Source organism: Syzygium oleosum, unplaced genomic scaffold (genome assembly GCF_021117445.2).
Source record: "Syzygium oleosum isolate NSW1041296 unplaced genomic scaffold, Sole_v2.1 Sole_v2.22, whole genome shotgun sequence".
In the NCBI taxonomy this organism is placed as follows: domain Eukaryota; kingdom Viridiplantae; phylum Streptophyta; class Magnoliopsida; order Myrtales; family Myrtaceae; genus Syzygium; species Syzygium oleosum.
This window is the reverse complement of record NW_026607506.1, coordinates 1,125,029-1,196,482: the sequence shown is the minus strand read 5'-3', so window position 1 is coordinate 1,196,482 and position 71,454 is coordinate 1,125,029. Positions and strand designations below refer to the sequence as shown.

The window sequence follows — 71,454 nt, the reverse complement described above, 5'->3', positions numbered from 1 at the left end:
ATAAGGATTATCGAGGTGATATTTTGGGCTAATATAGACCGATCTAAGGATGGTCATGGATCGATTTGTGAATGCCGTATAATTGGATCGCGGGTGATTCCGCCTCGCCAGAATACGAAATTTGCGAACGATCGCGTTCTTTAGAACTAGTGATTGATCCTTGCAATTATATAACAATCGAGGTCGCCATGGCTCAAGTGAATTTAAACGTGGCTTGATTTAGTATCGACCACGGGTCGAATATACGAATTTTCCCGAAAGCCACCCGTTAGTTTGAGATACGCTGAAGTTGCATTATTTGGAGTTAGTCATTAATTAGAGATCGAGTTTGGGTATCGAAAATTTTGAAAGTCATGACAGAGTAATTGGACGACATCGTTATTAACGTGGTCAGCCTCGGATTTGTCCGGATTTGTCAGAAAACTGAAATTTTGACAGGAAGTGAAAAATGACCGTTTTGCCCCTGGGATTTTATGAAGACCAAGTGTAATATGAGAAGGGCATTTTGGTCATTTCATACCAACTTTAGAGATTAAAAAATTTGGACGATTTTTCCCCTGCACTTTTTATGAAATTCCAATTTTGCCCTTGGATATTTTGATGGGAATCGATCTGGGCCGTCGATTTTAAGATAAGAACGAATCGTGGCCGTCGATTAGAAATTAGAGAGAGGGGTAGGATGGTAATTTTTCGGGGGTAGGCTAGACTAGGTTTTTCTTTTCTTTTTCTTTCTTTTCCTCTCTCTCTCTCCCCTCATTTCTCATGCTCAACTCTCCCTCTCTCTCTTCTGGCCGAGAACTCCCTCTCCTCATCTCCCTCACGTGAATTGGCCAATCGGCCATCCAATCTCCGTCCGTTCGTCGCCATTCCGTCGAACCGTCACTCGCCCTTTCGCCGTGTCGCACCACCACCGCCACTGCCACCGCCACCGCCGTATCTCTCCCACGTTTTCCACCGTGAAACACCCTCACCAGCCCCCATCTCAGCCCAGCATAGCCAAGAAAGCCAGCAGCCCATCGCTGCTGTTCGCCAACGCTCGTGGCCACCGGTACCCCTCATCGTGTGACGCCGTCGCCGCTGCTGTTTCTCCTCTGTACAGCCGCCCAGTAGTGCTCAAATCTTGCTTGGAATCACAAGTAAGTGATATCCTGATCCTCGCCTAGCATAACGGATAATTTCGGGTTAGTTCGGGCCCGTTTTAGCGAGTTTTAGGGGTTATTCGTAGAGAAATGGTTGGACTGATTTGGCTGAGTGGTTTGGATGGAATTGTGATAGTTTTTGAGGTGGAATTGAGATTAGAATTGATTGATTAGGTAATCCGAAATGATTACGGATGATTATCGTGATTTATTGCGTGAAAAACGGGCCTAAATGTGCCGTTATAGTGATTTTTATGTGGTGGTTGACTTGCTGTGCATATTGTGGCTGAATTGGTGCATGTTTATGTTCAAAATGTGGCGCGTGCTGGATTGGGGTTGTCGGTAGGAGTACGACGCCCTTGAGTGGTGTAATTTGGCTTAAAATGCAAAAATTCGCGTTAAATTATACACGTGCAAATTAAATTGGTAAAATTGTGGGTTAGCATGGCTTATGGGTAGCCTGTATATGTCGAATGACGTGTGCGAGTTGGTCTTATGAAATTGGCATGTGATTGGGTGCCCGACGTGTTGCACGATCATTAAATACCCTGAGGCATTTTTACGCGGGGTCCAGATAATACATGTAAAATGTGTGCACGTGTGATAACATAATCCCTGATGTATTTTACGCGGGGAGTTGAACCTGTCCTGAGGCGTGTTACGCGGGACGATGCCCGGTTATACTGGAATACTGCCAACCTGATGTGTTTTACGCGGGTTGTGCCGTAAAAAGGAGATGGTGTTGCGCCTGAGGCGTGTTACGCGGGCTAGAGACACTGAGCCTAAGGCATTTTGACGCGGGCTATAGAAGTGTTGTTCAACCTGATGCGTGTTACGGGGGTTGTGTTATAAAAAAAGAGATGGTGTTGTGCCTGAGGCGTGTTCGTTTATGCGGGCTAGAGACACTGAGCCTGAGGCGTTTTGACGCGGGCTTTAGAAGTGTTGTTGGACCTGAGGCATGTTTACGCTGGTCAGAGATCGATGGCGAGTTTTTGGACCTGAGGCGTGTTTACGCGGTTCAGAAATGAATTGGATGCGTGTGCTTGAGTGAAATGAGGATCATATGATGTCGTGTTTGATATGCGAATGCTGGCATGGATATGGATTGATTGGCATTATTAAGTGTGACATGGTGTCGGTTTCTGGTAATAATGCTTGAATTCGCATGTAAGATTTCGTGCGTATCAAGGTGAGACATTTGTGCCTGCTATTGTTCTGGCTTGATAGTTGTGTGATTTGTGTGCTCGAACATGCCCAGAGATACGTGTTAGCCTAGGTGGGATTTAGGGTTTTGCTTATTGAGAAGTCTCTCATGGTCGTTAAACCAAACCATTTCAGACCCCCGACCGGGACAATGAATATCCCTCCTCCACAACGTTTTGGGATCCCGATGCACACGGATCATATAGTTTTGGAGTACCCTATAGATGAGAACTTTACTTGGATTAAGCATACCAGTATAGTTTGGGTAGATGTGGGTGAATAGTTATGGCAACCCCATACCTATGTAGCATGGTGCTTCCGAGACGGGCTAGACGAGTTCGGGCCAGTGCGAAGTTTTGATGTCCCATTCGATGGAGTAGGTGATTGGGACCTGTCGGCTATACCTCCCCCCGATGGCGAGTTGACCAGTACAGGCACCGGTCTTGCGGAGTCTGGGCACTAATTTGCACCCTTGGAGTCAGACCAGATGGAGGTAGCCTTCGAACCAATACCCGAGGAGCCTCATCAAGAGCAAGCACCGATAGAGTCGGACCCGGAGGAAGAGTCCATGGAGCTAGAGTCGGAAGAAGACCCCGAAGAAGACCAGGAGGAAGATCCCGAAGAGATGGAGCTAGAAAAGGAGCCTGAGGAGGAACCCCCCATAGAAATCTCGGCAGAATCAGAGTCTGAGGATGAACCAATTGAGATAGAGACAGATTCTGAGCCATCAGAGGAGTGGGTAGATGCTGAGGAGACGGATCTTGACTCTAAAGGTTCTGACCCTAATTGGACTCCCCCTAGGTCTCGTAGAGGTTAGTTAAAGCGGAGTAGGGGGTTGGACAGTTTTGAGAGGCGCCCCTTTTTAGTGGTAGTATTAGTCTACCCGATGCCGCTAGCCCCTTTTTGATATCAGCGGTTGTTGGTGCAGAGGTTGCTGGCTGTGATGGATTGTAATAGATATTGTATATATCGCGGTGTAATATAGTGCTTGGTGGTTTGGTGATTTGTCTCTCCCTATTACCCCATGATTATATTGTCAGGGTTTATGTTTTCGTTTCCGCCGTGTTTGACTCTGATATGTTGGTTTGGGTCAGCGACGTTTCCTGGGACGTCGCACTAATTCGACCGAGCTTGGGGTGTCATGCGCTCATAGTGGTTCGGGGCGTGACATCCCCGTCCGATTTGGTATCAGAGCAAGGTCTGCTCGATCCAAGTTAGTCGAAGCCTGGAGTGATAAGGAGCGGAGACTCTGGGGCAGTCATCTAGGGAGACCTTAGTAAGTCATAGGTGTGTCTAGTGCTACACGTATCTCCGGATTGTTTTTTATGATTGTTGGGTGAATTGAGTGCTTTAACGGTTGAATTGCTGGTGTGTCTGAACCTGAGGTAAGTGCACGAACCCTGATGATTGTGAGCTTGTGTTGCTTGTGATTGATTGTTTGTTATGTGAATTATCGAGATAATTCACTGCCTAGGACCATAGACTGGTATAGTTGGCCTAGATCTTTAATTCCTTAATGGAATTATAGTAGGTAGGTGAGTAGTGAGAAACCTGTGATGATAAGTTCGAGAGGTAGAGGGACAAGAGGCCAATCAAGTTCGCAAGCCCAACCTGTAGGAGATCCGAGAATGGATGCGGTCATGAGGACCCTAGAAGAGATTGAAAATCTGATGGGACAGCAGGCTCAGGAACGAGCTGCCACTATTGCCCAAGCCGCTGAGGCTGCTGCAGCTGCTATGGTTAATGGTAATAATGAGAATCGGGGTCAAGGGCAAGTGAATGTGAATAGACAGATGTCTCAATTAGTGGAACAGTTTTTGAAATTGAAACCTCCGAAGTTTACTGGGAAAGGTGACCTTGAGACTGCGTCACTTTGGGTGGAGGAACTGGAAAAGGCTTTTGAGGTGCTGGGGTGCACAGATGAAGAAAAAGTAACTTTAGCGGTGTACCAACTGCAAGAGAATGCAAGTGATTGGTGATGTAAAAGAAAGAATAGATTTGGCTATTCTACCTATGTTTGATTTCGACGTGATTGTGTGTATGGATTGGTTGACTAAGCAGAGGGCTGTAATGGATTGTAGTAGCAGGGTGCACCAATTTAATTTAGTTGGACATCCTAGATTCAAATTTGTGGGAAATCGAGGAGGAATCTCGATTCCTTGAATTTCGTCACTGGAAGTGACTAAGTTATTGGATGAAGGGTGTCAAGGATTTCTAGCGGCAGTAGTTGATTCGACAATTGAGGAACCAAAGCTAGAAGATATAGCTGTGGTGTGCAATTCCCCAATGTCTTTCCTCAGGAATTGCCGGGATTGCCACCAGAAAGAGAAGTAGAGTTTGTAATCGAGTTGGCCCCTGGGATAGAGCCAATTTCGAAAGCACCCTATAGGATGTCACTGTCTGAGTTAAAAGAATTGAAAGTTCAGATGCAAGAATTGTTGGACAAATGTTTTATTCATCCAAGTGCGTTCCCATGGGGAGCGCCAGTGTTGTTTGTAAAGAAGAAAGATGGGTCGTTGAGGTTGTGTATCGATTATAGGCAATTGAATCAAGTGACTATTAAGAATAAATATCCCCTGCCAAGGATAGATGATTTGTTTGATCAGTTATAAGGGGTTTTGGTATTTTCTAAGATTGATTTGAAGACGGGATATCATCAGTTGAGGATTAGGAAGGAGGACATACCGAAAACGGCATTCAAGACGAGATATGGGCATTATGAGTTTACAGTAATGCCGTTTGGGTTGACTAATGCCCCTGCTGCTTTTATGGACTTGATGAATCATGTGTTTAACGAATTTTTGGATCAGTTTGTTATAGTTTTTATAGACGATATTGGTGTACTCGAAGAGCCCGGAACAGCATGAGTTCCATCTGAGTAAAGTTTTGCAGACTTTAAGAGAAAACGCACTGTATGTCGAGTTTAGTAAGTGCAAATTCTGGCTCAGTCGAGTGGCATTCCTTGGACATGTGATATCGGGGGACGAAATTTCAGTGGATCCAGCAAAGATTGAAGCGGTGATGAAGTGGCCAAGACCGACGACGGTAATTGAGGTTCAAAGCTTCTTGGGGTTGGTAGGATACTATAGATGTTTTGTGGAAGGATTTTCGGCTATTGCGATGCTGTTGACAAGTTTGTTAAAGAAAGAAACAAAATTTGAGTGGGCTGACAAGTGTGAAAGGAGTTTCTAGGAATTAAAGCATAGGCTAACGACGGCGCCAGTGTTGACTATTTCGTCAGGATTTGGAGGTTTTGAAATCTATAGTGATGCGTCGTTAAAAGGATTAGGATGCGTGCTGATGCAACATGGTCGAGTAGTAGCATACGCATCGAGACAATTGAGGCCGCATGAGTTGAATTACCCGACGCATGATTTGGAATTAGCCGCAATCATTTTCGCCCTTAAAATCTGGAAATATTACCTGTGCGGGGAAAGATTTCAGATTTATACATATCATCAAAGCCTCAAGTATCTGTTTTCTCAAAAGGAGTTAAACATGAGACAGCGTCGTTGGATGGAATTACTAAAAGACTATGATTGTGATATTTTATATCACCCCGGAAAAGCTAACCGGGTAGCGGATGCGTTGAGTTGAAAGTCGAGCATCGCACACATGTTGGTCAAAGAATGGATATTATTGGAAGGAGTAAGAGATTCGGAGTTTAAGTTCGAAATAGGTCAAGTCTCGAATTTGCTCGCCACGTTAAGAATTGAACCGGAAATTCAAACTAAGATCAAGGCCTTACAATCTACGGATCAAGAGATTCAAAAGATTCTATAGATGGACGTTACTAAGAGAAAACCGGACTTCCAAGTATCCGAGGACGGGATCTTGAAGTTTCATGGACGATTGTGCGTGTCTGACGATGCGGAACTTAAAGAAGAAATTTTGTCGGAAGCGCATCGTGGTAATTATAGTATCCATCCGGGGAGTACGAAAATGTATCAGAAGTTGAGACAGTACTATTGGTGGAATGGCATGAAGGTGGACATAGCTAAGCACATAGCTAAGTGTTTGACCTGCCAGCAGGTAAAAGCACAACATTGTAAGCCCGGAGGATTGTTACGACCTTTGAAAATTCCAGAATGGAAATGGGAACATATTACTATGGATTTTGTAATGGGATTACCAAGGAGCCAAAGGGGCCATGATTCCATTTGGGTGATCGTGGATAGATTGACAAAATCAGCGCATTTTTTGGCAGTGCGGAAGGACCTCGCAATGAAAAGACATGCTGAGTTGTATATGCAATAGATAGTTCGTTTGCATGGGGTGCTAGTGACGATTACTTCGGATCGTGATCCCAGGATTACTGCCAACTTTTGGAAAAGTCTGCAGACGGCATTAGGATCAAAGCTGCAGTTTAGTACAGCTTACCATCCACAAACGGATGGCCAGTCTGAGAGGACAATTCATACTCTAGAAGATATGCTTTCGGGCATGTGTATTGGATTTTCAAGGCAAGTGGGAAGAATAATTACCCTTAGTGGAATTCGCATACAATAATAGTTTTCAGCAGAGTATCGGAATGGCGCCATTTGAAGCGCTGTATGGCAAAGCATGTAGGACGCTCGTATATTGGGACGAAGTTAGAGAAAGGAGTATGACTGGGCCAAAATTAGTTCAACAATAAGTTGAGGCAGTTAAGATCATTCGTGAAAGGTTGAAAACAGCGCAAAGCCGTCAAAAGAGTTATGCAGACAGAAAGCGAAGACCTTTAAAATTTCAAGTAGGGGATCACGTATTCCTCAAGGTATCGCCAATGAAAGGATTGTCCCGATTTGGTAAGATATGGAAATTAAGTCCACCGTTTGTGGGACCTTTTGAGGTGTTGGAAAGGATTGGAGATTTAACGTATCGACTCGCCTTACCGCCAAACTTATCTCAGGTGCACAATGTATTCTACTTGTCGATGTTGAGGAAGTATAAACCGGATCCAGCTCATGTACTGAATTATGAGGAGATAGAAGTGGATGACAGAGTGTCGTATGTGGAAAGACCGGTGCGGATCGAGGATAGGAAGGAACAAGTCTTAAGGAGCAAGACAATCCCGCTGGTCAAGGTGATTTAGGAACATCACGGGACTGAATGAACTACTTGAGAAAGCGAGGAGCTAATGAGACGTCATTACCCCCAGTTGTTTGAGTAATTTGGTTTTGATTGTAAATTTCGAGGACGAAATTTTTATAAGAGGGGAAGAGTTGTGACATTCCAAATTTTGACCCACTTGGTATTTATGAAATGCATAATTTCAATAACGCATTTGTAGTAAATCTCGCCCAAACTTGATCACTCTTGGGACACTAACTAGTAGGGAAAGGCTAATTAGGGATCTAGATTCGCGCGACCATAGAACCTGATCATGGACTGACTTTCAACCATAAGGATTGTCGAGGTGATATTTTGGGCTATAGACCGATCTAAGGATGGTTATGGATCGATTTGCGAATGCTGTATAATTGGATCGCGGGTGATTCCGCCTCGCCAGAATACGAAATTTGCGAACGATCTCAAACCTATTCCAAACGATCGCGTTCTTTAGAACTAGTGATTGATCCTCGCAATTATATAACAATTGAGGTTGCCATGGCTCAAGTGAACTTAAACGTGACTTGATTTAGTATCGACCATGGGTCGAATATACGAATTTTCTCGAAAGCCACCCGTTAGTTTGAGATACGCTCAAGTTGCGTTATTTGGAGTTAGTCATTAATTAGATACCGAGTTTTGATATCGAAAATTTTGAAAGTCATGACAGAGTAATTGGATGACGTCGTTATTAACGTGGTCAGCCTCGGATTTGTCCGGATTCGTCAGAAAACTGAAATTTTGACAAGAAGTGGAAAATGACCGTTTTGCTCCTGGGATTTTGTGAAGACCAAGTGTAATATGAGAAGGGCATTTTGATCATTTCATACCAACTTTAGAGATAAAAATTTTTGGACGATTTTGCCCCTGCACTTTTTGTGAAATTCCAATTATGCCCTTGGATATTTTGATGGGAATCGATCTGGGCCGTCGATTTTAAGATAAGATCGAATCGTGGCAGTCGATTAGAAATTAGAGAGAGGGGTAGGATGGTAATTTTCCGGGGTAGGCTAGACTAGGCTTTTCTTTTCTTTTTCTTTCTTTTCCTGTCTCTCTCTCCCCTCATTTCTCACGCTCAACTCTCCCTCGCCCTCTTCTGGCCGAGAACTCCCTCTCCTCCTCTCCCTCACGTGAATTGACCAACCGGCCAGCCAATCGCCGTCCGTTCGTCGCTGTTCCGTTGAACCGTCACTCGCCCTTTCGCCGTGTCGCACCACCACCGCCACCGCCACCGCCACCGCCGTATCTCTCCCACGTTTTCCACCGTGAAACACCCTCACCAGCCCCCATCTCAGCCCAGCACAGCCGAGAAAGCCATCAGCCCATCGCCGCCGTTCGCCGGCACTCGTGGCCGCCGGTACCCCTCATCGTGTGACGCCGCTGCTGCTGCTGTTTCTCCTCTGTACAGCCACCTGGTAGTGCTCAAATCTTGCTTGGAATCATAAGTAAGTGATATCCTGATCCTCGCCTAGCATAACGGATAATTTCGGGTTAGTTCGGGCCCGTTTTAGCGAGTTTTAGGGGTTATTCGTAGAGAAATGGTTGGACTGATTTGGCTGAGTGGTTTGGATGGAATTGTGATAGTTTTTGAGGTGGAATTGAGGTTAGAATTGATTGATTAGGTAATCGGAATGATTACGGATGATTATCGTGATTTATTGCGTGAAAAACGGGCCTAAATGTGCCGTTATAGTGATTTTTATGTGGTGGTTGACTTGCTGTGCATATTGTGGCTAAATTGGTGCATGTTTATGTTCGAAATGTGGCGCGTGCTGGATTGGGGTTGTCGGTAGGAGTACGACGCCCTTGAGTGGTGTAATTTGGCTTAAAATGCAAAAATTCGAGTTAATTTGTGCACGTGCAAATTGAATTGGTAAAATTGTGGGTTAGCATGGCTTATGGGTAGCCTGTATATGTCGAATGACGTGTGCGAGTTGGTCGTATGAAATTGGCATGTGATTGGGTGCCCGACGTGTTGCACGATCATTAAATACCCTGAGGTGTTTTTACACGGGGTTCAGATAATAAATGGAAAATGTGTGCACGTGTGATAACATAATCCCTAATGCATTTTACGCGGGGAATTGAACCCGTCCTGAGGCGTGTTACGCGGGACGATGCCCAGTTATACTGGAAGACCGCCAACCTGATGCGTTTTACGCGGGTTGTGCCGTAAAAAGGAGATGGTGTTGCGCATGAGGCGTGTTACGCGGGCTAGAGACACTGAGCCTGAGGCATTTTGACGCGGGCTATAGAAGTGTTGTTCAACTTGATACGTGTTACGCGGGTTGTGTTATAAAAAGGGAGATGGTGTTGCGCCTGAGGCGTGTTTACGCGGATCAGAGATCGATGGCTAGTTTTTGGACCTGAGGCGTATTTACGTAGGTCAGAAATGAATTGGATGCGTATTCTTGAGTGAAATGAGGATCGTATGATGTCGTGTTTGATATGCGAATGCTGCCATGGATATGGTTTGATTGGCATTATTGAGTGCGACATGGTGTCGGTTTCTGGTAATAATGCTTGAATTCGCATGTAAGATTTCGTGCGTATCAAGGTGAGACATTTGTGCCTGCTATTGTTCTGGCTTGATAGTTGTGTGATTTGTGTCCTCGAACATGCCCAGAGATACGTGTTAGCCTAGATGGGGTTTATGGTTTCGCTTATTGAGAAGTCTCTCATGGTTGTTAAACCAAACCATTTCAGACCCCCGGTCGGGACAATGAATAACCCTCCTCCACAACGTTTTGGGATCCCGATGCACACGGATCATACAATTTTGGAGTACCGTATATATGAAAACCTTACTTGGATTAAGCATATCAGTATAGTTTGGGAAGATGTGGGTGAACAGTTGTGGCAACCCCATACCTATGTAGCATGGTGCTTCCGAGACGGGCTAGACAAGTTCGGGCCAGTGCGAGGTTTCGATGTCCCATTCGATGGAGTAGGTGATTGGGACCCGTCGGCTATACCTCCCCCCGAAGGCGAGTTGACCAATACAGGCACCGATCTTGCGGAGTCTAGGCACCAATTTGCACCCTTGGAGTCAGACCAGACGGAGGTAGCCTTCGAACCAATACCCGAGGAGCCTCATCAAGAGCAAGCACCGATAGAGTCGGACCCGGAAGAAGAGTCCATGGAGCTGGAGTTGGAAGAAGACCCCGAAGAAGACCCGGAGGAAGATCCCGAAGAGATGGAGCCAGAAGAGGAGCCCGAGGAGGAACCCCCGATAGAAATCTCGGCAGAATCAGAGTTTGAGGATGAACCGATTGAGATAGAGACAGATTCTGAGCCATCAGAGGAGTGGGCAGATACTGAGGAGACGGATCTTGACTCTAAAGGTTCTGACCCTAGTTGGACTCCCCTTAGGTCTTGTAGGGGTTAGTTAAAGCGGAGTAGGGGGTTGGACAGTTTTGAGAGGCGCCCCTTTTTGGTGGTAGTATTAGTCTACCCGATGCCTCTAGTCCCTTTTTGATATCAGCGGTTGTTGGTGCAGAGGTTGCTGGTTGTGATGGATTGTAATGGATATTGTATATATCGCGGTGTAATATAGTGCTTGGTGGTTTGGTGATTTGTCTCTCCCTATTACCCCATGATTATATTGTCAGGGTTTATGTTTTCGTTTCCGCCGTGTTTGACTCTGATATGTTGGTTTGAGTCGGCGACGTTTCCTGGGACGTCGCACTAATTTGACCGAGCTTGGGGTGTCGCATGCTCATCGGGGTTCGGGGCGTGACACAGAGAGGTCAAAGGCCATGACCTCGCGGCCTCTGGCAAAGGCGAGGCTCGACCTCGCCAATGACCAGCGAGGTCTGGCCTCTGGCTGATCGCTGGACCGGTGACCGGCTGGAGGAAGGAGGGTGGGTGAGGATTAAAAAAAAGAAAAAAAGAAAAGAAAAGAATTAAAAAAAGTAAAAATTTAATAAAATATTATTAAAAGTTGTCCACGTCAGCGTCAGTGACTTGCCGCCGGCCAGTCAGCTTCCACATCAGCGCCGACGATCGACCGGCTTCCACATCATCAAAATCTGGCCAAAATTAGCCGGAAGGGCTCAATTAGCATAAAGACAAAGGGTTTATGACTTAAGTGGCACCAAAAAAGGTTTAGGACTCAATCGGCACAAATTCAAAAGATTTAGGATTTTTTTGACACTTTTCCCCCTAGTTGGGACTTCTTCTTCTTTTTTATTGTGATATCTTCGTTTCTGTAAATTCAATTTTAAATGGACTCCACATGAAACTCACATTATCCGACGGTTCACGGAAGTTGGTGGGGGGTATATCGAGAGCATGCAAAGTAATCTTCCTTAAGACCAACATGTATGTGGAGAGAGAGAGTTTTGTGGGTCGTTGTAGCTCAAATTCTCACTTGAAGGAAAATAAAAGGACAATATGTTTCTAATCCACCAACATATCTTCAATGTATTTAAGTGAAAAATGGAGGTTTGTCTCGCTTTTTATTTTTCTATATCTACCCTTTCATTAGCTAGCAGCCTTAAAAGGAAAACAATTCTTTTTGTTCTCCATTTTAATTAATTTTCTCGTAAAAATATATCTTAATAAGGCCAAATTTCATTTACAGAATCCACATGGCGCGTGTTGGTTTTAATATAAATAAGTCCAAGGTGCTACTTGTTTCATTTTTGTATGTTCCATTTAACACTTACGAACTTATTTTTTCTAGGGTAAATGACACAAATGATTCCCGAACTTTGACCTAATGTGTAATGTGATCTCTAAACTTTAAATTTGTTCAATAGGGTCTCTGAATTTTAGTCTAATGTGCAATGTCGTCTTTGAACTTTTAAATTGTTCAACGTGGTCCTTGAATGTTTGGTTCAGTTCATGGACTAAATTGAAGATATACCAAAAATCTAGGGACTACATTGAACAGATTAAAAATACATAGACCATATTACACATTAGATTAAAGTTCAGAGACCACATTGAATAAATTTAAAGTTCATGGACCATATCACACATTGAGTCAAAATTCATGGATCATTTGTGTCATTATTCCTTTTTTCAAATTTCAAAGAAAAAAGACAAAGCGGGTAAAACTAAGGAAAAAACTACCCAATTTCCATTAAGAGAATGCACTCAGATAAACTTACCCAACCGTTTTTATAGTACAATAATCAACCACATTCTTTCTTTCTCGAAGATTCACTTATACAGTAGCATTTGCATAGCGACAAACAAAGAAAATAATGTCGAATTTTTTTATAATTGCCCCGTGCAAATGGATTCATGCAATCTCTTGTCAGCTCATAATGTTGCCCGATGGATAAAAATTCAATTGCGCATCGCGACCAAGGAAAAGCAGTATTAATTAAGTTAAACTACAGCTTCGGTAAATAAAAATTTTGGAAACGTCGTACACCTTCGTACCACATATTTATCGGAATTGTATTTACACTTTTTAATTCTCATTTCTCGGTTAGATGAACGGAAAGGAAACCCCCCCGCTTCAATGGAACGCCGCACCCGTCTCTTCGCTCTCGGCCATGGCTGAGCTCATGTACTCCTTCACCTCCTTCGCAATCACGTCCCTCATGGCGTCCCAGAACTGGCCCTCCGGCAACGGCAGCCCCTCCCTCCTCCGCCCCTCCTCCTCCGCCGCCGCGGCCGCCGCGTCCCCGGCTCCCCCCGGCGGCCCCAGGGTCAACGCCGTCAAAGGGTCCTCGTCGTCGCCGTTGCCCGCGCAGCACCAGCCGGCGGGGCCGGAGCTGCCGCCGCCAGCGCCGCCGCCGCCGCCCGAGTGGCGCTCCGGCTGCCGTTCCCGGAGCCGCCGCTTGAGGGTGGAGTTCCAGTGGTTCTTGACCGCGTTGTCGGTCCTCCCGGGGAGCATGCGGGCGATGGTGGCCCATCGGTTCCCGTAGCGGGCGTGGGCGGCGAGGATGGCCTCGTCCTCGGCGGGGGAGAAGGGCCGGTGCTCGACGGCGGGGCTGAGCTGGTTGCACCAGCGGAGGCGGCAGGACTTGCCGGAGCGGCCCTGGATGTGGCGGCTGATGAGGGACCAGTTCCGGGGGCCGTACCGGCCCACGAGGCGGGTCAGGACCTGGTCCTCCTCGGCGCTCCACGGGCCCTTGATCCGGTCCGGCCTGGCGGCGGCGGCGGCGTTGTTGGACAGGGAAGAGTCCGAGTCGGAGGAGGAGCAGGTGGAGGACGACCCCGCATTGAAACCTTCCATTCGTGCACCCAAGAGGAGGAGGAAGAAGAAGAAGAAGAAGAAGAAGAAGAAGAAGAGTGTTGGGCGGTGTGTTCTTCGCAAGTTGGAGCGGCGAGATGGTGCTTATATGTACACACACAGGCACCGCAGGGCTAGAGAGAGAGAGAGAGAGAGAGAGAGAGAGGGAGGTTCATGAACTTGGAACATGTAAAGGAGAGGTTTTTATAACTGGAAGAGAGAGAGAGAGAGAGAGGTTACTTCCAGGAAAGTGGCTTTTTGCAGAGTTCGGTAGGGTTATCGGGTTAAGGGGGGGAAGATGATGAGATGGATGGATGGATGGGGGACTTCAAATTACAATTAATGTTAAACCAGATTGCAATGTCGTTTTAGGATTCTGGTTTCCAATCTGCGGAGACCGAGCAATGATATCGGTCCTACTTCGAATTTGGAACGAAAGGACGAGGTGATATTTTGCTGGGTTTTTGGGACATGAACTTCGTTACGGATCGCGTTATGCAAAGGAATATGACAAAATCTCAGCACGAACTTTAAAAATTGTCTATTGCAATGTTTAGGGTAGGAGTTACGATACAATGTATGTGACGTGGCGTTTATATGCTGACAGTTACGTGCCTCGCAAAGCCATAGAGTTCCCTAGCTAAGTGAGGAAAAAAAAAACTGGGGGCAAAATCCACACCACCACATTTGCCCACCAAAAGGTCCCTCGTTTCCAATCGAGCCACGGTTCTAATTAGCCAGTCCTAAGGAAAACCCCCGGATTTTGGAAGATTTACTAGAACCGTCCGACAAGACAAGCATAGGGGGTACTTTTGTAATCATCGTAAGCAACGGATCTCCGTCCGTCGAGACCACCTCAATCTTGTCGCGACTGCAATACAAAATTTAAAACGACGACTCCCCTCGTGGCTATGCGGTGCTAAGAAAATGGACCGTCTCCACAAGGTACACAATAATTTCCGTAGGGGGGGGGGACGGACTTACATGTTGTTCCGATTAAAGCAAAAAATATCCGTCTCGAGAGAGAGAGAGAGAGAGAGAGAGAGAGCGGTGGGTGGGGGGGTCCAATGCAATGAAATCATTCTCGTACCGGGCACGGTACAGCAGCACCAACGTTGGTCGCTGGAGCGTTTAAAACATGACAGGGGAGGCGAGCGAGCGAGGGAGGGGCGGCGGCCGCAGCAGCTGTTCAGCACAGGCGGAAAACGTTCTCCTCTTCCGCCTCTTGGGCAACGGCGGTGGGAGGAGGAGGGGGGGACCGGGGGTGGGGCCCCCGGGGGACTTCTGCCTCGTTTTGAATTCTCCACCCCGCTTTCCCTTTCCTAGCCCTCGTTTTTGCACCCGGTCGCACAGCTGGCTGGGGAAGTCCAAATCCGTTTGATCTCTTTTCTAAGCGCTCGCTCTGAACCAGAATCAACGGCCACCAATCGGACTGCGGAAGGGGAAGAGAGAGAGAGAGAGAGAGAGACGCCCTCTAAATTATAGTAATAAAATCTGAGCTTTGGAGATGACTTCGGCGGCTTCCCACGTAGGTTGGGCCCCACACACCAGCCTGGAGGAATCTCACGTGCCTCGATGCCAGATTTCAGTTTTTTCCCAACATTACCAACACACACACACACACACACACGAAGAAAAAAAAAATCGATTCCTTTTGTGGTTAAAAAAATTACAATGTAAAGGTATACTTGATTATTTTTTAATTACCGGAGGTTTCTATGCATCTTCTTCCACTGATTAGGTGTCTAGAGGAATTCTTACCATTAATCGCCTTCTCTCGTAATTCCTGATAAAATATACTCGATCATCATACCGTACACGCTTTAAAGACTTTGGAAATATAACGGATATATGTTTAATATAGCATTTTGCGTGGACAAATAAGCGCGAAAGAGATAACACTAGTTCTGATATCATGTTAGAAAGTCCAATCCAAAAGCTTGAGCTGTTAGATGGAGAGAGACCAAGTGAATATAAAGAGCATTTAGAACAACGCGGGATAATACCTCAACGATTATTTTGTCTTACTACTTTTCATTCTCTTCATTTTGACATTTCAGATTTGTATGTCCATCGATGTTATGTGAGACCAAAATCATCAAGATGTTGTTTCTTATCGAAAATCACAAACAAGTATTTCTCTCTTCCGATGCGATCACACAAGCACGTGGCGAATCAAAACTAGACTTTGAGCAAGGATAAACATGAAAATAGATCTATAATCGTGTTTTGGCAAGAGATAACAAAGCTCGCTTATCCCCGTATCCTTTTTTTTAATTTGTTCAATGTCGTGCATGTATTTCTCTTTACCGATGCGATCCCTAAATTACACGTTTTTTGTTCTATTCAAATCGATCCTTCCGTGAACATAAAATGAAAATGCCGACGTGGACAGCCTCATAAGCGCCATGTCGGTCAAGATCGGATAAATTGTACGAATTGGGTTACACATCAAATCTCGAGAGATAGAGAAAAGTAGGGGATTATCCACACCTAGCCAATCAAAGTCCTTGATCAAACAAAAATCCAGCTATCGTCATTATCATCATCATCTATCAAACCATGGAAATAGAGAGTAATTACACACCAAAGAATCCCAACTAGAAAAGCCAAGTCGCTCCTCCCTCTCCCGCTCCCCTCCGCCCAATCTTGAACAGGGGAAGGACGGTCATGATGACATCTCAGCCGGCCACGTGGCCACCATTTAATGTGCTTTGGCGTTTTGCGATGGACTCGTGATCGTGAAGTTAAAGCCCTTTGAGCTGCACGAGCGGTTGGGTAGTTGACGCCCTCCAGCTGTCACTTTTTTTGCGCCCCGCACCAAATCCGACGCCACCGACTAACGTTGGTTCATTGGATTTATGTTACCATGATTTAATACTAATCATGCACGGCCTAACGACATTATTGTCAGTTCATTGGATAGCAGCCCCGGAAATCTTTGCGTGGATAACGATATCCCGAAATTGCAATTAAGACCCTCTTTAAGGCTCAATGAACGCGCTTTAGAAATTTGGAATCTTATAAACGAAAAATCTGCTTTATTCTTTTAAAAGGGACTGTCTGTTAGTATTCAGAAATTTCGAATCCACGAAGTGACGAGTGGAGAGCATATCCGAGCCAAACTCGTCTTACCATGCTAATAATGTCATCCTTGATTTCCCAGTAAACGTATACTATAGGCTCTAGATGCTAGGCAGTTTCACGTGTGGTTTAGTCGATAGGCACCTTTGGCCCTTTGACTTTTGACTTTTGACTTTTGATTGGAACCAGGGAGGCGGACGGAGACAATCCGTCTGCATGAGCCGTTCGGTTCAGTTGGGGCCCGGCACTGTCCCCTGTCAACCCACTTGCCGGTCGGACCGGGCCCCACGGGACGTACGGCCACCCCCCAAAACCGCGTGAGCCGTTGTCCTTTGTGCGTGCGCAGTGGTCAACAATTGGTTATGGGGGTTGTTGGGTCCTCTTGTTGTCTTGTGGCCAGTCTTCCGCACCACGGCCCCCCCTCTCCTTTGTTCTCTTTCTTATAAACCCCTGAACGATACAAAATTTGGGGGGAAAAAAAGTCATACCTATGTGGTTAAACCGTTTCGAACACGTCGGCCGGAACGAGCATCGACTAATTTCGGGTCGGGGCGACCTGAAGATTGAGAGGCGCGAATGGGATGGCTCGAGGATGAGGCTAAGGTACTCATGATATGTTGTGCTTCGAGCTAATTAACTGTTAAATTCGGTTAAAAGAATGTATCGTCGAATCTCATCCTCTTTAGTTACGTGTATTAGCGGTTGCCATTAGGTTAGCTTCTAACCATTGATGGCTAACCCGATGGTGTTTCGTTCGATCTAAGCCGTAGATAAGCACAAAACACTTTCAAGAATTTTTGGTTTTTCAAATAATAAATCTTGGGCATTCTTACGAGGGTTTATTCCTTACAAGCATCCCAAATTGGAGTACGAGCACTAGCACTTCGAATCTTCTTCTTGTGGGTTCTTTTTCTTGCTGGACCATGCAACAAAATTGTGATACCTTCGATCGTAGAGATCGACAAGACGGAGCCCGAGTTCAAGCTCGTCAACATATTTAATTGGACTCACTTTTACTCAAAAGCTTAAATCTATAAGTTATGGTAATGCATTTTAATAATCTTCCCTTCACGTATGAATTCAGTGTTAGGTCCACTCCTCCATAATTCAAATATCCTTCTATATTAACATGTCTCAACTAGAATCTCCACTTTATTGCAAATGCTTCTCCAAACCAAGCCATGAAGGATGCTATCGGAACTGCGTTGCTACACTATACTGCCCACCTTCACTCATGTTTCTTTTGCTAGACAGAACCACAAAGGCTGCACAGAAATTGCAAATAATTTTCCAAACCAAACCGTGAAGGTTGCCATCGGAACTGCGTTGCTACACTATACCGCCCACCTTTGGAAAAATTACCAAAATAGTCCTAAACCTATTGCAATTGTGTCAATTCAGTCCTAAACCTTTTTGTAATTTGTGCCAATTTAGTTCATTCGCCCAATTTTGGCCGGCTGGCGCTGACATGGATGCCGGCCGGCGTCGGCCCTCCGACTGACGCTAAAGTGGCATTTTTTTAATATATTGTTTTCGGATTTTTTTTAAATTTATTTTCCTTTTCTTTTTCCCCTAGCCGGTTCGGCGACCGGCCAAGGGCCAGGGCTGCGCGACACTTGTCGCCGGCCACTGGTGAGGCTCACCCTTGTCGGCACTGGCGAGGACGAGCCTCGACCTTGCTGTCGCGGGCTAGCAGCGGCTATGGCGAGGTCGTATGGCCTCGCCCAGATCTGTGGCAAGGCCGAGCGGCCTCGCCATGGCTGACCTCACCCACGACGGCGAGGTCGAGCAACGGCCATGGCAAGGCCGCTTGGCCTCCCCTAGGTTTGGGGGACGCTGAGCGGTCTCGCCATGGCTACTCGACCTCGCCATCGCCACAGATCTGGGCGACGGTGAGGCGAGCAGCGGCCATGGCGAGGTCGCTCGGCCTCCCCCAGATCTGGGCGAGGTCAAGCGGCCTCGCCATGGCTACTCGACCTCGCCGTTGCCACAGATCTGGGTGGCGGTGAGGCAAGCAGTGGCCATGGCGAGGCCGCTTAGCCGACCTCACCCTCGCCAGGCGAGGGCGGGCCTCACTAGTGGTTGGTGACTAGTGTTGCCAGCCCTAGCCCCTGGCTAGTCGCCGGATCGGCCAGGGGAAGAAGAAAAGGAAAAAAAATAAAAAAATTCGAAAAAAATATATTAAAAAAATACCATGTCAGCATTGGCCGGCCAAAATTGGCCGGATGGACTGAATTGGCACAAATACAAAAATATTTAGGAATGAATTGACAAAAAAAAGTTTATAATTGAATTGGTATAATTACAATAGGTTTATGACTGTTTTGGTAATTTTCCTCCCACCTTCACTCAGGTTTCTTCTGCTATAGACCGAACCATGAAGGTTTACGCATTTTACCAAGGCTTATGACACTTCGCTGTAAATTGGAGCAAAACTTTGTGAAGATCCCAAACGTTGTGAAATTTTTAATATTTAAGTTTTCAAATATCTTACAACGTTTTATAAGAGTCACAACATCAACTCTCAAGACATTGTAAAATGTCATAAACATCTAACCTTTGTTATCTTTTGTGATGTTCTACATGCACCTAAGATAAATTTTTAAGTCAATTATCTTGTGTTCTCTTCACCAGGCACAAGAAATACTTTTGATGTTTTCATTTAAATTGTTTAAAAGCACTTATACTGTGCTTCATTTGAAATTTTAGTAATTTTTTTAGTGCTGTTCCGATAGTTTGCTAAAACAAATTCTTTGCTAATGTAATATGTCCAAGATAGTTTAAAGTTATCGACATGTGTTGACTTCAAAATTCTTTAACTGTCAAGTGTCAACTAGAGCAAGTTAATGAAGAATCTAGAATGATTAGTTCTTTCACCTACATTTGTTCTGGTTACTTGCCCGCGGGCTTTCTTTATCTCGTTTCATTCTTTATTTTGTTTGAACAATGTCACGTTCCATGTCCAAAAAAGTCTGTCGTGCTCGATCATTCCGTGTTTGTTGTCGCTATAGAAACTTTTTTTTTAACATAATGAGAAAGGCGGGAGTGGACGACCGGCGTTGGCGACCTTCTCTAGGCGTCTAGAGTTTCGTATCCGTAATCGAAACGTCTGGTTTGATTTATAGCTACCGTTCATTTTGAGTGAACCCAACACTGTAGCACCGCCGACGCAAGCCGTAATCACGATCATAGAACGATTAGTCTGAACAATAATAACTCTTACAGGAAATTGATTAGGAAGTTACTAAATCCCAGGCTATCGACGACTCAAACCGATGGTCGCGAAGAAATATGGGCTAGGCGTGCTGCATGATCGAGCATGACCTAGAATTTAGGCCCAAACTCATAATGCATGGCATTTGCGTGGAGGGAGTGGCTTTTTTACTCATTGTGGTCGGCAAAGAACCTTACGCTATTGCCTAACTAGACACTTGGAAAAATGGAATACTGTGAGGATTAGGTGTATAATACCGGTTCGATTGTTCACCCCACAAGATGCAAGCAATTCCACATCTGATCCACTTACTCGGACTCCGGCTCGTGTTCTACCTGGTCTGTGACATCAGTAGCATATTTCATGAGCTTGGAGTTTACCTACCTAATAAGGGCTCTCTCGTCATGAAAGACACCCATGTCGATGCACGCTAAGTCCAAATGATCCGCGGATATACTCTCACAGCCAATGAGTTGCATGCGGTCAAATAGATTATGCATCTAGATCAATGTATGCGATGGACCCTTTCAGATTTGGATCCTAACTTGTTTACATGGACAACAATTTTTTGGATGCTTCTCTCCCCCATCAAAGATGAAAATCAGTTCCCTCTATATAATAGATATTACATGCTGTAATGTCATCCCCAAAAGCATCCTTTTTTCTTTTGTTTCTTTTACTTTACCCTTTGTTGGATAATTCAAGTTTGATGAACCTTAAAGTTATCTACAAGAGTAATATTATATCAATAAAACATCGTATTACGTGATACGATTGGTAAAATCATAAGTTAATAATTGCTATGATTTTATTAAATGAGTACCATTATGTACCACAAATATAATTTTACATTATATTATTTACAATATTACATTGTTGTGCGTACTACAAAATCGACATAAATGAATGTTATGTATCAGAATTCCATCTAAGATATTGTATAATATATAAATTAAATTAGCACAACTAAGCATTTCGCCTAGCTAGTCGGTGAAAGATAACTTATTTGTAATAGTGGAATTATATTGTAAATAAATACTTGATATTGTAACCAATATATGATCACTATACAATATGAACTCTACTATAACATAACTAGTTATGTTTTATATAATTATACAATAGTCACGGCATAATGAGTAACATAGTTACTAAATAGTTAATATATCAGAGAGCAAGAACGTTTTTAACATTATATCTCCATCGGTTTGCTATTGTAGTGATGAACCAAACAGAGACTAGTAGCAATCCCATCACGTAAAACAGACAATGCAACATCGGCTTCAAATCTTGTTTCGTCAGAGGCGAAATTGCCATTTCGTGGCCATCTTAGAGACAACGTGGTAACATTAAACTGTTTAGCCCAAGACATTGAGCTGGGCCTGGTGTCCGGACCTCTCCTGGAGCAATATACAAGGCTAAATCACTTGCCCTCGTGCATTCTCTAAGTTGTATAAGGAGATAATTATACAAATGGTTCATGAACTTTGATATAATATGTAATGTCGTTCTTGAAATTTTGTTCAATTTGGTCCTAAATTTTTGGTTTATGTTCAATTTAGTAATATTTATATATAGTTTAGGGACTAAATTGAATAAATTAAAAGTTTAAGGACCACATTACACATTTGCCGAAAGTTCAAGGATCATGTGTGTTATTTTTCCTTGTATCTGGATTGAAAGTCGTCACAACTCATCCAAAATTCCTTCTTTCAAGTGAATAACCCGTACGTTACAAGATTGTTCAACCCAAGAAAAAGGAAGAAGAAGAAGAAGAAGATGAGAGCGATGAGTCATCAGCTAGTATGTTACAAGAGTAACAAGTATTGTCCACGCACGATATTACTGGCCTAGCGAACCCTGACTAAGAAAATACTGAGCTCCGGCCCTTGTGCCCCGTCCGGGTTGATCATGTACAAGGCCTCCGAGTCCTTCGACCCGACCACCCTCTCGAACCTCGCCCGCAGGTATGTCAGCTCTCCCTCCAGCCCCTCCTTCTCGCACGGCGGCGACGGGAGCACGCCAGCGCCCATTGACACCCCTCTCAGTAGCTGCATCACGTGCACATCGTCGTCGCTCATCTGCTTCCTCCGGATGGAGTAGCCCGTCTTCCTCCCGTTGCAGTACACGGCCCACACGAACTCCTCCATCACCTTCTTCTTATGCGTCCTCGTCTCGCTCTCCAGCGCGATCCTCACGATCTCGCTCGCCATCTCCTTGTGGAAGGCGCTGGTCAGCATGGGAAGCTCCAAGACAAAGATGGGCATGCAGTGAGGGTCCTCCTGGATCGCCAGGACTATCCGGCCCTTCCGGTACCCGAAGATTGTCACCGTCGTCGCGCCGTCCTTGAGGAGCGGCTTCCGGGGCCGCCCTAGGAGTGCGACCATCTTGCACCCCGTGGTCAGCATGGGGAGGAGCTTGAAGAGGCGGAAGACGCCGCCGGTCGATGAGGAGGATGATGACTTGGGCCGCTTCTCGCCGGGGCCTGTGCGTGTCGCGTGCCGGAGTAGGGACAGTATGGAGGGGGGGTTGTCCATTTGGAGGTATGGACTAGAGTGAACCGGCGGCATGGTGTCGGAGATCAATTTAATGTGGTATATCGAGGCAACACAGAGTATAAGAATGTGATCTTTGAAGCCGAAGGGTGCGACTGATTGATTATGCAAAGGAGCACAGAAGATAAATATAGAGAAAGGGTAAAAGAAGTTGGGGGAGTCGGCTGGTCATTTGGCTTCGGATTGCCCTTTGGGAATCTTTTTTGTAGTGGGGAAGAGAGAGGACTCGATGCTCAATACTCTTTCAAGTTGGTTGAAAGAGAGAGAGAGAGAGAGAGAGAGAGGAGAGGAAAAACAATGGGGACTCAAAAGCATGATGTGACCAAGTTTAAAGTGATGAAAAGGAAGGAGGAGGGGTTTGTATGTGATAAAGAGATAAGAGGAGGCGGACCACATGTGGGGAAGCTTGATAAAAGAAAAACTCAAAAATCGTACGAATAATGTCAGATATATAAAAATCTATTTACTAAACTGACCTAGGGAAACAATGATTTATTAAAGGATTAAGTGCACCGAAACTTTTAAAAAGTGCAAGTCATAAAATTTATTACGAAAGTGCAATTGAGTCCTAAAATTTTTAACATCGGCAATTAACAGAAGAACTTGATTGGACCAATTTGACAAGTTTTTTTTTTCTTTTTTTTTTCCTTTCCCAGAATTGGTTGGCCGGCGACTAGGCGAGGGTGCGGGGGCCCTTGCCTGGATCTAGGCGAGGGCCTGACGCCCTCGCCAGTGGCCGACAAGGGCGCAGTGGGCCTCGCCTAGACCAGCTTGTGGCCAACGATGGTCCACCGGCGACCTCGCCGGCCAACCAGTTCTGGGAAAAGAAAAAAAAAAGGGAAAAATATTTAAAAAATCTGAAAAAATTATTAAAAAATTATAAATTTTGTCCACATCAACGCTGGCGGTGCCATGTAGGACTGCCGGCGTCCACGTTAGCGATTTTCAGCCTAAATTGGCCGGATGGACTGAATTGGTACCAATATGAAAATGTTTCGGATTAAATTAGTCCAATTGAAAGGTTTAGGACTAAATTGGTATCAATATAATAGGTTTATAACTTTTTTGGTACTTTTCCCCTTTCTGAAAGTTTTAGCGTTCAATTACACTTTCGTGATAAGTTTTATGACTTTTAATATACTTATCTCGTTATTAAATATGACGTGATAGATTTTTATTTCAATGTCAAATATGACCGTCTTAAATTGGGGCCAATAATTTATCGATCTTTTTATATCGAAAATTGCAGGGGACAAAAAAGAAATTGTCAAAAAGAGAAGGTGCAGGTGTGGCGATGTGGCTTCACCATGTGCCTCTCTGATCACTACAATTGGATCATCAACATCATCCTTCTCTGCTTTATGCCTTTTCAGTCTACATCATCCCGAACTCCCCCTAATTATTGAATTCATTGCGGCTTCTCTTTCTTTTTCTCCAGCTGTTTTCTCTTCGCTGTCCTTGCTAAGTTGCCTACTTGTTTGCTGGGTTTGGCCCCTACTTAACTTTGAAAAAGCCTGGTTATCCATGATGCTGATTGTGTGTTATTCAGCTACAAATCATCCTTATTGAGGCACATTTCTTCTTCCTATTGCTGATCTAGTATGATCAGAAGAATAATAGTGATCTATAAGATCCTTATGAATATTTTCTTTCCGAAGTAAATTTTGTGCATTCATTTTTGGTCCCCCAAAGAAATTGTGCATCTTTTGGCATATATGTCCCAGCAAAAAACAGGTACAGTGCCAATAAGAAGGGTCCCCTTTGGTATGACTATGACTAATTTGAAAGAAGCACATTAGTGTCGGCATCATACTTCTGGTCCAGGTGCATTGTCATCCATGAATTCCTGTGATGCAAGAAAGTTTTATTTTTTGATCGGGGTGATGCAAGAAAGTTCATTGTGGGGTTTTGTGGGGTTTTCAATTTGAAAAAAAACCTAAGCCATCTTGAGAAGTTTGAGACTGGAGATGGCATGCAAAGTATGCAACAACTGCAATAATTGTGACAATTATAGACCAACTCACATAACTTAACAAGTTTGTTCCGTGATCGTTGAGCGAAAGTTGTTTTTATTTTAGGGACGCGTACTCTTGTCCGTCTATAGATTTAGACACATCAGAACAATGCAAGGCAAAGATATTAAGAGGGGCCAAAGATTTCATGTGTGTTGCATAAGTTGGACCCTGCATAGATTATTGGAATTCATATTAACAGCTGCTTAAAAGAGAAGCTATGATTTTGATTGAGGGCATAAAAATTCCAATTCAATGACATAAAGCAGTGGCAAAACATGTGTTCGGAAAGTGTATAAACAACTGATTAAGACCAATATGAAATGATGTACTCTAGAGCTTTGAAATAGTTGATTGAGCTGATGATGTGATAAGTTGTACTAGACCTCGCTTTTATTTAGGTTAAAAGTCATCGGACCATGACCCAGACCGATGAGGATGTGCTGATCGCTCATCACTTGTCAAATATGACCTTCTCCTTCTGCAAAAATCCTTATCAATTTGGCTCTGCAATCACTTCAACCTTTAAGCAAGAGTTTAATACAAGCAAAAAAGCAATCTTCGAATGATTCTCCAATCTAAAACGCGTTGTCGTTTGGCCTTCTAGTTATAGTGCCCATGATGGGGTAGTCTAGTCCACATGCAAGCATTTAGAGACACTTTGTTTGCCACACTTACTTGATCATCAGCATGAAATGAAAGCTGGTGATTTCAAGAAAAGCAAGGCCAAACTGAACAAGACGGCATGACCCACAAGCATATGAGTCGGTAATGTTTGTGCCTGTGGGCACCAGCTATTACCTTGACATGATCCGCAGAGTTTCGTTCTTGCAAGTTTAGAATAAAGCAGACATTGACAATTCTTCCAAGCAAGGAAGGGTCAGCATATACAGCCTTTCTTTAGTGATTCAAATGATTTAAACTTAACAAAGGTATAAGAAATCAAGTGTTTTGCTGCAATAAGTGGGGAAGCGTGTGTCTATATGTATGTTTATTCTGTTTTATTTCACATTATCTTGTATATGGGGCATGGCTAGCCTTTGAATAATATTCTCGCCATAATATAGCTTTCAGAAAATTATAGGGGGAGCGAAAAACCATGAATCACGTGTCTCTTTTTCGCAACATAATGCTAGTGGAGCCTGCCATGATGCGTGCTACTAAAGTCGTAGCCAGACGATGTAAGTATTTTGGAGAACTAGGATGAGTGGCGTTGTCTCTTGGCATTGTGGCAAGATGAGACATATCAAACGAGATTGCTTGACGTTGAGAAATGAAAAAAGGGTAAGAGGATTAGAGTTGAATCTACAAATAATATTTCAGTTGTAGCTATTAGTAATTGGATAGTGTTCATTATGTCTTGTTTGCCATCGATGATTTGTCATTAGACAAATGGTTATTAAGTACGAATTGTTCTTTACATGCTACACCAAATGAGAATTATTTTATTACTTATAAATGCAATGCAGTAAGGGCACAATCTTGAGTGCAATGTTGTTAGTATTAGCTATGTCAGAATAAAAATGCATGACGGTATCGAGAGAACATAACTAGTGTGATGCACAATATTCCAGAGTTAAAGAAGAACCAAATTTCCTTGACTGCCCTTGATTTAGCTAGGTGTCTATTACTTCATAAGGTAGAGCTTTAAGGTTATTTGAGGCGTCCTAATGATAAACAAAGGAATAAGCATAGTGACTTATATGAGTTCTAAGGGCATACGATGACATAATTCGCCGTTGACATGTCGGATACATTTGGTTGAGATTTGAATTGTGGCATATGCATTTGGGCACCTATGAGAGAAGCTTGAAGGTTCTGAGTGAGAGGAAACTATTGTGCGGTCACGTGGTTGGGGAACTAAATGTATGCAGGTGTTATTCACAAGGGCAAACAGTGAAAAAGTGCAGTCCAATACGACTGTTAGAGAAACCACAGAGATTACAAAGTTGATCTACTTGAATGATCGCAGACTATCATGATTTCAGTTAAGGGTAAAAAAAAGTCATAAACTTATTGTATAAATGCTAATTCAATCATAAACCTTTCAAATTAACCAATTTAATCCTAAACCTTTTAACGATTTGCCAATGTAGTCTTCACTGCCAAAATTGCTAACATGGACATCGGCTGTCCTACGTGACACAATCAGTGATGACGTGGACAACTTTTACAATCTTTTAAATAATTTTACCGAATATTTTTTCCTTTTTTATTTTCTTTCCTCTTTTTTTTTTTCCTGTAGCCAGTGAGGGCCGGCACGTTGGCCACAGTAGGGGCTCAATGAGGGCTTGTGGCCGCTCTCCTAGATTTGGTGAGGGTCGCGATGCCCTCACCAAATTTGGGCTAAGCGAGATGGCCTCACCCAGATCAAGCGGGGGCCGCGGTGCCCTCGCTTGGGGCTGGCAACCCTCACTTATGGCTGGTGACCTTTGCCGGCTACTGTTGGGGCCACGGACCAGCAGATGGAAATATAAAAAAAAAAAAGAAAAAGGAAAGAAAAGAAATGGGAAAAAAGAGAGAAAGAGAGAAAAAAAATAAATTCAAAAAAATTATTAAAAATTGTCAAAATTATCCACGTTAATATCGGTCGTGTCACGTAAGATGGGCAACGTCCATGTTAACGATTTCTAGTCAAAATTGACCATAATGACTACACTGACAAATCGTCAAAATGTTTAAAACTAAATTGGCCAAATTGAAAGATCTGTGATAGAATTAACATTTGCACAATAGGTTTATGGCTTTTTTGATATTTTTCCCCGAAGCGTGTCAGATTATTATTGTGTTCGATTACTTATTTTCTTAACATATGTCATTCGGCCAAATATGAAAATGTACTACATATTTTTGATGCTGCACTTTTCTTGAGTTTACTTCTGTTTTTAAGGTCTCCAATTATATAAGCACAAAGATTAGGGTTGGACATGATACTAATTTGACTGACCAACAGAGGAAACATTACCAAAAAATATCTAAACATGTTGCATTTGTATTAATTCAATCCTAAACGTTTCAATTTGACCAATTTAGTCCTAAACGTTTTTATGATTTACCAATTTAGTTCCAAACCTTTTAACGATTTGCTAATTTAATCATTCAAGCTAATTTTGGTAGAAAAATGTTAACGTGACGGTCTAGTCAGCGTCAACCGTCCTACGTAATACGGTCGGCGCTGACGTCGATAATTTTTGCAATTTTTTTCTTTTTTTCGTCTTCTTTTTATTTTTCTCCTTTTTCGCTCCACAGGCCATCGCTAGGCCTCGGGTGACGGTTGCCCTCGCCAGCCTTGAGTGTGGGTTGTCCTCACTCAATCCAATGAAGGCGAAGCCTCACCAGTTGAGGGCGGCTGTTGCCCGAGGCCGGTGAGGACGTCGAGGCCCTCGCCGATGGCTAGTGGAGGGAAAAAGGAAAAAAATAAAAAAGAAGAAAAAATTCAAATAGAATTTTGAAAAAAATGGCCCACGTCAACATCGGCCGTATCACGTAGTATGGCCTACGCTGAATAGATTGCCATGTCAATGATTTTTTACCCTAATTAGCTGGAATGACAAAATTGGCAAATCGTAAAAAGATTTAGGATTAAATTGGTATAGTTGAAAGGTTTAGGACAAAATCTGCAAATTTTCAAAATGTTTAGGACTAAATTGGCACAATTGATAGGTCTAGAACGAAATCGGCAAATCGTCAAGAGTTTTAAAACTAAATTGATCAAATTGGAAGGTTTAAGACTGAATTAGCACAAATGGAATAGGCTAAGGACTTTTTTGGTAATTTCCCGACCAATAGGCCATATCTTTATATGTTCTAGATTCAATCATTAACTTAGGTTTGAGTCTTTCATTAACAACGTTGGACAAAGTTTGTCCAACTTTCGTTGATTGGAACGCATGTTTTTCTCATCATGCAAAACCAAACAAAAAGGAGGTAGAAAGACATAATATGATGTTGGGACAGTAATCTAAAAGGGTTTCCCGATGGGATACATCTGATCGTTAATTCATGCTCTTGAAAAGCATAAGTTTTCTTTACGTTGATAATCGAAAAACAAGAAGAGATCGAGAATGGCCTAAGGCCCCATTTGGTTCAGTTTTCGGAAGGGGCTTTCAGCCTCAAAAGCCCCTTCCCAAAATGCTGAACCGTTTGGTTCAACTTTCGGCCTAACATTGACCAAATGCTAGTATTTGGAATGTTGAACCCAATTTTTTTGTCCCCAAACTACCCTCACTTATTTTGGCTTATTCCAGTTTTGCCCTCTTGATACTGTTCATCTTCTTTGTGAGGTGGCTAGCGAGGGAGGCCAGTGAGGGCGGTCGACACCAGATCGGGCCGGCGAGGTCGCACGACCCAGGCGATAGCCGCTTGAGGTCGCGCGACCGCTCATGCGCCGCCGGCCTGGGTCGCGCGAGGTCATCTGTTGCCTGGGTCGCTTGGCCTCGGGCGACGACCGCCGGCGGCAGATCTAGCTCGCCGGGGGTCGCCCGACCTCGGGCGACGGCCGACGGCGCCAGATCTAGCTCGCCGATGGCCGTAGGCCTTCGCTGGCTCCGATGAAGGGTAGGATAGGTTTTTTTTTTGTAATAAAAAAGATAATTCCCAAAGCCCTTTTGCAAAAAAAAATTTACCAAACACTACTTGGGCCAAAATAGCTTTACAAATGATTTTTTACCAAACGCCACTTACATTCCCCCAAGGGACTTTAACCTAAAGGTATTTGCATCTCAAATAGCATTTTGAAATTTGAACCAAACGGGCCCTAAGTGTACGTGAGCTTATCGGTGGAAGCCTGCCGAAGCAACGTAGAAAAGACCAATCTTTAGGAACCACAGAAGTCATCCATGCGTGATGTGCTGGATGTGGGGCTTGATTCACATCAACCATAGCATGCACCAGTCATGCCATCTTAAGGGTTTGCCCGGTGTGATTATTAAAGCGGAGAAGAGAGAAAGATATGACTGGGGTTATTGGCCAAAACCTACACAAGTATAGGTCTTCCATTATTGAAATTGGTGTGGTATGGTCTCGCTGTCTCCTCCCCGTGTGGGTCTCCTCCCAGATTTTTTCTATCAGGAAATGCATTGTGAGGTGGGGCGATCCCTTCGCCCTTAGGGCCAAAGTACCAAGACACAAGCATGACATGTTGCATTGTTCCTTGTACCAGAAGTTGCCCTCGGATTATCTTTGAATAGGAAAAGCAGCAATTAGGTGCAGCAGCTGTTCCTTTAAGGTTGTGTTTCTTGTTTGAACAGGGACGTGTGTCTGCTTTGGAGATGGTGTCTGATTACAAGTGATATGGCCAATGTTGTCTGCGGACAATTTCCAGTGGGGTCGTAAGCATGCATGTCCACTGCCTAATAATGCTTTTAGAATTGTCGATGAAAATCTCACGTTCTCCAAACTGGTTTTTCAAGAAAGTCTCCTTCCTTTCTTAATTTGCATTCTAATGTTGAACCTGATAGGAAGAGATCATCCCATGTTCATTGAAAGTCCGCAGGGACGGATCCAGAGTTCGTTTTTTCGAGGGCCGACACGCTACTAATTCGAGATGATGGAAATTACTGAGTATCGCAAATATGAAAAATAAGTCCAAAAGGTTCAATTATCAGTGTCGCATATAAGTCTGAAAAGTTAGTAAATCTAATGACCCGCGGGAGTTGGGTTGTTTATTTACTTTGTGCATGTATGTCAATCAACTCACTAAGCTGATAAAATAAATTTCTATGTTGACTTCACATATCTAACACTGATCAACAAATTTGATTATGAAGTTCAATATTTTCGGGGGTCAACAACGTTCAAATGATATTACATTAGTTGGATAATCAGAGCTAGAATTAGGCATACAGAGCTAGGGCCAGTCCTAAGTTTCGAACAGAGTCAGGTCACTCATAATTTGGAAGCCAGGCCAGGCTGAATCTAATTGCATCATTAGCTGTATATTTTCACCAGGAGTTATTTGGGATCCGACCTGTTCATGGTCGATTGACAATTTCTCATGATACATTAACATAGGTTCATCTTAATGGCTTGGTGTGCGTTTGTTTTAAGAAAAATTTTATGTTAAAAGAAATGGTATTTTACCTGAAATTTATTTTCAAGGAAAGTGATTGATTTTCCCTTATTTGGTTGTGAGCATGAAAATGAGAGGAAGTAGTTTTCCGCTATTTTGATTTTACTTCCGCAAATAGAATGGATTATGTAATGGTATTAAACTATATCAAGGAGATTATAGATTATAAAATGAAATATGAAGCTATGAATTTATAAGCCAATGAGTTATGGGTCAACTAGGATATATTAACTACTCCATGCCATATCAATATCCAATGTGAAACTTTTCTAACACAACTCACACGTGTATATGTCCAAGTCATTACGCACCCGCGACTATGCACAACAATCATCATCAACTACTGACTTGGAATTGCATCACCCATTCTCTTCTCGCCATACTTGTGTCACTAGACCAACTATCCATGGTTTCTTCTCGCCATACCAACCATGATGGCAATTTTGACCCGATAAAAGGGTCAAACATGGGATTTCTTTCTTAAGATATTTGCCAAGGGAGATCGCCAGGAGAGCACCCAAATCTAAACCTGTTAACATATTCAATTGAACCTACTTTTAGTCAAAAACTAAAGCCAATGAGTTATGGGCTAACTAGAATATATTAACTACTCTATATCATATCAATTATCCAATGCAAGACTTTTCTAACACAACTCATACATGTATCTTAACGGTCACTATAGCCATTTGTGAGTTCACTCACTCGGTCTTTGTACCTACAGTCCTCGTTGCTCTATATCCCCGTGTTGCTCTGTCTATATTTTCTATTTGGTTGAGATAGACGGCATGGCTGAGCTCATTGCTAGTGGCGGAGCTTGACACAGCATCGAGCTAAGATCGGTGGGCGACTCCAAGCCATGGATACTGGCGTTGAGCTAACCCCATTCTCTATTCTCGCTGTCGAGCCTAAGCCTTGAGTTTCCACCAGATTTGGCAACCGTGGCTCGTCCATGAACGTTGAGATCTCAGCCTGTGACCATAGACGAGCTGCCGAGAAGGGGCGACGGCTGCAAGTGCAAGAAAAGCAAAAGAGAAAACAGGAGGTCGAAGACAAAGAAGAGGGGATGGCGTGGAAGACGATGGGCAGAGATGGTGGCGGTTGGTTGCGCAGCTTGAGGAGTGACAATGCCCGGTCTTAGGTGCAGCGTCGATGACTTCACCGGCAGTAACGTCTTGTTTGGCTCGAGTCCCGTCCTAATGAATCAGGGTATATAACTCCACATACCATTTTCTTAAAACTGAGCTTATTACCCATGCCGCTGATAGAGGACAAGAAGCCAGATACCAAAAAGTTAAACGTCAAGACACATCATTGTATTGAAGCAATATGAAACCCAGCCTAAAGTCTTAACATGAATATTATATAGGGAAAAGGTCACAAAAAATTCTAAACTATACCCACTGTGATATATTTATTCTAAACTTTTGTTTGTAACATTAAAAATCCTAAACTTTGCCTACAATGACACAATTATCCGAAATTTTTTTCTTTTGACATAAAAAACTTCAAACTTGTGCCTATGTAACACATTTAGCATCTGTAAAGATTCCGTTGGATGTTTTTTCAGCTAAACAATGTCGTTTTTATTTCACTTAAACCACATATAAATGTGTCGCGCATGCACAAGTTTGAGATTTTTAGTGTCATAAAAAAAATAAAAAATAAATAAATGTATCCTTACCAAAAAAAAAATAAATAAATAAATGTATCACAGTGAATATAGTTTAGGGTTTTTGATGGCTTTTATCTTATTATATATTTGATGACAATGTGTGGAGTTGATCCTCTTTGAAATGGCCAAAATGAAAGTTTCATCCCTTTTGCTATACCATCTAGAAATTTAAAATGACATTTGGTGTTTATGCAAGCGAAGGGAGATTTTGAGCACAACATGATCCAATGGGTCAAGTGAGGATAAGGTGTTGAAGATGGAGTTTTTTAAAAATTGAAGAATTAAATATCTTTCAGCTGAACCAAAGGTTAGAAGGATGTTTCCTAATTTAAGTTGCTTTCGGTTAAAGTTTGTTTTCTAATACCATATTTCATAATCTTAATTTCCATAATTTGATATTTCCTAGTTTAAGGTTTCCTAGGTTGATGTTTCCTATTTTAGTGCCAGTCCCTTTATAAATAAGAGGTGCTTTCTCATATGTATAAATGCGTTTCGAGTTTATGTATAAAAAAATTCTCTCAAGTGAGTAATTCTTTTGGTTCTTTATCGAATTCACTTTGGTAGTGAACCTTAAAGACTTCGGTTCTTCATCCAATTCGTTGGCGGTGAACCTTCCAATTCTTTTTTTTTTTTTTTGATAACCCAGGGAACCCCCGCACGGCCGACAGCCGGGGAGTAAACCCTGGGAGCGACACGTGCTAGCCATCACACACGTGCCACCGGTTAAGTCACCCTGCGGCGCCCGGGATTCGAACACTCAACCTTTTGCGAGAGGAAGAGTGCGTGCTCCAGCAGCGCCACCCAGGCGGGTGGTGAACCTTCCAATTCTTTATCCTTGATTGGTGAAGTATTCCTTTATCCTTAGGTGGTGAACACCGCAAACATATCAAACACTTTCAAATTCATTCAGCAACTTCACCCACACTCTGCACACATCACACAATCAAACGGTTTAAGGAATAGCAAGGTTATGACACCAACAATAGTAAAACTCCTAGTCGGAAGTTCAGATTTAAATTCGTACTACATTATTTTTCACCAGCTTTCCAGTATATCTATAGATTGATACCGCATCCTGATGAAGTAACCCGGACGGGTGATATGAAGTCGAGGCTGCGAAGCCAGCGGACTTATTGGGGCCTGCCATTCCCAGTAGCCGTTTCTGTGACGATGAAAGTCAATTCGATCCATGCTAATCGAAAAATAGAAGGTCATGCAAAAACCCATGAAATTTAATGGAACCAAAACGTGCAGAATGGCATTGGAATGCGACAATCGAATAGATTTTAAGAATGAGGGGCATTTCGACCATCATATTCAACCCTAATGGGTGATTGACGCAATTGCATTATGAAGCCGATTCCCATACTTGCAATCAGGCCAATTATTACAGCAGGATGGACATACAACAATGTGCAGGGACAATCCAAAGTCATACGCGGTGCATCAACGTATGATTAACAATTGCAGACAGTAGAAAGCAAGGTTTCAATCCTCCTGTCCGTTACCGACAGATTATGAACATTGGAAGATCAGATCATTGCCTTCCTGAGACAAGCTCAGTCAAAGTTATCAATTTTGACTGGTGCGATCTCATCGGCAACATCAAAGTGTCCTACCAAACGTGCAAAGAACAGTATTTGTTGTTCCAATGTAAATTTTATACTTTCAGCCTGCAAAACATTGCATGTCAATCTCCTGCATTGCACACACAACAAATGACTTGTTTATGTAAGACTTGAGAAGAACAATACCTTGCGAAAACCATGCTGCTCACCCTCGTATTCCACTAATGCAACAGGCAGACCTTTCTGCTTCAATGCCGCATAAATTTTGCGAGCCTGACCTGGCGGTACGACCTACAAGATGTAGTAGATAATTGCCAAACGGCCAAGCAGCAAAGTTGTCAAAAAGCCAGAGATGTAAAAAGTAAATCTTAAGACCATTGATGACATCTACTTATTAATTGAAAAGAGAGTTGAACTTATCTGATTGAATTCATAAATTAGGAAAAAAAGAAAAAGAGGGCCCTCGTTTTGACACTGGACTTTTTACCCCCTTTTCTTTACTTTTTCTTTAAATTTTGGGGAGTAACAGGAGAGGGGATCATTACAAAGAGCATGACTTGCGTACCTTGTCTTCCAATCCTTGGAATAGAATTATGGGGCAAGAAAATTTCTCAACAAAGTTTATAGGTGATCTCTCGTAGTAATCCTTTTCAGATCCTGTAGAGCAATGAATAGATGATCGCAATAAAGACTAATCTGAGGTGAGACGAAAACACACACGTAAGCTTATCTGAATTACCAACAAGGTTGTCAATGTAATGAGATTCAAATTTGTGCATTTCTGCTCTCAACATGTTCAAATCAGCAATCTGTTTGACAAAATAACAGACAGAAAAAAATTTGTTTTTTAACATTGTCAGAATTCAATGCATAAATAGTAGACAATAAAGGATGAATTTATATGCAACTCTTTAGATGTACCAAATGAAATGGGGAAATTTAAGTATCCAGATTTCAAGTAAATACCACCAATGACCGATGCACAGTAACAAACTGTAACAAAAACACGCCTTCAAGAAACTAATGTCCGTAACAGTTGGTTCTTGCTAGTAGACTTTTCAGTTGATCCATCGGATAGCAAGACACAACGAAGATGCTATATATCATTCACTAGAAACAAGAAAGTCACCAAGAATGATCAATGATTGTGTTGAAGGCAATTAATCCCCAGAAACCAGAGCTCCTTCGGATGTTCGTATGCTTTGTCAGGGTAAGGTAAGAGCGACCTCCCTCTGGTGCCCCCAGAAATATGCCAGCTTCCCAATATTGGTACCGAATGGTAAATTTAACTATTCTGAAACTGACTACAAAGTAAATGAACTCACACCATAGAGGGAGGCTCCAGCTTTGAAAGTTTCTTTAAATGCTAGAGCAGCTAAGGTTGTATACCCACCAGCAGAGCCTCCAGTGATGCATAGACGAGTGCCATCCACCTTTCCACTTTCCACCTGGATGATCAAAGCAACTTCACCATACTGAAATAGTTCTAGTATTCTATTACCCAATGAGCACTAACAGAACAACCGAGTTGAAAGTCACCTACCAAAAATTTAGCACAACTACAACAGTCATCAACATCAACTATACCCCAGCGACCCAATAGCCGCTCTCTGAATTCTCTGCCATAACCTTGAAGAGAAGTTTTGTGACATCTTTCAGTAGGAATGAAGAAGATCAATCAAATGAAGGGCCACATCGAGTAGTTTTTGCAGCCATTTATGTTAATTAAACTCCATGAGGACTTTGTAAGAATAAAGCGTAGGGCTGTCGAAATGGTAATGGTGGTTCATTATAATCAGGTTTTGCAGAAATCAAGAGAAAGATATGAAGCAGAAAGTTCTCATTTAGAGACAAACCAGTGCTTCCACCGTAATTGACATCCACGAAGGCCCATCCTCTGCTAGTCCAGTACTGAATACTCAGGTTTAAAACTCCTCGTGTTTCCCAAGTAGGCCCTCCTGTGCAATTTTAAGCATAATTACATAGACACTCAGGAATAACCAGATCTATATGATTAGGAATTAATGCATGACAATGCTGCTTGCAACAAATAATTGCCACTTAAAAGAAGAGAGAGAGAGAGAGCGCGCGCGTGCGAGAGAGAGAGAGAGAGGCTGTTTTTAAAGTTGTCAAAAGACAATTTTTTTTCCTGAAAATCTTAAGTTTTTCAAAACCATGCCCATAGTTCAATATCGAGATAAGTCTTAGCACTCCCCTAACAATGTATGTTAGACCTTAGATGTGAAAATAACCACATCAAACAGCAACCAGAGGATAAATGGAAGTAAAAAACAGAATGGCAACAAGGGGGAGTGCCAAGATTCGGACTTTTGACTTGAACCTCTGATACCATGATGAATAATCAGTTTCCCCAAAAGCTTAAATTGTCAAGAATCACGCCCTGAATGTATACCATGCATATATGTCAACAAAAGTGTCAAGCAATCATTAAATTCCATTCCACAACATATGACTTAAATGGCAATACAGGTGTTAACAGGGGCAACACTGTGTGCAGTATACCACATCAAAATAATTTCAAAAAAATGCCCCTACATCAGCTCCATCTTCATTCAGCATCAGTTGTATATGTACTGACTTGCTTTGTGCATCTAGAATATCTATAACTGATGCCGGGCACTTATTTAGTCTGAAAATATACCAATGAATCATAGATTTAAATCAAAATAAAGACTTGATTTGACAAGTAAGGTCAGTTAATGATTATTGTGAATAGAAAATACCAGTTCGGTGGAACAAAGTTCCCACGAAAGAATATAAAGTTGGCAAGGTGAATTCAAGTATGACAAGAACTGAGTTGCATTTTTCAAGTACCATGGCTTTCTAACAACAGCGGAGGCTTTTCTTCCTGACTAGCTTGATAAACCTGATTAGATGGAGGGTAGAAGAATGCATAAGCATTTTGACCACGAACTTCACTTGGAAATTCGATCAGCTCTGGCAAGCTGAAATACGACTGGTACTTCAAACTATCCGGTGAAGATGACCATATTATCTGAAAATCAATGCTTTCTGACTTTTCATCGTTCAAAGTCACCTGCAAACAATGATCAGAAGAAAATTATAACAATAATGAGATAATGCTAATTATTACACTGTCCACACTGCATCAAATATGAGGAGATTACTAAGGTAGAGCATTGCAAGCACCTTAGCCACAGATGTTGGAAGTAGTCCCGATGCTCCCTCAACGTAAAGGCAATTATTCCCTGAAGTCTGCACAAGCAGAATGTGCACAATTTACCAAACCATTAGCTTGAAATATAGTTACAGCGACTGATCATGGAGAAGGTATTGAACATACTATATCTTGTATGTCCGTGAATGGAATGTCAAGCAATGATAATGAGCTCCGAAGAACGTCAATAATCGCAAGATAAGACCTTCCACTCTGCCTGCAGGAAGATTTTAAATACATTGACAAGAAAAATCATACAATAATATGCTATTAGATTAATGTTAAAACGGAAAAAAGGCTCACCTGTAGCTGCAAGCAATCAGGGTCTGCTGGTCGTCGCTCTGGATAACTTCATAAGAGTTCAAACCAAAAATCCATGATGGCCTCGCAAACTCAGCATTTAATGGATAAAGAGGCTGGACCTCATTCACCAATTCAATCTGTTCAATCATGAAGCACAGCAAAGACATAAATCAGTTCCTTTCCAACACCATGATCGATGGTGCTATGGCAGCATAAATGGCAGTTTAAAGAGCTCACATATGCAATAAGGGCTCATCACCCGCAGAAAACCTATAACTATAACTAACTCTCCTCATTCATAATTGTCTCAGTGTGACATCCAAAGTCCACACTATTTGACTGATACAGTCTAAATCCTTGTGAAGGGTGATATGGAAATTAAGGAGATCGACCAAATATCCAGGTATGAATCATCATTGGAAAAACCCACTTTGTCTTGGTTATTATAAGACGTGATGGAGTTGTGGAGTTTGATAGAGAAAAATGCTATTAAAGTAGAGAGAAAAGTATTGTTGCTAAGGGTATACACGTAATTTTTACCATAATCTTGTACGCCCTAGATTCCTGCTATATATTAGGACAATCTCTCTTGTAATTGTAACCTGCAACTCGACAATGATACTAATAACGAAAACATTGCCCAGTGCGGCACCGTGGTTCTTCTCTATTCTTATTTTGAAAGGGTTTTCCCCGTGAAATTTCTTGTGTCTTTTTCAATTTTTCTCTTTTACGTTTCGCTCCTAACAATTGGTATTGGAGCTTGGTTAGGCGGTATAGTGGGAATGACGAAGATGGACAACGGGTAGGTGAAGATTGATTGGTTCAACGGTAAAGATTTTGATTTCTAGAAAATAGAGATCGACATTTGTATTATCAAAAAAACCTGCATCAGCCTCTGTCTGGAGAGAATCGGATTCGATCAAGAAAGAAGACTAGATATTGTTAGCCCTTGTGTCATTCATCTCATGTTGGCACGAAACGTTGCCTTCAACATCACCAAGGAGAAGACACTGGTGGAATTGATGAGGGTATTGTCCAACAAGTACAAAAAGCCCTCTGCGTCAAACAAGGTTTATCTAATATTTTGCCTGTTCAATTAGAATATGAACAAAGGTGCTTCCGTGATGGATCACATCAATGGATTCAACATAATCACGACTCAGTTGAGTTTGGTGGAAATCAAATTTGATGATTAGGTAAAAGCTTTGGTTATGTTATCTTGTCTGCCTAAAAGTTGGAGTAAAAATGTGACTGTAGTAAATAGTTTGTCTGGTCAGAAGAAGTTGAAGCTTCAGAAGATATATGATTTGATTCTTAGTGAGGATATTCACAAAAGAGAGTTGGGTGAATCTTCGAGTGCTGCCTTGAGTACTGAAGGCAGAGGGGAGAAGTAATCAATAAGGTTAGATCAGAACAGTAGTAGATCGAAGTCTAGAGGGATAAGAAAATTGAGACCTTGTGGTCAAATAATCTACTGGAATTGCGAAAAGAAGGCCACCTGAAACGAAATTATAGAGCCCTGAGAAGAAAATACAATATCGAAATCAAAAGGAGGAAAAAACTGTCAATGCAACCTTTGAAGAGATACTCATCCATGATGCCTTAATTTTGAGCGTTAAGAGTCCGATTGAGTCATGGATTCTAAACTTAGGTGCGTCGTTTCCCTCTACTTCGTGCAGAGAATTAATGCACAATATTGTTGCTGGGAAGTTTAGAAAGGTAAGGGTGATGTTAATATAAGGACTGCTAATGGGTATTGATGGAAATTGCATGATATTAGATATACTCCTTAGCCTTAAGAGAAATCTGATCTCTATAGTTCAATGAGACAGCACGGGATACAAAAAACTATCTTTTGAGATGGCTCGTGGAAGATTGTTAAAGGTGCTAGGCAGCAAAGTTGGGAACAAATACATGATCGAAATTAGTAGAATTATAGTAGTAGTTGCCGACTTGGAAAGTGATCCTACATTATGGCACTAGAGGCTTGGACACATGAGCAAAAGAGGGATGAAAGTGTTGTCATTGAAGGGAAAACTGTATGATCTTAAGTCCACAGATATTGGTCTATGTGAGGATAGCGTTTTGAGCATGCGAAAACGTGTCAGTTCTTCAAAAATTGGAAGAGAACCAATGAAAGAAAACTTAGAGTTGGTGCATACAAATGTCTGGGAGCTAGCTTGTGTGCATTCCCTTGGAGGCTCAAGCTACTACATCATGTTCATTGACGATTCCACCGGGGAGGTATGGGTTTATTTTCTGAATAATATATCTGATGCCTTTGCTACTTTTAGAAGATGGAAAGTTGAGGTAGAGAAAGAGATTGGTTTGATGATTAAATGTCTAAGACAATGGTGGTTAGTATGATAGCAAGGAGTTCAAGCAATTTTGTGCAGAGAGTTCCATCATATCACAACAAAATGGAGTTGCTGAGAGGATGGATAGAAATCTAAATGAGCATGCAAGAAGTATGAGGGTGCATGTAGTATTATTCAGACATTTTGGGTAGATGCAGTTAACACAGTAGCATATTTGATTAAAGAGGACCTTCAGTTCCACTTGACTTCAAACAACCAAAAGAAGAATGGACCAAAAAGAAAGTGAATCTCTGGCATTTGAAAGTTTTTGGTTGTGTTTTATATGTGCACATAGATGTTGAAAATAGAGACAAGCTTTCATGCAAAAGCTAGAAAATTTTGTTTTATTGGATATGGTTCTGATTATTTTGGCTATCGGTTATCGAAGGACCAAACTAGGAAAATAATAAGGACAAATGATGTTACATTCAATGAAAACATGTTGTATAATGCAAATTTGTTGTAGAATTTAGTGTGAGAAAACTAAGAGAGGAGATTAGAGAGATTGAATTGGAGGGGATTTCTAAAAGTGTTCTGATAAGAAATCATAAAATTGTTGTTATAGACTTTGATCAAGAACTAGAACAAGAACTACCTACGCTTCAACTCACTTCGAGAAGATTTAGACGAACATCTAAACCTGTACAGTGGTATTTTCCATCATTGCATTATTTTTTTTTGACATATACTGGCGAACCAGAAAATTTTTTGAAAGCGACGCAGGTAAAAAAAAATTGTTCAGTGGGAGTTGACAATGCAAAATGAATTTATAATTCACTCGAGAAGAACAAGATTTGGGTGTTAACTTAGTTATTAGATGGGAAGAAGGCATTTCAAAACAACTAGGTGTACATGGTCAAAGAACCTAATGGTAACAAGAGGTCCAGAGCAAGGTTAGTGGTGAAAGGTTTTCAGCAAAAGAATTGAATTGATTATACAGAAATTCTCTCTCTGGCTGTGAAGTCAACTATTATTTAGCTAGTGTTGAGTACTATCATTGCTGAGAATTCATATCTAAAGCAATTAGATGTTAGGACTGCACTCCTCCATAGAGACTTAGAGTAGGATATCTACAGGGTATAACTATAAGGTTTTCAGGTTCCTAGCAAAGAAAACTACGTTTGCAAGTTGAGGACAAGTTTGTATCGTTTAAAATAGGCTCCCAGACAGTGGTACAAGAAATTTGACGCACGTTCATTAGATGTGAAATGGATCACTGTTGTTTCTTCAAGAAATTTGATGACCGCCATGTTATTTTGTCATTGTATGTGCATGATGTGTTCATTGGAGGATTTAGCATGAAAGAGATCAACAAACCAAAGCCACTATTGTCAAAGGAGTTTGAAATAAAAGACTTAAGAGCTGCAAATCAAATTCTTGGGATGAGGATCATTTGAGATGATTCCGAGGAATTCTAAAGTTTTCTCAAGAAAAGTACATTAAAAAGCTGTTAGACTGATTAGGAGTCCCGAATGCAAAGCCTGTAAGCACTCCTTTAGGAAGTCACTTCAACCTCTCGAAGAAATAGTCGCCAAAGACAGATGAGGAGCGAGAGTACATAGTTAAGGTGTCAGCTGTCGACACTTTGATATATCCTATGGTGTGTACCAGACCAGATATAGCTCATGCAATGGGAGCTGTAAGCGAATGTATGGCTATATAGGAAAAGCATTAGAAAGCTGTAAAGTGGTTGTTAAGATATCTGAGAGGCACTTCAGGTATATCACTTTATCTCAGAAAAAATAGTGTGACTTTATAAGGCTTTGTCAACACAGATCTTAGTGGTGACATGAACAATAAAAAGAGCACTTTGGGTTATATATTTATTTTGAGTGGCACTGTAGTTAGTTGGATGTCTAAACTTCAGAAGCGTATGTCCCTCTCTACCACTGAAGCAAAGTATGTTGATATATATGAAGCTCGCAAGAAGAGGTTTTGGTTAAAGAATTTTCTGAAGAAGACAAGCAGGAAGTAGGATACCATTGTCCTTTTCAATGATTGTAAGAGTACTATTTGTCTTGCAAAGAATCTGGTATTTCACTCAAGGATAAAACACATACGGTTGAAGTATCATAATGTTTGGTTGTTAATAGATGAAGAGACATTGTTATTGAAGAAGATACTTGATGCGAATAATTCGACAGATATATTAACCAAGGTTGTCACCACTGAGATCCTGAAGCTGTGCATTACCTCAATTGGCCTCTATGGTTAGTGATGAGAAGGTGCCGCCGCACTGGGACAATTTAGGTTACAAAGATGAGTGAAGACTATGAAAGACTATTGCCATTGTGAAGATCAGCTTCAAAGTGGGAGATTAATGAAGATGTCGAGTCTGATAGAGAAAAGTGTTGTTAAGCAGAGAGGAAAATACTGCTGCTAAGGGTATACATGTAATTTTCTCTATAACTTTTTATGTTTTAGACTCCTGCTATATATTGTGGCAATCTCTCTTGCAATCGTAACTTGAAACTTGATGCTAAATGTGAAGAGATTGCTTAGTGCGGCATAGTGATTTTTCCCTTTTCTGATTTTGAAAGGGTTTTACACGTAAAAATTCTCGTGTTTCCTTCTCTGATTTTTCTCTTTAATGTTTCACGCTTGGTCGCTATGAAAGATCTTCAATGACTTGAAGCTCCTAAGATATCTGGGCTTTTCAAAATCGATACACATAAATGGCGACAGCTCAGGGTTCAATGACTAGTACTTACCCACTTATAGAGATTCCAAAAACCATCCTTTCTATCAGTAATGAAAAATAGTTCACCTGCATGTGTTCAAAGCAGAATGTAATGTCTGCCACAATTTCATGCCACTTAACTTTGACATTTCCTCTTATGTTTTCACTGAAATATTACATATCTGGAGCTTCTACAGTTAAATATATTTAGTATGCCCCCAAACTCAATCATCTGAGTAGAGTGGAAAAGAAAAATCACAAAAGTGTAAAAATAAATCACCAGTAGCAAGAGACATACTAGAGGACTCCAAATGCATATCTTGGATAATTCATATTTAAGGGACAACATGAAAATACCAATGGAAAGAATTATAGAACATCATCCTGTCAGCACATATAAATAAGACCAACATTCTCAGATCATCACAAAAGCAACATATTAAACAAATTGATCAGGATGACCCTTATATGTTATTCAGGCTGATTAGCTAGAATTGGGAATAGGCCATTTACATTCGATGATTATTTTGGGGGAGCAGGCTCCTTTCTTTGTTCATTCACATCACAATAATATTACAATCTTACATTACTTCAGCATTGAAGAACATCAGGTGACAAATGAACTTATACCATTCAATGACAAATCAGGTTGCAGCAATTCCGAAATCCAAATTGGAAGCCAAAACATAGAAGTACCTTTTGGAGACCATTTAGGTTCAGTTGGTGACTCAACATGTTTAGGATCACGACCAGCAACACAGACACGCTTATAAATATCTCTGCATAGGAGTACTAAGAAGATCAATGCGACAAGGCAATGACGTGAATATAGCACAAAGATAAAATATAAGGAAAGGTTAGAAGTGTGTCTTAAAAATCACAACAAAGAGCTGATCAGACAAAGTGACTGGAAAATGCAATAAGTACTGAATCACAAGTTACAACTTGCAACTCAAGTGGCTCACAACTCGCCATTGGCCATGGCTGTTGTAGGCTAAGGTTAGAAGGTTCTTTTTTTTTTTTTTGGTTGAAAGGTAAGAAGTTCAATGTGCAGGACTAGATGTAAAGTTTCACGGCCACTCAAAGCTCAACACCACAGTTATAGATGGCGATTACAGTCAGTTCTATGTATTAAAAAATAAGATAACAATGTGATAGAAAATGCGCTTAGGTCTCTAAACATCGACATTACCCGAAAAGAGTATGTTCTGACATTTAAGATACTATAAAGTTTTCTCAAACTACATGTATGAGCTACTATACTAGTGCACATAATGTCACATCAAAGTGTCAGGTTTAAGGGGACTCCCTTATTAGCATTTATTTGTTTGAACAACCCTTATCTGTCTTACAAGTGAAAGAATTGTTGCAACAAAATCTAAGATAAAAAAAATGTAAGTGACAGTGGCTTTGTTAATGGACACGAGAATGTTAAAGAACATCAATCTCCATACCCAGCCTCTGAGATGTACCCAACCCAGAGTTCTGCTTTATCCCATGGCATATTGGGATGACCCCACTCGATCCATGCTATCTTTTCACCCTTTGGATCCATCCGTGGAAAAGCATAGAAATCATTGCCACTGATTAATGCTTTGGGCTCTGAATTCCACCCAATAATACAAAAACAAAACGAAGGAAAATGAAGAAGAAGAAGAAGAAATCAGTAGGTTTCTGGTATTGTAGTGAACAAATTAATGTAGCCGATGACTAATCTGGCACGTCCAGCAATTATTTACCCTGTATATCCTTCTCACCAAGGCCAATAGCTACAACCATTGTGGTTGGACTTGAACTGCTGTCACGCCGATCTATATCCATATAAAAGCAATCAGGTAAGTTCCAGTTGTATAGTCCCCAGAAAATATGAGCAACAAAATAAGCTCCTTCAAAGAGCAGTTACCTTCCCTTACGGCAACATAACGGCCAAATCTACTATCGAAAACTCCATCTGCATAACAAACTGAAGGCTCACCATAGTCTGGAGTAATTGGCAATGGAGGAGAATCTGTAGGAGATACAGAGTAACCACAGAGAATTGTGATGCTCATTGATGAATGGCATGCTGCTCTACAAAAACTTCGATAAAACACAAGGCTTTGCTAAGCAAAACCTGTATTAGGAAAATTTACGTGGCCTTCTCAATTCCAAGCCACAACATTTCATTGCAAGTATGCTTCCGTCGGAGTCACTGCTTGCCATAACTGTATTCTATAGACTAAGGAGAAATGAAATGGGAAAGGAAGTTTACCGCAACATTTCTAAAGAGGCATATTCTATGCTTCAAGTTCAGTTCTTTTTCCCCTCCAATCATATCTCAACATGTCTACCATCTATAAGGATCTAAGCATGGAGCTACCAAATCCACGTGTAGACTTCTTCGTGAAGAGACTGAAGATTACAATTTAAAATCCCAAAGGAAGCAGACCTTCAAGATGCACTACAGCAACTACAGAGCTTACCTTTTAGGTGTAACGACTGCTTGTACAGCCTTTGATCCTCGTAATTCGAGAAAACAAGAGTATTCCCGGAAATGCTAAAAGCACCACCACCATATTCCTGACACAGCGTCCTCACCGCAAACTCTTTCAGCGTAATGTCAACAGGTTCATCTCCTGGTTTCTCCGGTTCTTTCACAAGAACTGAGCGTCTAATAGTCAATATAACCATCCATAAGTCAGTACACTCCTGAAAACTCTCAAGAGTCATTCATTTGACAAACCATAAAGATTACACATATACGGAAGCATCATTTCAGCACCATGCACAGTACCCAGAAACTCAATACTGCCCGAATACTCTGTTTAGTCTTATTAAGGAAAATGGTAAGTGGAGTCATATACCCGGATTCATCAGGACGGGACTCGAGCCACACGAGACGGCCGTCGCCACCGACGGAGATGCCACCGAGGCTTTTAGAGGCGCCGGAGACGACGTCGGCGGTGATGGGGGACTTCCAAGAACCATACGGAGCTGTGACTCTGTCTCTCTTAGCAGTTGTTTCTGGGGATGACGGTGAAGAAGCCATGGTCCTGTGCTTCCCGGGTTGCGGTTTGACCGACGACGACCGGGGGACAAGGATTCGAGCTAGAGGATTGAAGTTGAAACTTGAAGAAGAAAAGATTTGAGATCAGCGAGCGAAAGTGGGTATGGTGGCTGCGAGAGCTATTAGATTCAACAGTCAACAGTCAACACTGGCTAGGGGTGAGCAACTTGGACCGCCCAAACCGGGACCGGACCGGACTAGACCGGACCGACGAGTTTGGTCCGGTTCTCGGTATTATCGGTCCGGTTCCCGGTTCCTAAAAGCGGAACCGGTTTCCGGGCGGTCCGGTTCTCGGTTCCAAGGGGGAACCGGACCGGACCGGACCGACTATTTAATATATATTTTTGTTATTTTTTTCTTTAAAAAAATTAATAAAATGTGAATTAAACTCCAAGTGAACTTCATTATCATAAATTCATTGATAAAAAATAGTAAAATGTGAATTAAACCCTAAGTGAACTTCATTGACATAAATTTATTGACAAAAATTAGTAAAATGTGAACCAAACCTTAAGTGTTTGACAAAAAAAAAACCCTAAACTCTAAATAACCGGTTCCATTGGACCGGATCGGAACCGGACCGGACCGACGGTCCGGTCCGGTTCCCGGTCCTAGAACCAACTGGTCCGGTCCGCGGTTCCCAAAATTGGGAACCGGTTCCCGGTTCCACCTTGAAATCGGACCGGACCGGGAACCGCTCACCCCTAACACTGGCATTGGTTTAGTAACTGATCACAAATACAAAACATATTTTAATACGTAACCCGAGCCAACGTGGCTTCATCATGAGGTAAAGATTTCAAGGTAGACCTACGTCAATATTTTCAAGAACTGGTACTGAAAATAACTTTGTAAGCCTTCAGTACAAAATCCGGGCACATTAGTGTTTAGAGAGTCCGATCTCCATTCATAAGTAACCCCAAATCAACACATATGTTTACTATCTAAGCAAGGTGGTGTTGTCTTCCATTGAAGACTACAATATATACATACTTAGAATATGTTTCGAATTTGAGTCTATGAATGAAATCCGACCATGTTTCGCCAAAAAGTATCGAAGCAAAACTTTTCGAAATAGGGATCGATATGGAAATCGACAAAGGATGTGAGGGATTATTTACTGATTCTTGGACAGGAAATGCGAATTGACGAGAAAATTAAAAGTACTGAAACTGGAAATAAACGTGTCATAGTACTGAAATGTAAAGATAAATAGGAAGTAAAATCGAAGAACTATAGTTCATTGATCAATTGGCAGCCCCTTACACAAATTATAATCATAATATTTATAGTTATTAAAGACAATTAACAACAAAGAAAATAACCGTAGCTTACGTGATTTTTAGAATTCAACAACTTGTATTTACAAACAATTGATCCATACCCACTAATTCGACCATTCTTCTCTCCACACTTTTCATGCCCACCATCACCATTACTTTTGAAGTTCCTTGCTTCACTACTCGACAGTTTCAATAACCCACCTTTCTCGGGTTCCATCATTAGTGGTTTTCAAGATATAAGGCATCCACTACTTGATAGTTGTGTTGATTTGCTTCATAGCTACGTTGATGAGCCCAAGCGAATTGGTGTCCAAGGTTAGTAGCTCCATAACTTAGATAACTGTTCATCATAGACGTAGGTGGTTTGGTTTTTGTTACATAACATCTCGAGTTTGAGCCAGTTATGAAGTCCAACCGGATTCGATAAGTCTCCAAGTTTGACCGTGAAGTGAATTTAAATTAAGAAATTTATTGCTCAATTTTTCTTTGGTTGGGCACAGGGGTTATTTTTTACCATGAAAAGGCTCTTCTACTACAAGACAAAGAAAAAGCCCACTATCCAATAATATATATATTTATGTGTGGGGTGAGTATGTTAGGTCAGAGGAAAGAAAATAAAAGTAAAAAGAAAAAAAGAAAAAGGATTTGCTTTTTGCGTTCTTTCCTGGTTGCCGCACGAGGGTTTTGTTTTTGCTTCTTGCCTACTAGGCCGCACAAACAAAAGGACGCTCAGAGACGTTTCTTGTTCAAGCCGCGGAGGAGATATGATGAACACGGCCGATTATTTGTGCCGTGAGTTTTACATCCAATTGAGTTATTTATTTATGAACATTTTGAGTTTGCGCTTAATTCATGTGTGTGAAACACTCGAGCATGTAAGCGATTATAATTTTAACTCTCTTCTTATTAATAGATTATTTACCGATGGCTCTTCCTGTAGAGTAGGTATTAATATTCAGATTGAACCACGTAAATCTTTGATGTTCATTATCCTTCTTCGTTTATTTCTTTGGTTCTCTCACATTAATTTAATCGCAAGATCATGTCAGTTTGTGCGTTAATTTATTTGAGCCAAAGACCAACAAGTTTGGACTGGCCCAACAGTCACTTGGGAGATCCAAGTTGTTGCCGCTCCAACCGAAGGCCCGATGTGTGAGGAGGAGAATGTTAAAATTTATCTCACATTAGTGGTAGACGAGGCTGGTGATCAGATTATAAATGTGAGAAAAAGTCTTACCTTTTAAGCTAGTATTTGGGGTGAGAGAGGCTCAAGACCACCAAATACTGGTATTAGAGCTTGAGAATAGGATTTTCTAGATTTTGATTTGGGCCTTTTGTTTGTCTGATTGGAAATTTTATTGTTGCAATTATGTCCGGAGCGAAAGTAGAAATTGAGAAGTTCAACGGATATGGAGCCCCAAGCTAGAGACGCTATTAACAAATCTAGGTTTGGCTGAAATATTGGAGGGCAATGATAAGTTACCTGAAATAATGAAAGATGCCGAAAAGGACGTGTTAATAAGGAAAGTAATGAGAATAATCTTGTTGAATTTATCAGAAGGGGTGTTAATAGAGGTGGTCGAGGAGAAAAATGTTGTAGTATTGTGGACAAATAAGTTTGAACAATCATTTATACATGTTCAAGAGGATTTTTCAGTTTATATCATTTACACATGTTCAAGAAGATGTTTCAGTTTAAATAAACTGAAGCTACGTCTAGTAGATCCCATCTAGATGAGTTTAATAAACTCACGATGGATTTAAAGGACGTCAGTAAGATCCTAAATGATGAAGAACATGTCATGATGTTGTTAATTTTTTTACTAGAGTCATGGGAGCACTTTACTAATTCATTACTCTGGGGGCGTATTATAATTACTGTCACGAGGAGGGGCACATTAAGAGAGATTATCCTAAGCTGAGATACAGATGTGATAGCAGAATGCCACAAGTAGTGCGGCAAATGTTGTTGAGGAGAGCACCAATGATGCAGATGATGTTTTGTGTATGATAACTAATTCGTTAAGAGACGAATATGTGCTAGATTTAGGGTGCTTTTATCATATGACGCCTCATAAGAGTTGGTTTACTGTAGATGGTGGTAGAGTTCTGATAGGAATAATGCAGCCTACAAAGTTGCGGTGATAGGGACAGTTCGGATTTTGGTGCATGATGGAGTGGTGCACACATTGACAGATATGACGTATGTACCAGAGCTAAAATAAACTTATTTCTCTAGACACTTAATGACATCGGGTGTAAGTATATTACTAAAGGTGGAGTATTGAAGATCTCTTGAGTTATTATGACAATGATAAAAAGGGAAGAAAGAGAATATTCTCTATCATCTACTGTGAGAGACCGTGACCGGAGCTACTGCAATTTCATCAAGTGAATCAGATTTTGACTTGAGTCAATTATGGCATATGCAATTAAGGCATATGAGTGAAGCATATATAACGATACTGAGTGAGAGGATTGTTGAAGGGTTAGAAGATAGGGAAGCTGGACTTATATGAACACTTCAGTTTTAGGTAGTAGCGACGGATTAGGTTTACTACAACTATTCATTCAACCAAGTAATCACTTGAATATATTTATTCAGATGTCTAGGGCTCGTCTCCAGTTCCTTCGAAAGGAGGTGCCTAATATATGTTAACATTTATCGACGATATTCAAGAAATGCATGGGTATACATTTTAAAACACAGATATGATGTGTTCGATTGGTTCAAGAAGTTTAAAACATTGATTGAGAAGCGTAGTTAGATAAACAAATCAAGTGCCTAAGAACTTATAACGGCATGAAATTCTAGGGTAAATATTTTATCGGGTTTGCGAGAAAGAAGGGATCGTGAGACAACACACAGTACTCAAGACACCACAGCAAAATGGCGTAACAAAACGGAAGAACAAAACTTTAGTTTAGCGAGCTCGGTGCATGTTTTCACATGCAGGACTAGCCAAGAGTTGATTTACTTAGAAAATCGTAGGCTGTTGAAGTTTCTTCCAAGGCTGATTGTCAAATTACTATCATGTTTGATCACTTTGTTTTCACAATACATGTCAAACGACGATGTACGTTTTAGTTCTTAACCTAATTTGGATGGTACACTTTTCTCTGAGTTTCCTTTTGCTTTTAAGGTGTCCAATTATGGAAGCACAAATACTAGGGCAGCACATGATACTCGTTTGACTGACCAACATATTATGTCTAGATTCAAGGATTAGCTTAGGATTGAGTCTTTCATTAACAACGTTGGACAAAACTTGTCCAACTTTCGGTGATAGGAATGCATATATCTCTCATCACGTAAAACCATACAACGGGGAGGAAGAAAGACATAATATGATGTTGCGAGAAAAGGGTTTCATCTTGTGATACATCTGATTGTTAATTCATGCTCATTAAAAGCATAAGTTTTGTCAGCTATGGTAAATAAAAGAACAGATCGAGAATGGCGTAAGTGGGTTCATTTGATGGAGGCTCGCACAAGCAAACACTGAATAAGCCAATGGAGGCTCGCACAAGCAAACACTGAATAAGCCAATCGGTTACAAAGCCTTGTATCGGTTCCAGAAGGACCAGTCCCTAGGAACCACAGAAGTCATCCATGCATGTGCGCTAGACATGGAGCTTCATTTATCTCAATCACAGCACACACTTGACATGCTCTCTTAAGAGTTTTGCCCAATAGATATGGGCTTTAATTTCTTCTTTCTTTTTGTGATCTGGAAAGGCGACGAACTTGTTGCGGCCTGCTGTTAACAGTATCCCTTTCTGTGATGATAAAAGCGAATTTGATTAGTGCTTAGTGAAAAATGGGTGGTCACGCAAAAAACCATGAAACTCAATGGAACCAAAAAATACACAATTGCAGCTGGAATGCGATGATCAAATCAATTTCAAGAATGAGGGGCAATTTGACCATCATATTCAACCATAACGGGTCATTGACGCAATTGCATCATTAAGTCAATTCTCAAATTTGGAATCTGGCCAATTAGAAAAGCAGGATGGACACACAACGATGCGCATGGACATTCCAAAGTCATGCGCCAGCCCAGCAATAGGTGATTAACAATTGCAGACAGTGAAGGCAAGGTAAAATCCTCCTCTCAGATGCCAACAGATTACTTGCAATAGAAGAGCAGATCACTCACTACCTTTCATAAGACAAGCTCAGTCAAAGTTATCAATTTTGATCGGTGTGATCTCATCCGCAACATCAAAGTGTCCTACCAAACGTGCAAAAAACAGCATTTGTTGTTCCAATGTGAATTTGATATTTTCAGCCTGCGAAACATGGCACGTCAATTTCCTGCATTGCGCACACAACAAATGATTTCTTTATGTAAGACTCGAGAAGAACAATACCTTGCGAAAACCATGCTGCTCGCCTTCATATTCCACTAATGCAACAGGCAGACCTTTCTGCTTCAATGCCACATAAATTTTGCGAGCCTGATCTGGTGGTACCACCTGCAAGATGTAGTAGATAATTGCCAAACCGCCAAGCAGCAAAGTTGTTAAAATGCTAGAGATGTAAAAAGAAATATCTTAAGGCCATTAATGAAATTTTATTTATCAATTGAAAAGAGAAAGTCAAACTTATCTGATGCAATTCCATAAATGAAGAAATTAAAAGAGGACTCTAGTTTTGACACTGGATTTTCCCCCTTCTTCTTTCTTTACTATTTCTCTGATTTTTGGGGAGTATAAAGGAGAGGGGCAGGGGACCATTGGAAAGAGCATGACTTGCGTACCTTGTCTTCCAACCCTTGGAACAGAATTATGGGGCAAGAAAATTTCTCAACAGAATTTATAGGTGATCTCTCGTAGTAATCCTTTTCAGATCCTGTAATGCAATGAATTGATATTCCATATAAAGACTTATCTGAGGAGAGATTAAACATGCACCAAAGCTTATTTGATTTACCAACAAGGTTCTCAAGGTAATGAGATTCAAATTTGTGCGTTTCTGCTCTCAACATGTTCAAATCAGCAACCTGTTCATCAAAATAACCGACAGAAAAGTACCCCCTTTTAATATTGTGAAAATTCATTGCATTGAAATTGAAGAAAATAATGATGAATTTATAAATGAATATTTAGAAAATGGGAAAATTTAAGTATCCCAAATTCCAAGTAAACACCAACTATGACCAATGTACAGTGCCAAACTATAATGAAAATACACCTTTTGCTAGTTCATAAATCCCTAAGCTAATGTTCTTCACCAAGAATGATCAAGGATTATGTCATAGGCATTATTCTCCAGAGTCCAGAGCTCTTTCAGATGTTTGTGTGCTTTGTCAGGTTAAGATAAGAATGACCTCCCTCTGGTGGCCCCAGAAAGAAGCCAGTTTCCTGATATAGGTGCCAAATGGTAAATATAAATATTCTGAAACTGACTACAAAGTAAATGAACTCACTCCATAGAGGGAGGCTCCAGCTTTGAAAGTTTCTCTAAATGCTAGAGCAGCTAAGGTTGTATACCCACCAGCAGAGCCTCCAGTGATGCATAGACGATTGCCATCCACCTTTCCGCTTTCCACCTGGATGATAAAGCAACTTCACCATACTGAAATAGTTCCAGTATGCTATTACTCAATGAGCACTAATAGAACTACCGAGTTGAAAGTCACCTACCAAAAATTTAGCACAGCTACAACAGTCATCAACATCAACTATACCCCAGCGATCCAATAGCCGCTCTCTGAATTCTCTGCCATAACCTTGAACAAAGATTTTGTGCCATTTTTCAGTAGCAATGAAGAAGATTAATCAAATGATGGGCCAAAGCTTGCAATTTTTGCAACCATTTATCTCAATCAAACTCCATGAGAAATTGGTGACAATAATGCATTAGGCTTTTGAGATATTAAAGGTGCTTCATTACCATCCAAAGTCGGGAAACAGGTTTTGTAGAAATCAACAGAAAGAGTTCTTGTTAAGAGACAAACCAGTGCTTCCACCGTAATTGACGTCCACAAAGGCCCATCCTCTGCTAGTCCAGTACTGAATACTTGGGTTTAGAACTCCTCGTGTTTCACCCGTAGGCCCTCCTGTGCAATTTTAAGCAAAACTACATAAGTGCTTATGAATAAGTAGTTCTATACAATTAGGCATTGATGCATGACAATGCTGCTTGAAACAATTAATTGCCAGTTACTACCACCAATTTTTTCCTTTGGAGAGAGAGAGAGAGAGAGAGAGAGATAACTGTTTTATTCAGAATTGTCAATAAGCCCATTTTTCTGAAAAACTTAAGTTGTCCAAAAACAAGCCAATAGTTCATATCGAGATATGTCCTAGCACCCCCCCTCCAATGTATGTTAGACCTTATATATGGAAGTAACAGCAATCAGAAGATAATGGGAGTGAAAAGCGGAATGGCAACAAGAGGGAGTGACAAGATCAGACTTTTGACTTGGACCTCTGATACCATGTTGATTAATCATTTTTGCGAAAGCTTAAATTGTCGAGAAACATGCTGAGAATGTATACCAAGCATGTATGTCATTGAAAGCCTCAAGCAATCAATAAAATCCATTCCACAATATATGACTTACATGGCAATGCAGGATTTAAGAAGCGCAACACTGTATGCAGTATACCATATCAAATTAATTTCAAAAAAGTTAGTGCTCCTACATTGGTCGCATCTTCAGTCAGCATCAATCGTATATGTACTGACTTGTTTTGTGCATCTATAATACTTATAATTGATGACAGGTACTTGTATTTAGTCTGAAAACTCACTAATCAATTATAGATTTACATAAAAATAAAGACTTAATTTGACAAGTACGGTCAATTTATGATTTTTTTGAATGGAAATATTAGTTTGGTGGTACAAATTTCCCACGATAGAATATATAGTTGGCAAGGTGAATTCAAGTATGACAGGAAATGAGCTGCATTTATTCAAGTACCATGGCTTTTTAACAACAGTGGAGGCTTTTCTTCCTGACTGGCTTGATAAACATGATTAGATGGAGGATAAAAGTATGCATAAGCATTTTGACCAGGAACTTTAGTTGGAAATTCAATCAGCTCTGGCAAGCTGAAATAAGACTCGTACTTCAAACTGTCTGGTGAAGACGACCATATTATCTGAAAGTCAATGACTTCTGACTTTTCATCATTGAAAGTCACCTGCAGACCATAAACAAAAGGAAATTATAACAACAATGAAGAAATACTAATTACTGCAGCACTGTCCACACTTCACTATATATGAGGAGATTACTAAGGTAAAGTATTGCAAGCACCTTAGCCACAGATGTTGGAAGTACTCCTGATGCTCCCTCAACATATAGGCAATTATTTCCTGAAGTCTGTAAAAACAGAATGTGCACAATATACCAAACCATCAGCTTGAAAAATAGTAACAGCAACTCATCATAAAAAAGGTATTGAACATACTATGTCTTGTATGTCTGTGAATGGAATGTCAAGCAATGATAACGAGCTCTGAAGAACGTCAATAATCGCAAGATGAGACCTTCCCCTCTGCCTGCATGCAGATTGGAAATACTTGATATGAAGAATCATACAATTATTTGTATTAGGATAATGTAAACACCTTAGATCATCACATGGATAAAAGCTCACCTGTAGCTGCAAGCAATCAAGGTCTTCTGTTCATCGCTCTGAATAACTTCATAAGAGTTCATACCAAAAACCCATAATGGCCTTGCAAACTCAGCAGTTAAGGGATAAAGAGGCTGGACCTCATTTGTAGATTCAATCTGTTCAATCATCAAGCACATCAAAAATACAATTCAGTTCCTTTCCATCCACATGATTGATGATGATATGAGCGTATAAATGGCAGTTGAAAGAGATCACATATGTAACATTGGTTCAGTCACCTGCAACTAGAATAATTTCTCCTCATTTATAATTTTCACGGCGTGACATCCAAAGGTCACACTATTTGACTAATGCAGTCTGAATCAGTTTGGAGTTTGATATGGAAATTAAGGAGATCGACCATATTTCTGGTATAAATCACCATGTGGAAACCTGTTTTGGAATGGTTACTGTAAGGCATGGTCGCTATGAAAGATCTTGAATAACATGAAGCACCTAAAATATCTACACTTTTCAAAATTGATAAGCATGAACTGCGATGGCCCAGGGTTAAGATCTTACCCACTTATAGAGATTCCAAAATCCATTCTGTCTATCCGTAATGAAAAATAGTTCACCTGCATATGTTCAAAGCACAATGTAATGTCTAGCACAATTTCAAGCCACTTCACTATGAAATTTCTTACTTCACCATGAAATTTCTTTCAATGTTTTCACTGAAACATTACATATCCACAACTTCTACAGTAAAATAGCTTTAGCATGCCCCTGGACTCAACCATCCAAGCAGAGTGCAAAGGACGAAAATTCGCAAAAATGTTGGATATAGATCACCTCACTAGTAAGCAGAGACATACCAGAGGACTCCAGATGCATATCATGTATGATACGTGATTAAGAGACATCATAACATAAAAATATCATTGAAAAAAACTGTAGCGTCATTTTTTCAACACGTTAAAAATAAGACCAATGTACTCAGATCATCATGAAAACAACACAAGAAAAAAATTCATGAAGGTGACCCTTATTTATTATTCAGGCAGATTAGCTAGAATTGGGAATAAGCCATTTACATTTGACAATTATTTTGGGAGATCAGGCTCCTTTTTTGTTCATTCACAACACAGTAATACTAGAATCTTACATTTCTTCAGCATCAAAGAGCATCCGTGGACAAATGGACTTGCACCATTGAATGAGAAATCAATTTGCAGCAATTCAGAAATTTCGATCTGAGCCAAAAGATAGAAGTACCGTTTGGAGACCATTTAGGCTCAGTTGGTGACTCAACATGTTTAGGATCACGACCAGCAACGCAGACCCGCTTATAAATATCTCTGCGTAGAAGTATTAAGAAAATCAATGCAACAAGGCAATGATGTGGATATAGCACACTGATAAATTATAAGGAAAGGTTACAAGCATGTCTTAAGAATCACAAGCAAGAGTTGATCAGTCTAAGCCGACCGGAAAATGCAAAGAGTGCATTAAGTACTGTATCACAGTTGAAACTCACTTTGCTCATACACGCCATTAGCCATACGTTGCTCTAGGCTAAGGTAAGAAGTTCAATGTGCAGCATGAGATGTAAGGTTTCATGATCACTCAAAGCTCAACACTATGGTTACAGACGGAAATTACAGTCACTTCTATGTATTAAAACACAAAAATTATGTGATAGGAAATGCGCTAGGGTAGTGTTCTGACATTTCTTGATATAATCTAAAGTTTTCTTAAATTACATATATGAACTACTATAACAGTGCACATAAGGTCACATCGAAACGAAAGGTTTAAGGGGACTCTCATTGCAGCATTTATTTGCTTAAACAACCCATATATGTCGAGCAAGTGAAAGAATTGCTGCAACTAAATATAAGCTAAATTTGAAATTCAAGAATGTAAGCGACTATGGCTTTGTTAATGGGCATGAGAAGGTTAACCGATCAAAAAGAACATCGATCTCCATACCCAGCCTCCGAGATGTACCCAACCCAGAGCTCTGCTCTATCCCATGGCATATTGGGATGACCCCACTCGATCCACGCTATCTTTCCACCCTTTGCATTCATCCGCGGAAAAGCATAGAAATCATTGCCACTGATTAATACTTTGGGCTCTAAATCCCAGCCAATAACACCAAACAAAAGGGAGGAAGAAAAAAGGAAATCAGCAGGTTTCTGGTATGGTAGTGAACAATTAATGTAGCAAACAACTAATTTGGCACGTTCAGCAATTATTTACCTTGTATATCCTTCTCACCAAGGCCAACAGCTACAACCATAGTGGTTGGATTCAAACTGTTCTCACGCCGATCTAAGCCATGTAAAAGCAATCGGGTAAGTGTCTTTTTTGTAGTCCCTCATAAATATGAGCAACAAAATAAGCACCTGAAAAGAGTGACATACCTTCCCTTACGGTGACATAACGGCCAAATCTACTATCGAAAACTCCATCTGCATAACAAACTGAAGGCCCACCATAGTCTGGAGTAATTGGCAATGGAGGAGAATCTGTAGGAGATACAGAGTAAAACAACAGAGAATTGTTGATGCTCATTTTTTACGGCATACTGCTCCATAAAAAATTAGATAAAACACAAGGCTTCATCAAGCGAAACATAAAAACCACAACATGTCATTGCAAGTATGCTTCCCTAGGAGTTATTACTCACAATAACTGTATTCTATAGACTAAGGAGAAATGAAACGGGAAAGGTACTTTACCACAACATTTTTAAAGTGGCATATTTATGCTTCAAGTTCTTTTTTATTTCCCCTCCAATCGTATCTCAATATGTCTACCGTCAATAAACATCTAAGCATGGAGCTACCAAATCCATGCGTAAACTTCTTAATGAAGAGACTAAAGACTACAATTAAAATCCCACCCTTTGACATGCATTACAGCAACTGCTTAGCTTACTTTTCAGGCGTAAGGACTGCTTGTACAGCCTTTGATCCTTGTAATTCGAGAAAACAAGAGAATCCCCCGATATGGCAAAAGCCCCACCACCATATTCCTGACACAGGGTCCTCACGGAAAACTCCTTTGGCGTAATGTCAAGAGGTTCGTCTCCTGGTTTTTCCCCTTCATTCACAAGAACAGAGCGTCTAATAGCCAATATAACCATCCATAAGTTAGTACACTCCCGAAAATTCTCGAGACTCATTCATCTGACAAAACCATAAAGATTACAACCCGACAAGCGTTGCATATCTATGGAAGCATCATTCCAGCACAAATTCACAATACCCAGAAACTGAATATTGCCAAAACACTCACTTTAACTACTTTATTCTTTTTATCAAGAAAAATGGTATGTGGAGTTACATACCCCGCTTCATTAGGACGGGACTCGAGCCAGATGAGACGGCCGTCGCCGTCGACAGAGACGCCGCCGAGCCTTTTGGAGGCGCCGGAGACGACGTCGGCGGTGATGGGGGACTTCCAAGAGCCATACGGAGCGTTGACTCTCTCTCCCTTAGCTGCTGCTTCAGAGGACGACGGTGAAGAAGCCATGGTCTTGTGCTTCCTGAGTTGCGGTCTGATCGACGGCGACGACTGGGCGACGAGGATTCGAGCGAGAGGATTGAAGTTGGACTTGGGGAAGGAAAGGGGAGAGCAGCGAGCGACAGTGGCTATGGCTGCGAGAGCCATTCGACTCGACACTTGCCCTGCGGTATTTATGTCATAGGTGGGGGCGTGAGCTTTTGGCCATGACATTAGGCCCGTTTGGTTCGGCTTCGGAGGAATTTCTTTAAAAAAATATAAATATATTTGAGCTAAAAGGATTTTTCAAAATACAAGTGATGTTTGGTAATTTATATTTGAAATCAATTTTGACCTAAATACCATTTGATAAAAATTATTTATAAAAGAATTTTACTGATATTTAAAAAAAAAAAGCTAGCCAATCGACCACCACTGCCGGCTAGATTTGGTTGCCAGCCAACCACTGATGGCCAGATCTGGTCGTTAGCCAGCCACGCCTGACCTCAAGCGAGGCAGCCTGAGGTCGCGCGACCTCAAGCGACGCTTGGGTCGCACAACCCAAGCGACGCTTGACGTCCGGAGACCTTAGGCGGCCTTGCGAGACCTCGACGACCATCGCCTGGGTTGCGCGACCTTAGGCGGCGATCACCTGGAGTCCCCGGACCTTAGGTATCGCTTGGGTCTGGCGACCTCCAGGGGGCGGTCGCCGGGGTCGCACGACCCCCAGGCGATGGTTGCCGGGGCGCTAGCCCTCAGGCGACGGTCGCCGGCTGCCGGACCAGCTGCTTGGGAAGATGATGAACAGTGCGCGATGAACAATGTCTGATTGCATTCTGAAAATGCAACTTCCCAAGACTCTTCATGGACTCCATTTAGCCAAAAGTCCTTTCCAAGCTTTGGAAATGCAATTGCATCTCCTCAAAGCTTGCTAAAAAATTTGCCAAACAACTTTGTATTTGCTCAAGGGACTTTAGAGCCTCAAAGCAGCATTCAAATGCTGAACCAAACAGGCCTATTGTTTGGTTGGGTGAAATAGGATATCATGTTATTATTTTGCAAGTATATTAAGGAAAATAACACATCCTAACTAATTATGTAACAAATTTTGTTGACGAGCGTCGAGAGGGCAAGGTGACTTTGTCATGTGGCAGAGTGGCTTCGCTAATCATGTTGAGATGCATGTGTGATGTGCCAGAAAAAATCACACATCAAATAATTAATATGGTCCGAAGTAGTTGATGTATTCTAATTGAGCCAACAACTCATAAGTTTAAGTTTTTTAGTGAACGTGGATTTAACTTAATATGTTGACGGACTAATACTTAGACTCTTTCTTAGATGTTAAGATACATGTGTGATGTGCCAAAAAAACTATACATCGAAGAATTGATGTGGTCTGAAATAGTCAATATATTATAATTAAGCAAAGTTCTTGAGTGAATTTGGGTTTAATTGCTAATGTGAACAAACTACTACTTGGACTCTTTGTTAAATGTTGCCTGATAGTTGGAGTACTGCCCAAACACGGATAAAGAGCTGCTGCTCAAGCAATTTCTAAACTAGTATGCGGTTCTCCATTTGCTGCTCTAGTACTCTCCCTCGCAGATGCAAAAATATTTCAGCAAAACCGCAGTAACCTTGAGTAGGCATAACTATTTAGTTGACAGGAACTACCTTTAATGTATTGTAAACAACATTATCATTAAAGTCTTGCTGACCATTAAGAAATGAAAACCTTCCTAGCATTGATTGGGACATGATCAACCAGTCCAACTGCAATCCTCTCACTCGAATTCTTGTCACCCGGTCTCGTGGATCAAACCCAACTCAGGAAGCACAAGACCATGGCTTCTTCACCGTCATCCTCAGAAACAACAGCTGAGAGAGAGAGAGAGTCACAGCTCCATATGGCTCTTGGAAGTCCTCCATCACTGCTGACGTCATCTCCGGCGCCTCCAAAAGGCTCAGTGGCATCTCCATCGATGGCGAGGGCCGTCTCATTTGGCTCGAGTCCCGTCCTAATGAATCAGGGTATATAACTACACGTACCATTTATTTTAATAAGAAGGATACGCTAATGAAACTGAGTATTCGGTGCAGTATTGAATTTCTGGGTATTGTGAATTGGTGCTGGAATGATGATTCCATAGATGTGTAATGCTTGTCAGGTTGTAATTTTTATGGTTTTGTCAGATGAACGAGGCTCGAGAATTTTCAGTAGTGTACTGACTTATGGATGGTTATGCTGGCTATGAGACGCTCCGTTCTTGTGAAAGAACCGGAAAAACCAGGGGATGAACTGCTGACACTACGCCAAAAGAGTTTTTGGTGAGGACTGTGTGTCAGGAATATGGTGGTGGTGCTTTTTGCATTTCGGGGGATACTCTTGTTTTCTCGAAGTACAAGGATCAAAGACTGTATAAGCAGCCCTTACACCGAAAAGGTAAGCTCAGTAGTTGCTGTAATGCTTGTTGAAGGTCTGCTTCCTGTGGGATTTTATATTTGTAGTCTTCAGTCTCTTCACAAAGAAGTATACACGTGGATTTGGTAGCTCCATGCTTAGATTTTTAATGATGGGAGACATGTTGAGATACGATTGGAGAGGATAAAGAACTGAACTTGAAGCATAGAATATGCCTCTTTAGAAATGTTGCAGTGAAGTTCCTTTCCCATTTAATTTCTCCATAGTCTGTAGAATACAGTTTTAGTTAACTTCTGGTAAGCAATGACTCCGAGGGAAGCACATTTGCAATGAAACGCTGTGGCTTGGAATGGACAAGACCACTTGGATTTTCGTAATTCCCGTTTTGCTTACCAAAGCCTTGTGTTTTTATCGAAGTTTTTGTGGAGCAGTATGCTAGTCATCAATGAGCATCATGATTCTCCGTGGTTATATACTCTGTTTCTCCTACAGAATCTCCTCCATTGCCGATCACTCCAGACTATGGTGGGCCTTCAGTTTGTTATGCAGATGGAATTTTTGATAGTAGATTTGGCCGTCATGTCACAGTAAGGGAAGGTAAGTCACTCTTTTCAGGAGCTTATTTTGTTGCTCATATTCATTGGGGACTATAAGACAGGCACTTACCGGATTGGAAATAGATCGCCGTGAGAACAATTTGAATCCAACCACGATGGTTGTAGCTATTGGCCTTGGTGAGAAGGATATACAAGGTAAACAATTGCTGGACGTGCCAGATTAATTGTTTGCTACATTAATTGGTTCACTACAGTACCAGAAACTCACTGATTTCTTCTTCTTTTTTCTCCTTCCATATTTTTTATTGTTTTATCGGGTGGAATTTAGAGCCCAAAGTATTAATCAGTGGCAATGATTTCTATGCTTTTCCACGGATGGATCCAAAGGGTGAAAAGAAAGCATGGATCGAGTGAGGTCATCCCAATATGCCATGGGACAAAGCAGAGCTCTGGGTTGGGTACATCTCGGAGGCTGGGTATGGAGATTGATGTTCTTTTTGGCCGGTTAACCTTCTCATGTCCGTTAACAAAGCCATTGTCACTTACATTGCTTGCAACAACTCTTTTACTTTTACAACAGATGTTTCAATGTTACCTTAGGCGCACTGTATGTAGTTTGAGAAAACTCTAGATTATATCAAGAAATGCCAGGTAATATATTCTTTAGATAGAGTTTATGTTTAAAGACACTGGTGCATTGCCTATCATGCAATTTTCTTATTTTTTAATACATAGAACTGACTGTAATCACATCTGTAACCATGTTGTTGAGCCTTGAGTGGTCGTGAAACCTCTTTGTGTCATGCAGCACATTGAACTTCTTACCTTAGCCTAGAACAGCCAGGCTAATGGCAAGTGTGAGCCAAGTGAGTTGCGACTTGTAATACAGTACTTATTGCACTCCTTGCATTTTCCAGTCGGCTTAGTCTGATCAACTCTTCATTGTGATTATTAAGACACACATGTAACCTTGCCATATAATTCATCTGTGTGATATATTCACGTCATTGCCTGGTCGCATTGATTTTGTTAATACTTCTATGCAGAGATATTTATAAGCGTGTCTGTGTTGCTGGTCGTGATCCTAAACATGTTGAGTCACCAACTGAACCAAAATGGTCTCCAAAAGGTACTTCTATATATTTGGCTGCCGATTTAAATTTCGGAATTGCGGCAAAATTGATTACTCATTCAATAATACAAGTTCGTTTGTCACCTGATGTTCTTCAGTGCTGAAGAAATGCAAGGTTATAATATTGCTGTGATGTGAATGAACAAGAAAAGAGCCTGATCCCTTAAGATAATCGTCAAATGTAAATGGCCTATTCCCGATTTTAGCTAATCTGCCTGAAAATATGGGTCATCCTGATTAATTATTTTTATTATGTTGCTTTCAGGATGATTTGAGTATGTTGGTGTTAACTTTTACGTCTTGAAAGGATGATGTTCTACAGTTTTTTTATTGGTATTTCCATGTTATGACGTTCCTTAAACATGTATAATCTATGATATGGATCTGGTTTTATCTGGTATGTCTCTCCGCTTACTGGTTAGGTGATTTATTTCCTACACTTTTTGTGATTTTTCTTCCTTTTCACTCTGCTTGGATGATTGAATTCAGGACATGCTATAGCTATTTTACAGTAGAAGTTGTGGGTATCTAATAATTCAGTGAAAACATAAAATGAAATGTCATAGTTAAGTGGCTTGAAATTGTGGCAGACATTACATTGTGCTTCGAACAGATGCAGGTGAACTATTTTTCATTACTGATAGACAGAATGGATTTTGGAATCTCTATAAGTGGGTAAGTACTTGTTATCTTAACCCTGGGCTGTTGGCATTCATGCTTATCAAATTTGAAAAGTCTAGATATTTTAGGTGCTTCATGTCATTAAAGATCTTTGTAGTGACCATGTTTATCGTAGCCATTCCAAAGCGGGCTTTTCATATAATGATTTATACTGGAAATTTGGTTGATCTCCTTAATTTCCATATCAAACTCCACAAGAATTCTGACTGCATTAGTCAAATAGTGTGGACTTTGGATGTCGTGCTGTGAAAACTATAAATGAGGAGAAATTATTATAGTCAAAGGTTTTCTGCTGGTGACTGAGCCATTATTACATATGTGAGCTTTTTACACTGTCATTAATATGCTCATAGCTTCATCGATCATGGTATTGGAAAGAAACTGATTTATATCTTTGACGTGCATCATGATTCAACAGATTGAATCTGCGAATGAACTCTTATGCCTCTTTTTCCATTGAATGCTGAGTTTGCAAGGCCATTATGGGTTTTTGGTATGAACTCTTATGAAGTCATTCAGAGCGAACGGAAGACCCTGATTGCTTGCAGCTACAGGTGAGCTTTTTTCCCATGTGATGACCTGACGTGTAAAGATTATCCTAATAGCCAATTATTGTATGATTTCTCATATTGATTTATTTAAAATCTGCATGCAGGCAGAGGGGAATGTCTCATCTTGTGATTATTGACATTCTTCTGAGCTCATTATCATCGCTTGACATTCCATTCATGGACATACAAGACATAGTATGTTCAATACCTTCTTTATGATGAGTCGCTGAAACGACAAGCTGATGGTTGGGTAAATTGTGCACGTTCTGCTTGTTGGAGTTGGCGAATATTTCGGGGACCCTTGTTTCTCACACCGGGTACGCCCACGTGAGCTTAGGGAAACTGAAGTGTTGTCCGACGACATGTGACCCATGCGTGCGGAATGCGGGGGTTCGGGGGCAGCGCCCCCGACACGGGTGCCCCGCTGCCCGGTCAGCGGGCGGGGGTTTGGGGGCAGCGCCCCCCGACGGGGGTTCCGCTGCCCGGTCAGCGGACTGCCCCCGAAACCTCAACGGGTTTGGGCTGGCCCGTATAGTGCGAGATTAAGAGATTTCATATAGGTTTAGGTTTTTGGCCCGTTTGGGGCATATATATATTTTGCTCGTTTTTCTGATCATTGTAACGAGTTGAGTGGCTGTAAACCGAAAAAACATAGTGAAATCTCTTTGTAGGACGTAACCCTAATCGAGGGTGAACCTGGGTAAATTCGTGCATCGTCTATTTTCTCTGTTTTCTGCGTGATCGTTCTGTCTCGGTTCTCGATACGTCCCTTCACTGCTTTTGCAGACTTCAGGGAATAATTGCCTTTACATTGAGGGAGCATCAGGAGTACTTCCAACGTCTGTGGCTAGGTTGCTTGCAATACTTTACCTTAGTAATCTCCTCATATTTGATGAAGTGTGGACAGTGCTGCAGTAATTAGCAATTCCCATTGTTGTTATAACTTTTTGTTTATGGTCTGCAGGTGACTTTTAATGATGAAAAGTCCGAAGTCATCGATTTTCAGATAATATGGTCATCTTCACCAGACAGTCTGAAGTACGACTCTTATTTCAGCTTGCCAGAGCTGATTGAATTTCCAACTGTAAGTTCCTGGTCAAAATGCTTATGCATACTTCTATCCTCTATCCAATCAATTTTATCAAGCTAGTCAGGAAGTAAAGCCTCCATTGTTGTTAAAAAGCCATGGTACTTGAAAAATTGCAACTCAGATCTTGTCATACTTGAATTTACCTTGCCAACTCTATATTCTTTCGTGGGAGATTTGTACCACCAATGTTTTCATATAGATCTATTAATGAATAAGTGTTTACGTAATTATACTTAAAATTGCACAGGACGGCCTACACGTGAAACACGAGGGGTTTTAAACCTGAGTATTCAGTACTGGACTAGCAGAGGATGGGCCTTCGTGGATGTCAATTACGGTGGAAGCACTGGTTTGTCTCTAAACGAAAAGTTCCTACTTCATATCTTCCTTTTGATCTCAGCAACACCTGTTTTTCGACTTTGGATGGTAATGAAGCACCGTTGCTATTTCAACAGCGCTATGCTCTATTCTCACCAATTCCTCATGGAGTTTAGTTAACATAAATGACTGCAAATATTGCTAGCTTTGGCCCATCATTTGACTGATCTTCTTCATGGCCACTGAAAAATGTCACTAAATTTTTGTTCAAGGTTATGGCAGAGAATTCAGAGAGCGGCTATTGGGTCGCTGGGGTATAGTTGATGTTGATGACTGTTGTAGTAGTGCTAAATTTTTGGTAGGCAATTTTCAGTTAGTGCTCATTGGGTAAAGGAATACTAGAACTGTTTCAGTATGGTGAAGTAGCTTTTTTCATCCAGGTGGAAAGTAGAAAAGTGGATGGCAATCGTATATGCATCACTGGAGTCTCTGCTGGTGGGTACACAACCTTAGCTACTCTAGCATTTAGAGAAACTTTCAGAGCTGGAGCCTCACTCTATGGTGTGAGTTCATTTACTTTAAAGTCGGTTTCAGAATAGTTAAATTCGCCATTCGGCACCAATGTCAGGAACCCGTCTTATTTCTGGGGCCACCAGAGGGAGGTCGTTCTTATCTTAACCTGACAAAGCACACAAACATCTGAAAGAGCTCTGGACTGTGGACATTAATGCCTATAGCATAATCATCGATCATTTTTTGTGACTTTCTTGGTGCTGGTGAATGATATAAAGCATCTTCATTGTGTCTTCCTATTAAATGCATCTCCTGGAAAGTCTACTGGCAAGAGCAGACTGTTAAGAACATTAGTATCATGATCTATGAACTACCATAAAGCGTAATTTTATTACACTTTGGCACTGTGCATCGGTCGTAGTTGGTGTTTTCTAGGAGTTCAGGATACTTAAATTTCCCCATTTCTTTTGGTACATCTGAAGATTCATTTATAAATTCATCATTATTTTCTACTATTTTGATGCATCGAATTTACACGATGTTAAAAAGGGATATTTTTCTATCGGTTATTTTGATGAACAGGTTGCTGATTTGAACATGTTGAAAGCAGAAACACACAAATTCGAATGTCATTACCTCGACAATTTTGTTGGTAATTTAGATGAGCTTTCGTGTGTGTTTCATCTCAACTCAGATAAGTCCTTACACTGATCCTGCATTAGTTGCACTACAGTGTCTGAGAAGGATTGCTACGAGAGATCGCCTATAAATTCTGTCGAGAAATTTTCTTGCCCCATAATTCTATTCCAACGGTTGGAAGACAAGGTACGCAAGTAATGCTCTCCAGTTACTGCCCAAATAATAAAAGAAAAAGTGAAGAAAGAAAGGAAAGTGGCAAAAAAGTCCAGTGTCAATTTCCTAATTTATGAAATAGCATCAGATAAGTTCGACTCTCTCTTTTCAGTTGATAATTAATTGTCATCAATGACCTTCGGATATTCTGTTTACATCTCTGGCATTTTAATAGATTTGCTGCTTTGCGGTTTGGCAATAATCTACTAAATCTTGCAGGTTGTACCACCGGATCAGGCTCGCAAAATTTATGCCGCATTGAAGCAGAAAGGTCTGCCTGTTGCATTAGTGGAATACGAAGGCGAGCAGCATGGTTTTCGCAAGGTATTGTTCTCCTGGAGTCTTACATAAACAAGTCATTGTTGTGTGTGCAATGCAGGAAATTGACATGCATTGTTACGCAGGCTGAAAATATCAAATTCACTTTGGAACAACAAATGCTGTTTTTTGCATGTTTGGTTGGACGCTTTGATGTTGCCGATGACATCACACCAGTCAAAATCGATAACTTTGATTGAGCTTGTTTCATGGAGGTAGTGATCTGCTCTTCTATTGTTAGTAATCTGTCGGCATCTGAGAGGAGGATTGAAACCTTGCTTTCTACTGTCTGCAATTGTTAATCACACAGATGCTGGGCTGCGCATGACTTTGGAATGTCCATGCACATCTTTGTCTACCCATCCTGCTTTTATAATTGGCCAGATTGCAAGTATGAGAATTGGCTTCATAATTGAATCGCATCAATCGCCTGTTATGGTTGAATATGATGGTCGATTTTTGCGTGACCTTCTATTTTTCACTAAGCACAATTCAGATTTGCTTGTATCATTGCAGAAAGGGCAACTGGTACCAGCAGGCTGCAACAAGTCCGTTTCCTTTGCGGCGCCCAACTTCGTATCACTGGTTCGGGATAGTGCATCCGGACGCGGCACCGATCTGTAGATAATTTGGGAAGCTGGTGAAAATTAAAGTAGTACAAAATGTAATCTGAAATTCGAAGTAGGAGTTTCAATATTGTTGGTGTTGTAACTTCGCTGTTTCGTCAGATCATATGATTTTGGATTTCGGGTACCTGGTATAGCAATAGCAAAAGGGGGTGAAACTTCCATTTTGGCTATTCCAAACAGGATCAACTTCACACATCATCAAACATATAATATTCATGTTAAGATTTTGGTCGTTTCAATCCCATGATGTGTCTTGATGTTTGAGTTTTTGGTATCCGGCTTCTTGTCCTTTATCAGCCAGCATGTACCATAAGCTCGGTTTTAACAAAATCCAGAGCTTCAAGTCGTAATTTATAAACAAACCAAGACTTTGTCAAGTTAGACGGCTGATCTATAGTTATTTTTATGGTGGGGTTTTTCTTCCCCTTTTAATATTCGGGTGGAAGCATGTGAAAGGTTAGGTGTTGAAGTCTCCCACTTCTAGAAAGTTGACAGAAGTTCTATCCTACCGACCGTTTTTTTCAACTAAATATTTTGCTGACGCTAAGTGCTGAGATAAAATAAAAGTAATAGAGTAAGATTTTGCAATCATGAGCAAGTTTTCACCCCTTTTAGATACCATCACTTTCACAATTCAATAATGAGTTGAAGCGAAGAATTTCGCAACCTGGTTTGTGCAGAAATCTGCAGGACACTTGCAAGAACTCACGAAAAATTGCAGAGTAAACAGAGCATTCGTGATGTATCAAACTCTCTGCATTCAGGTTGCTAGATTGGTAGGTTTAGCAACAAACTCAGCGTGAACAATGAAACCCCCAAGCTGACCTATTGGATTGATTAGTCAAACAGGGTATATCATCGCATGGTCCCAATCACATGTTCACACGCACTTCGTCTGATAAAACATTTCTATGAAATGGCTTCGTTTCCCTAATTGAGATGAGGATAGACAGTCTCCAGATTTTCACCTGAACGCTGTACCCTTTAATGGGTTGTTCCATAATACCCGAATCCGAGGAACCTCTGCTCCAGGTTTGTGGCGCTCAGATCGCAGAATAATAAATCTCAGTCAGCGGTTTGGTTAAGCGATTTTAGAGTTCTTTTGTATAGGATTTACGATGATATGCACTAAATCACAACGAGTTACCATATCATAGAGGCGGTCTGCTTAAATTTGCTCAATCAAAACCTTGGCTGCAGTAACATATGCCCCAGAAAATCAATACTTTCTTGCCTAACATTTGTGACCGCAGGGACATTAATCGATCTGCAGTGGAAAAGAATGAAGAGCTCAATTAATCATTGAAAGAACAGATCTCTTCTCCTTGATCATACAACATATACGAAACACGTTCCTCACGAAAAGAACTCTACACTTGAACAAAGAAATCACTTTACATAAGCAAAGGGAAAACAAAACTATGATTTTCAGACGAACAAAAGATTCATATTAAGATCAAATTTCATTGCCGATACAGTGACCCGAATCCGTTAGCCAGGGCATGGACCGCGGGATTGAAAGCCAGCCTCCCCAGGATCCCCTGCTTGTAAGGAAGGAAGGTCTTTTTCTTCAGATCCTCCGAGACCGCCTTGTTCACGGTGTAGTGCAGCTCGTGCGCAGAGACTGGGCCTCGCCTCCGCGACATGGAACCGGTGGGGCTGTCGATGGAACGGAAGCTCGCGTTCCTCACCGAGTCCTTCCTGAGCGCACCCACCGCGTACTTCCTGAATGGGTCCTTGTCAGTGGCCCGACCCTCCGATGCGCTTCTGAACAACAAAAAGTCCTTCAAACTCCACTTCTTGGACGACCCTTTCGATGTAGACGAAGCCGAAGGACCCGTGAAACAGGGGGGCTTGGACGTTGGCCTCTGCTTGGTCAGCTGTTTCTCTTCTTCCTCCCAGGGATAGGCAGAGACCCTGTATGGGGACAGCGACCGGGCCCCTCTCCGGCCAGAATTCGAACCTTGCAACCTCTCTCTGCCTCTGGATTGGCGGGGCTCTGCGCTCCTCCTAGCGTTCTGGATTGCTGCTTCGAAAGGGTCGCTTTCCTTTCTCGCTCTAGGCGAAAACATGCCTCTGGCTTGCGATCTCGGAGTCTTGGGCGATGGCGCGAGCGGGCTCTTCGGAGGCATCAGAGCTGAGCGGTTGCTCTGTAGCCTCGGCGGATGCTTGAGCGGGCGGATTTTCCCACCGTCGAAGAGCTCCTCAGCCGAAAGAGAGTGCCTCTCCGAGTCCTTGCTCAAGTCGAAAGCGAAGTTGAATCCATCATCACCATCATCTTTATAATCAACGGGTTCCCTACCGAAAGTCCTCGGCCGCGGTGATTTTGGAGTGCCGGGCTTCTCTTCCCAAACGAATGGAACAGTGGCCGAACATGAAGAAGGAGAAGAAGAAGGGTCGCTCAGGTTTTTCGCGGAGAACTCGTCAAACTCGCGGTAGAAATCGGCCATGCGAGCAGGGCTGGTCGGAGCGCTGAAGAAGCACTCGCCGAAGCGTTTCGGCGTTCCCGGAGCGCTCGCGTGCGGAGAGGAACGCGCGCTGTTGAAGTCGAACTCCATGCTCGGCGGTATCATCACCTCCATGGCGACGACTTTTGGCCAAAAGCCCCCTTGACACGGAGAGAGAGAAAGAAAGAGAATTATCGATGACACTGAGAGATGGGGAGGTAGAGACAGAACTTTATATAAAGGAAAGGAGGAGTGGGCAGAGGAAGCAGGAGAGAAAGAACAAAAAGATAGGGGGGAGTAGAGATTGCTGACCGCGGGGTCAAGATCAGGAGCCGCCACTTCATACTTTTATGGCTCGGATTGCGTCTGCATGTGGATGTACATTGTGTGCTGCCTTCTCGTTCCATTGAATACCATAATAATGTTGATGGGTGTGGCTTTTGTGTCCCCCTGCAGACCAGTATAATATGTTGCCATCTTATTGGTGACCCACCCATCAACGAGTCTGAATTTTCCTTGCGGTAGAAGGTTGGCGACGTGGACGTCTGCAATTGTGTAAGAGGAGAGAAGCAGCAGATGAAAATTAAGGGAAAGGTGTGAGGTAAGGTGAAAGACAAATGCGTAATGAGTGGCATCACTCAGGGGTTTGATTTTTCCCCTTCTTGTTTAACTTCCACGCATGAGTTGGATAGAAATCATGCGGTCAAAGGATTTGATTTGTATTCCTCGGCTTGTGGGGGGTCTGGTGGCTTGGAGAGTAAGGTAAAGTGCTTGGAAATGTGGGGAAAAGGGATGGCATGAGAGGCAGAGGATGCAGGTTTCTTTAGAAAGGCAAAAGGAGACTGAGAGATCTTGTGAATTTTTGAATGATGGGAAAAGGTCTCTTTTCGAATGATATTTGGCTCACGTCAAGACAGGCACCATGAGTTATCTTGACTCCGACTCCCTCAACAGTAATTTTTCCATGAGTTTATGGGCCGCTTACTTGTGGTATTTGGTATTGTCACACATGCACTTACTACATGTAGTGAAAGTTTTACAAATTCATTTAAATTTACATGTGTTGTTTTGGATGTAACAATCAATTCAAATTTGTCACGTGAAGGACCTAAGCCGAACATAAGCTTACTACAATTGGAATCCTCTAAAATTAGAGAGGAGTTGCAGGTTTCTCGAAATGACTTTAACATTATGATTTTATTGAAATTTACCCTCAAACCCAAAGAACCTATTATACTCTTTTCTCTATCTCTCTTGCTATCGCCCACCCCTCTACAATAGCCATCGCACCACGCCATGGTCGACGACAGGCTGCACTATCATTGCACCCAACCGTCGTCCCTTGTCTTTACTCTTCATCTCCTATTTGATTTATCTCACAATCCCTTTCCACCCCAGCCCCTATATGTTCTAGGCCAAGGGTTCGCTTGCGCGTAAGCTACGACCATAGAGTTTTATGTGCCATGAGAAATGGCGGCCCCAACCTCGGGCAAAGAGAGAGAGAGAGAGCCGTGGGTCGCAGGGGTTCCGACAAAGGTGTGGCCGTGATGGCGGGGCAATGACGTGGCGTTACTACTCCAAGAGAGAGAGGTAAAAAAAATAATAATAATAAAAGGAAAGTGAAAAAAAGAAAGAAAGAAAGAAAAAAGTGGAAAAAAAGGAATAAATCTAGACCATCCAATAGGCCTAGTGGTGAGGTGTATCAATCTCTCAATAGAATAAATTTAATAATTCACTCCTTAATTTTAGAAATTCTCAATTCTTCTTGCCCATGATGATTCTTTATTAATGCAATGATCTATTGTCCCTGCATGTCTATTGAAATTCGGGGAGATAAATAAAAGAAGGATCCTTGGCTAAGCATAAATCTTGCTTGATCCCTCGAGTAGTTGCCATGCTTCATTATGGTGCTACACCTCTCAAGCATAGAAAGCTAATTCGACAAAAGAGACAAAGAGAATGAATCATGGACAATCACAATCATTGATTATCATCGCCTTGATTTATTGTTTGTGAGTGTAGAATTCAATATAGATTTGGCCTACACCAGGCAACTCCCCAAGGAGACACCTCATCCTCACAAAATTTCATCAAACTGGTCCTTGCCAAGGAAGCATAGTTTGCTTGTACAATCAGGCCAGAAGTTGAAATCTCTAAGAACTTTAGCTAGAT

General features: G+C 41.6%; 5 protein-coding genes and 1 pseudogene across 5 annotated transcripts; 1 reads left to right on the top strand and 5 right to left on the bottom strand.

Annotated features, from left to right (window-relative positions):
- Positions 1–12,750: 12,750 nt before the first annotated feature.
- Positions 12,751–13,797, bottom strand: LOC115675728 (transcription factor MYB73-like). The gene has a single exon (XM_030598476.2). It carries the CDS (start codon positions 13,627–13,629, stop codon positions 12,907–12,909), a length of 723 nt encoding a protein of 240 aa, XP_030454336.2. The 5' UTR covers positions 13,630–13,797; the 3' UTR covers positions 12,751–12,906.
- Positions 13,798–21,607: 7,810 nt separating this feature from the next.
- On the bottom strand, positions 21,608–22,801 carry LOC115675731 (protein MIZU-KUSSEI 1). The gene has a single exon (XM_030598483.2). It carries the CDS (start codon positions 22,492–22,494, stop codon positions 21,775–21,777), a length of 720 nt encoding a protein of 239 aa, XP_030454343.1. The 5' UTR covers positions 22,495–22,801; the 3' UTR covers positions 21,608–21,774.
- A 10,728-nt stretch (positions 22,802–33,529) lies between these two features.
- On the bottom strand, positions 33,530–45,530 carry LOC115675762 (uncharacterized). The gene is made up of 18 exons (XM_030598524.2): positions 45,187–45,530; positions 44,806–44,993; positions 44,247–44,351; positions 44,083–44,154; positions 43,798–43,945; positions 43,040–43,122; positions 42,375–42,430; positions 37,307–37,443; positions 37,130–37,220; positions 36,976–37,041; positions 36,640–36,862; positions 35,661–35,762; positions 35,348–35,433; positions 35,130–35,252; positions 34,544–34,613; positions 34,370–34,461; positions 33,991–34,095; positions 33,530–33,909 (listed from the first exon to the last, which is right to left on the bottom strand). The coding sequence occupies exons 1-18, from the start codon at positions 45,369–45,371 to the stop codon at positions 33,796–33,798; spliced, it is 2,046 nt and encodes a 681-aa protein (XP_030454384.1). The 5' UTR covers positions 45,372–45,530; the 3' UTR covers positions 33,530–33,795.
- A 5,309-nt stretch (positions 45,531–50,839) lies between these two features.
- LOC115675727 (uncharacterized) lies at positions 50,840–57,984 on the bottom strand. The gene is made up of 18 exons (XM_056321182.1): positions 57,615–57,984; positions 57,203–57,390; positions 56,686–56,790; positions 56,522–56,593; positions 56,249–56,396; positions 55,532–55,614; positions 54,836–54,891; positions 54,293–54,429; positions 54,104–54,194; positions 53,950–54,015; positions 53,611–53,833; positions 52,639–52,740; positions 52,325–52,410; positions 52,108–52,230; positions 51,612–51,681; positions 51,439–51,530; positions 51,050–51,154; positions 50,840–50,968 (listed from the first exon to the last, which is right to left on the bottom strand). The coding sequence occupies exons 1-18, from the start codon at positions 57,935–57,937 to the stop codon at positions 50,855–50,857; spliced, it is 2,184 nt and encodes a 727-aa protein (XP_056177157.1). The 5' UTR covers positions 57,938–57,984; the 3' UTR covers positions 50,840–50,854.
- A 1,375-nt stretch (positions 57,985–59,359) lies between these two features.
- Positions 59,360–67,074, top strand: LOC115675726 (uncharacterized; annotated as a pseudogene).
- Positions 67,075–68,130: 1,056 nt separating this feature from the next.
- On the bottom strand, positions 68,131–69,676 carry LOC115675922 (uncharacterized). The gene has a single exon (XM_030598736.2). The coding sequence runs from the start codon at positions 69,415–69,417 to the stop codon at positions 68,299–68,301; it is 1,119 nt and encodes a 372-aa protein (XP_030454596.1). The 5' UTR covers positions 69,418–69,676; the 3' UTR covers positions 68,131–68,298.
- Positions 69,677–71,454: the final 1,778 nt, after the last annotated feature.

Coding starts and splice junctions, on each gene's coding strand:
- LOC115675728 (XM_030598476.2), bottom strand. CDS start 13,629: ATGGAAGGTTTCAATGCGGGGTCGTCCTCCACCTGCTCCTCCTCCGAC.
- LOC115675731 (XM_030598483.2), bottom strand. CDS start 22,494: ATGCCGCCGGTTCACTCTAGTCCATACCTCCAAATGGACAACCCCCCC.
- LOC115675762 (XM_030598524.2), bottom strand. CDS start 45,371: ATGGCTTCTTCACCGTCATCCCCAGAAACAACTGCTAAGAGAGACAGA. Junction 35,253..35,347: donor GTAGTTGTGCTAAATTTTTG/GTAGGTGACTTT, acceptor TTGATCATCCAG/GTGGAAAGTGGAAAGGTGGA. Junction 34,096..34,369: donor TCCAAGGATTGGAAGACAAG/GTACGCAAGTCA, acceptor TACATCTTGTAG/GTCGTACCGCCAGGTCAGGC.
- LOC115675727 (XM_056321182.1), bottom strand. CDS start 57,937: ATGGCTCTCGCAGCCATAGCCACTGTCGCTCGCTGCTCTCCCCTTTCC. Junction 54,892..55,531: donor GCCTAAATGGTCTCCAAACG/GTACTTCTATCT, acceptor GAACATATGCAG/GTGAACTATTTTTCATTACG. Junction 54,016..54,103: donor TCACAGACATACAAGACATA/GTATGTTCAATA, acceptor CTGTTTTTACAG/ACTTCAGGAAATAATTGCCT.
- LOC115675922 (XM_030598736.2), bottom strand. CDS start 69,417: ATGGAGGTGATGATACCGCCGAGCATGGAGTTCGACTTCAACAGCGCG.